The 72,089-nt window shown below is 41.7% G+C and overlaps 2 protein-coding genes across 2 annotated transcripts; both read left to right on the top strand.

Annotated features, from left to right (window-relative positions):
- Nucleotides 1-30,789: 30,789 nt before the first annotated feature.
- On the top strand, nt 30,790-31,716 carry LOC130096548 (olfactory receptor 2A12-like). The gene has a single exon (XM_056263093.1). It carries the CDS (start codon nt 30,790-30,792, stop codon nt 31,714-31,716), a length of 927 nt encoding a protein of 308 aa, XP_056119068.1.
- Nucleotides 31,717-54,297: 22,581 nt separating this feature from the next.
- On the top strand, nt 54,298-55,401 carry or62b5 (odorant receptor, family 62, subfamily B, member 5). Its single transcript, XM_056263094.1, has one exon. It carries the CDS (start codon nt 54,448-54,450, stop codon nt 55,378-55,380), a length of 933 nt encoding a protein of 310 aa, XP_056119069.1. The 5' UTR covers nt 54,298-54,447; the 3' UTR covers nt 55,381-55,401.
- Nucleotides 55,402-72,089: the final 16,688 nt, after the last annotated feature.

Below are 72,089 nucleotides of genomic sequence, written 5' to 3' on the forward strand. Positions count from 1 at the left end.
CTGTCTGCTCTTGTGCGCTATGATCGCCTTTTTCGACAGAGCAGCCTACTGTGTTTTACGGAGACTTGGTTGTCCAAGAAGATACCAGAGTCACATGTTAAAATGGAAGGATTTTCACTTCACAGACTGGATAGAGACTCAGAGAGGACTGGCAAAAAACTAGGAGGAGGTGTTTGCCTCTATGTGAACGATCAGTGGTGTCATCCTAGCCACGCTACGGTGAAAGAGAAAATTTGTGACCAGAACATTGAACTGCTTGCGGTAAGTTGCCGACCTTATTATCTGCCCAGAGAACTTTCTCATGTTATAGTACAAGTGGTCTACATTCCTCCATCGGGAAATGGAAGGCTGGCCACGGAAACAATTTCGAGAGTGACCCATGATATGCAACGTGCTTCACCGGATGCATTGGTTTTAGTAAATGGGGATTTTAACCACAGTACACTCTCTGCTACTTTACCCACTTTTAAGCAAATGGTGACCAACCAGGAATGGTAAAATTATTGACCTATTCTATACAAATATTAAGGAGAGTTATAGTGCAAAGGGTCTTCCACCCCTGGGGCAATCTGATCATAATCTAATATCTCTGACATCCAGATACTCTCCTGCGATCCGAAATCAGCCTATTGGCTATAAGACTGTGTGCGTGTGGTCAGATGATGCCTGTGAAAGGTTAAAAGGATGTTTTGAGTGTACAGACTGGTCAGTGTTTTTGGACGATGATGATTTGGACAGTATTTCTGACAAAGTCACCTGTTATATAAATTATTGTGTCGAGTCTGTCATTCCACGTAAACGAATTAAAATGTTTCCTAATAATAAACCATGGGTTACTAGGGAGGTTAAAGCAGCTATTAATAGGAAAAAAGCGGCTTTTTTTAATGGTGATAGGGATCAGATCAAAATTGCGCAAAAAGAATTGAAGAGAGTTATCAAACAGAGTAAGTTTAAATATAAGGAAAGTGTTGAAGAACAAATGTCTAATTGTAACACATGGGGTCTTTGGAATGGTTTGAAATCTCTTACTAGTTATGGAACCAAAAGTAACAGTGCTTGCTGGTCAGGACTGAATGTAAATGAGGTAAATACGTTTTTTGCAAGGTTTGATAATGTTGATTACTCTGCCTCTCATGATATGATTTTAGAATCTCTTGTACAGTGTGATAATGTGGACTGTAGTCCAGCAATTGTTATTAATGAAAATGATGTTCGTCAGCAGTTTAAGTGTCTTAAGACCAGCAAAGCAGCAGGCCCTGATGGTTTTCACCCTCGTACTTTGAAAGTCTGTGCTGACCAGTTGTGCTCAGTTTTCCACTCAATTTTTTCTTTGTCCTTGTCTGCATCGAAAATACCAGATATGTGGAAAACATCGTGTCTTGTTCCCATTCCAAAACATGGTAATGTGGGTCGTAGTTTAAATAAATTGAGACCCATTGCTTTGACGTCACAAATAATGAAATGTTTTGAGAGAATTATCCTTGGTTATCTGGGTAGACAGTTGTCAGTTTTTCATGATCCGTTACAGTTTGCATATCGAAAAGGTGTTGGAGTAGATGATGCCATACTTTTTATGTTGCATAATATTTATAATCATTTGGAAACACCTTCTAGCTCTGTTAGGATTATGTTTTTTGATTTTTCTAGTGCTTTTAACACAATTCAACCTCATGTTTTAGCTGATAAATTGCTGCGTTGTAACCTACATAGTAAAACTATTATGTGGGTATTGAATTATCTTATACGTCGACCCCAGTTTGTTAGGCTGGGTGATAAAATCTCTGACATTATTTTAACCAAAACAGGAGCCCCTCAAGGCACAGTTTTATCACCATTTCTTTTTTCTTTGTATACAGCTGACTACAGGCACACTCAGAATTCATGTTGTATACAAAAGTTTTCAGATGATACTGCCCTTGTGGGTTTAATTAATCAAGGCAACGATGTGGACTATAGAAGAGAGGTTGAGTTATTTGTTGGATGGTGTGATGAAAATTTCCTAAAATTGAATGTAGAGAAGACTAAGGAGTTGATCATTGATTTCAGAAGGAATAAAGAAGTGATAGAACAGTGAGTATTAACGGTAAGGAAGTAGAGATTGTTCAGTCTTATAAATATCTTGGTGTCCATTTGGACAGTAAACTGAACTGGAAGAAGAATAGTGAGGCTGTGTTTAAGAAGGCGCAATCAAGACTATTCTTTTTGAGGAAGTTGAGTTCTATTGGTGTAAGTAGGAAGCTTCTTTATGTTTTCTATCAGGGAATTGTAGCTAGTGTTTTATTTTATGCAGTGCTCTGTTGGGGATGTAGTATCACTGTAGATGATAAAAATAGGATTAATAAATTGATTAGAAAGGCTGGCTCAGTGATGGGCCTTAATCCTGACTCACTTGAGATCACTGTGGAAAAGAGAACAAGGGCAAAATTAAAAATAATTATGCGTTACAAAGGTCATCCACTACATTGTAATTTTAGTGGACTTAAAAGCTCATTTAGTGGAAGATTAATAATGCCTCGGTGTTCTACAGAGCGATTTAGAAGGTCTTTTACTCCGAATGCAGTTAGGTTGTTTAATGAAATTGTGTAATTTCTTGTATTGATTGTTGTTGTTTTCTGTCTTTGTTTGTTTGTGGTGTCTGTAATGTGCAAGGGTGGCGAATGAGTTTCCCCTTACAGGGATTAATAAAGTTTTCTTACTCTTACTTACTTACTTACTATACACTGGAGGTTAATAAATGAACAGTTGTGCGGTTCAAGGTTGAAATCTTAGGAGGAATCTGAATGGTGCTTACCGCAGGGCGGTGAGGTCGAATAGGGCAGGAGTTGATGAGATGTTTATCACCCCCACAGTATAGACAAAGACGCTGTTGAATTCTACACTGCCGCTCTGAAGAAGAAAGATGAGTGGAGTCAATCTGCTTGGGCTCGGGTGCTGGAGGGGCGACTGATGGAGCCGAGGACAGAGGATTTACACCGGTTTCTAGAACATCACAGGCAGATAAGCGTTGAGATACTCGAATGGTTTTCTGAATGAGGTTTTCAATTCCCAAGGAATCCTCATATTCCACCACCAGCTGACGGATGTTAGGGTTGAGACCATGTCGAAAAGCTGTCATCAAAGCTGTCTCATTCCAGCCACTAGAAGCCGCCAGCGTGCGAAATAGAAGGGCATATGTACTCACTGAAGACTTTCCTGGACGAAGGTTGAAGTGAACGGTGAGACCGGAAACTGTCTGACCAAACACTTCCTTGAAATGCTGAATGAAACTTGAAAGAGATTTAACCGCAGGAGAATCTGAGTTCCAGAGAGATTGGGCCCATTGGAGAGCTCTGCCGGACAGCAGGGAGATAATAAACGCCACTCAGGCTGAATCGTTAGAGAATTGATGTGCCTGCATTTGGAAATATAGCGATACCTGAAGAAAAAAAAAACGCTGCAATCCTCCGCCTCTCCGCTGAATGTCGCTGGTCGGGCCATGGGACTCGCAGAGGCAGCTGACGAAGCAGCGGATGTTTGCGGAAGTGAATGATGGCGTGCTGAGTGAAGGAGATCCTCGGGAACGGTGGGTGGATTAGCCGGTGGAGAAGGAAGTAAGGACTGGCGAACAGCCTGAACCAGTTCCGCGAATGGATCACGAGATGGATTCTCCACGGGCTCCTCTGGACTCTGCATTTCGTTGGTCTGGTCTTCTGACACGGATGGAACAGGAGTGAGACAGGTGGTAAGTGAAATAGTGTTTATTTACAGGTTGCAGATTCAGACAGAGATATAGGGCCCTATCTTGCACTCGGCGCAAATGACTTTGTACACTGACGCATGTATCATTCCTATTTTGAACCCCCGCAAAGCGGACTTTTCCCTCCACAGACACACGTCGGTTAACTAAGAAATACACTTGCGCTCCCCGGGGCGGTTCAGCGCAAAGAGGAGGCGTGTTCCGGCGCAAACTTTCCCTCATGCTATTTTGCTGTTCTATAAAACAAATGCGCCACTGACCAGAAAAAACCTAATCTAAAGTCAGTGGCGCGTTGCGCGTTGTTCATTATGCTATTTTAAGGGCGCATGCTTGGCCATAATCAATGTAGCGTGTGCACAACGCGCATACACTTTGATTCTCTCATCTAAGCAGCAGTTTTCATTTTTTCAAATCATACATTATTACGATAGATAGATAGATAGATAGATAGATAGATAGATAGATAGATAGATAGATAGATAGATAGACAATTTATTATAAAAGCATACATGTAGCTTACACATTTACCCAAATTATCATACGCCTGTTTAACAGAAGTTAATTTGGGTGGGTTTCTCAAACTTTCTCCATCCCCAATGTCACTTCTCTGTGTTTTACGGCCCTGACGAGAACGTTGCTCTCCTCGGCTATGAACCGCTCCTGGCGCGCGCCTGGCAAATCCGCCGTTATAATAGGAATCCGCTTTAGAACAAGCGCGCCTGCTCTTAAAGGGAATGTGAGATGACGCTCTGATTGGTTTATTTCACGTTACGCCCAAACCACACCTATGAATAATGAAGCTACTTCAGACCAACCCCTTTTAGATTTGCGCCAGGCGCAAGAGGCATTTATCCCGCCGGGAAAATAGCAACAGCGCCGGGATCCGCCCACAAAGTTACTTGCGCTTTGCGCTTTGACACTTGCGTTTCAGATCGTTAAAATAGGGCCCATGGTGAGTATGCAAGCAGACGATATTCAGGATGGAACTTAGCTGAAGGATAACCAGAGTCTTTGTTTACAGATGCGGATGGAGAGTCACTGGGAAGAGGCTGATGACCGGAGACTGGAGACTGAACTTCCGTGTGAAGGTTAGCAGGTGATCGATGGATGGAACTCAGGTAGGTAGCGGGTAAGTTGCAGGTAGGTAGCGGGTAAGTTGCAGGTAGGTAGCGGGTAAGTTGCAGGTAAGTAGCGTGATAGTCTGTAGTGTCATGTAGAGACAAGACCAGACAATGAGTGTGTGAAGAGGATTTGAATATACAGGTGAACTGATGAGGTGCAGGTGATGGTGATTAAAACTCAGGGGACTGTGAACGAGTGGGAGGAGTGAGTGAACGAGTGGGAGGAGTGAGTGAAGCTGGTGGAATCCTGACAAAAAGAGAGAGATGTCAGTCGTTTTCTTTTCAGCTCATTATAGCTCATTAGGTTTTAATACTGAGAGCGCGCTTTTCAAACGCAAATAATTTGAGGCAAGCCATGCAAACGTGTCAACGCCCCATCAACTGGATAAAATACATCAAGTTTAATAAGAATCATTTACTTTACGTTGTCTTGCTATGCAAGACAATAATAGGAATAATGAGGAATAATACTATCTAATAATCCTGGAAAAACTTACCTCAGAAGTGCTGGTAGTTTCATTTCGAGGAGCAACGGATCAAGCTGATGTAGTAAGTTATTTATTCTTAAGTGCTTTGTTCTAATCGCGATATGGAATAGTGTGTAAACTGCAAAAAGACTGTTTAAATATGAATCGCATGTCTGTGTGTGAATGAATGAACGGCACAGACGCGCTGAGTTTTGCCTTCTCTCTGTCAGTGCAGTCCATTCTGAAACACGTCCGAAAAATTAACTCTAACTCTGCAAATACTTGTCATACAGGCACGAGAGATTTTTCTTTATGAAGCTTGAATTCTCTTCTTTTCAATGAAGTAATTTATATAAAAAACAAATATTCTCAGTTTATGTAATCTGTATGAAAAGAGAGTGCTGTCAGATTTTTTCCCCCCAGCTCATTACACTTCATTACGCGTTAATCTGACACGCCCACGGAGGACGCGCGCTATTCAAACGCAAATGTTGAGGCAAGCGATGACAATGCCCACATCAGCCGTTCCACCGCGGCGGTAAAATGTGGGGTGTATTTTCTGCCTTTTACCGCCAAGAGGCGCTACAATCATAGACTCTGAAAAGTGTTTGTTTATTCTCTCTAATGCGTAATCTGCTGCCGCACCGCACTGATTCAGAGCGATTGAAAGCTGGTAGCAGATGAATTCAACAAGTGAAACTTAGTTAAAATAATTCATAATCACAATACTGAAATTAGGCTACTGAAATGAAATTGAATAAATAATGAAAAAATAAAACATTGCAATAAAAACATTTACAGACGTACAGACGGTAGCTCAGTGGTTAACGCAACAACACGAGCTTCGAGGAGCTTCAATGACCCGAGATCGAATCTCAATGTAGCATACATGTTGTTAACCGATGTTGGCCAACAGCGTTTATATTTAACCTTCTTGATGCTTAAATAGCTAACTGTTTATAACTGTTTACTTATTTAAAGTCAAGAGTTTTGTTTAATTATTATTACAACATAAATTTGCTACATTCCTGGAACCGCAGCGCTGCACAAAGGACATAAACTGATGAAGGAAGATTGTCAGCCGATTGCATCAGAAAATGAAAATGAAGAAGCACGTCTTTAGTCTGCTAAATTATTGTGTAATGTAAAAGAACACTAAAATTACTTAAGTTTGAAACCAAGTTCGAACATTTCAAGGTTTAAATAAAGTGTCGGGACAGTTTTTTTTTTATTTTAAACAGGGTTGCATCGGGTTTAGAGTTTATTTCTTTTGCGATGCAAAATAAGAAACACTAGGCTAATCTTATTCTTGCGACATTTTAAATTTGTATTGCCAAAGAAATGACAGCTATATTAAACAATTAAAACAGTAGGCCTACAAAACGAAAATTGTCCAAAGCAACATAATTAAATTAAAACATGCGTTTTTCTTTGCCTCTCTCGCGCTGAATCTCTTTTTAACAAGTTTATTTAGTCTCCCTCGCTCTCCATATGAAAGAGGAACATTAACACTAGGCCTATTGTCCTGCGCGCACGATACAGCACTGAACTGTCCCTCCAACCCCCCACCGGCTATCGGAGTCTGAGGCTGATTTAACACAAAGAGAAGTCGCAATTTACACTTAAATCGCTATTCTAGACAGTGTTGATAATGAAGGAATTAAATTATTTAAGTTACATGTAGCCTAGTGATATTTCTGTCATAAACGTTTATTACTAAATATTTCATTATTTCAGGATGAAATAAAACTGGTTTGGGCCAGCTTTTTCCAAGCAAAACTAAATATAATCTGAAAAAACGCATGTTAATTTGTTGTCATGAACAAAATGTTCAACTCAATATTAAAGTCTACAGGGATCTTTGGATCCTTTCAACCAGGCATGCAATTTGTGAATTAAGTTTTTTTTTAGTTTTTTTTATTATTCAAATAAATATCGAAACACGGTGCTTCGTGGTAATGCTGCTAAATTAAATAACATTTATAGAATAATTATGAACTTAAATGAAACAATATCGCAACATTTCGACAAATACATTATTTGATCTGTTTTTACATTTTAATTCAGGGCGATTTAGCCTGCTACATTTAATTAGAGCGAGATTTTCACCCTTGTCATTTTCTCATTGGGAAGCGCTTACAGGCTACATGTTTGAGTACATCCTCTGTACCTCTCGTTTTCATATGGATTACATACCCAGCTAGAATTTTTTTGTTCTAAAAATGTTCTGAGAACATTACCATGCATTGTTCTAATAATGTTTTCAGCGGGTAGTTTTCTTTTTGTTCCCAGAATGTTCTCCTAAAAGTTCTAATAACATTCTTTAAAAACATTCTAAAAATGTTTAATGCTAACATTGTTAGAACATTATTCCCTAATGTTCTTATAACATTTTCAGCGGGTAGTTTTCTTTTTGTTCCGAGAATGTTCTCTTAAAAGTTCTAATAACATTCTTTAAAAACATTCTAAAAATGTTTAATGCTAACATTGTTAGAACATTATTCCCTAATGTTCTTATAACATTTTCAGCGGGCATAGTTTCTTTTTGTTCCCAGAATGATCTCTTAAAATATGGCATAACATTCTCTAAGAACACTCTAAAAATGTTTTGTGATGACCTTCTAAAAAGGTTTAATCATAACATTTTTAGAACATTACATCCCCTAACATTCTTATAAAGTTTTTAGCGGGAAGTTTTATTTTTGTTCCCAAAATGTTGTCTTAAACAAAAAAAGTGCTTAGCTATAACATTGTTAAAACATACAATTTTATTAATCTCAAAATTAAAACATCAAAATCTAACAGGTTTATAAATGGCATCCACATAAATTATTAGAAGTTCCGCGTACAGTCAATGCCCAACATTACATGAAGAACTCAGTAAAGTCACTCATGCATCTTGACTGCTGTGTTTGCTCAGAGCGCTCATCATCAGTCTTTGCTTGTCTTGGTTCTTCAGAAGAGTAATCCAGTCATCTGTATTAAGATTAGGTGTTCTACTGTTCTTCTCTTCTAGTTGTCGCTGCTCGCCCAGTTAGCAGCATTGAGCTCTGTTCTCTGTGTGCATGGTAGTTTTTCCTCATAGCCTATACAAGAAGATCATGCAACAGTGTAAACAGAAAGAATACAAATACATACATATTAAGATCACAAGCAATATTGACATTGACAACTTTCAAAATTAGCCAGCCTAATTAGTAATCAGAAATTATGTAAAGACTAATTTATTTAAAGTATAAATATGATACCTTATGAGTATCTTTTTTTTCTGTAATTTAAAACATATACTTAATCCATTATATACATGTTAATAACACAACTAAAGGCTAAATTATGTGAACAAACTTTGATGTTGGCTTGAGAAGCCTGAACCTCGAACCAAGACTGGAACTCAGGTCGCCCTGAGCACAGCTCCAGCATCACAGCGCTCGTTGCCCACTGGGCTATTGCTCTGACTTAAAGCTCATTTTCATCAGTTATATTGTCTATGGATCGTTACATTTCGTTACGTTACAATTCTGCTTGTTTTAAATCAGATACAGATAAAGTAGCACTGCATTTGAATGCATTGGCGATAGAACAATTTCTAGAGTGAATTAATCATACCTGTAAGTGCAGCGTCTCTTTGCTATTAGTAGTGAAGCTGTACGTTTTAGTTCAAAAGCAGAAAGAAATATATGCTAAGCTAGTTATTTTAAAGCTAGTTATTTTAGTCAATAAAGTTTTAAATATGGATATTTTTCTTACACAAACGCATCGCTTCGCTTCAAAAGGCCTTTATAACCCCGCCAGAGCCGTGTGGATTACTTTTATCATGGATGGATGCATGAGCATGATAGACTTAAAACAGAAACGGCCATTCACTGCCATTATAATGCTCGGAAGAGCCAGGACATTTCTTTATATAACTCCGATTGTATTCTGAAAAAGAAGAATGTCATATACACCAAGGATGACTTGAGGGTGAGTAAATCATGGGCTAATTCTCATTTTTGGATGAGATCTTTTATGGTCTGTGTTAGGTGCTTTTAGCACTAAAGCTCTAGGAGTTAAGAGTTGAACATTTTTGTCTCAGAAATCAGAATAATAATATTTAGTTTAAATAGGTTAACAATATGTTGGCTTTCCTAAACCAACATAATTATTTCCTAACATTTGAACAAGATTACTATAATCTGTACTATAATATAGAGGTAATTCTATGAAGATTTACAACAAAAGTTACAAAACCACTTACCAGTTGCAAGGCTCTTCAGCTCCCATATCCATTCACCTCTGCAGGTTTATGTTTGCTTCAATATTTGCCAGATTGTGTCCTTTACATTGACCATCAGCACCAGAGTAATTACCTGAAATATTTTAAAACATGGTCGGTCAACATACAACGATATTACAAGCACATACAATATTTGCTAGAAAACACAAAAGACTGAAAACGTTTTAGACTGAATGCTCTTTCCAATTTTCCCATTACCTCTTTATGAATTACTGAAATATTAACAACTTTTACTTTCAAATGACATATTAAGATTAACACTTTTAAGTAGCAAAAAAGTATTCGTACCTTTGTTGTAGCCTAAATGGAGAGTTTATTGCGTCATCTGTGTTAGCTATATTCATCTTCAAACAGGGAGTTTGGAGTCTGGATTAAAACAAATCTAGCTGTTATTCAAAAGTAACATACACTCAGATTTTATGCGACTGTCATACAATTCTAAGAAAGTAAGATCTAACACTGAAAGACATTGATATCAAGGATAAGAGAAAGCTATGTAAACTGAAAAATACACACAAAAAAACTTACCGTTGTGAAAGAGTTCTGTTCCGTTGACCAGGAGTTCTGTTGTTTGGGCCAATGTGTCAAATAGCCAATTTAGACAACGGACATTTTGCGCCGATTTCTTCAACAAAAACGTTACTTTCTTCGCGCTGTTTGTCGATTTCAAATGTTCTTACGTCACGGGAAAATCACGTTGTGATTGGTGGTTTTAAACGTCAATCTACAGTGGTCACCAATCAGCTTCTCGTCTCTTGTAAACACATTTCGCGCAACAGTTCACACAGTTCAGAGTAATATCCTCAAAACACTTCACGAATGCTGTTTTGATAATGTTCCTCTTTTATGGAACATTATGCTAATATTTTATGGGTTAAAAGAATTCTAATCTGTTACCTAAACAGCTTCCCTAAAATATCCTTAAAATGTTATGAGCTTTTATTAACACATCATATTATGAGATTTTATTAACACATCATATTATGAGATTTTGTCATCGCAGGCCAATAATGTCCTCAAAACATTTGATGAATGTTGCTTTGATAATGTTCCTTCTTTGTTTTTGTGCCAATGATTTATAAAAGATAACAACATCCCTAAAAAATCCTAAAAATGTTTCATGCAAAATGTATACTTTTGTTAAAAAGTCATTTGAAAGGAATGTTTTATTAAAAATATTTTATCATCACAGGACTAAATAAAATCCTCAACATTTTACCAACGTTGATTTGATAATGTTCCTCCTCTGTTATTATGGAACATTGTACCAATGTTTTATTGAGAACATTGTATGATCTGTTATCTCAACAACATTCCCAAAACATCCTCAAAATGTTACAGTTATAATGTTCTAGTTGTGTTAACATGTCACATTACAAGAACGTTTTATAAAAAACACTCCATCATCTCAGGCCTCAATAATATCCTCAAAACATTTTACGAACGTTGATTTGATAATGTTCCTCCTCTGTTATTATGGAACATTGTGTCAATGTTTTATTGAGAACATTGTATGATCTGTTATCTCAACAACATTCCCAAAACATCCACAAAATGTTACAGTTATAATGTTCTAGTTGTGTTAACATGTCACATTACAAGAACGTTTTATAAAAAACACTCCATCATCTCAGGCCTCAATAATATCCTCAAAACATTTTACGAACGTTGATTTGATAATGTTCCTCCTCTGTTATTATGGAACATTGTACCAATGTTTTATTGAGAACATTGTATGATCTGTTATCTCAACAACATTCCCAAAACATCCTCAAAATGTTACAGTTAAAACGTTATATCTTAGTTTACATTTAACGTTATAGGAACATTATTTGAAATGAGAAAACATCCTTAAAACATTCTTTGAACATTACATTCAAATGTTTTCTTTAAAACATTAACCAAACTTGTAGGGAATGTTAGCCAAAGTTCTGAGAACGTTCCCTGCTAGCTGGGTAATCAGATAACATTTATTAGCCTGAATATTTAGACATTTAAAGGCTTTAGACAGAGCCGATTTCTTATAGTGACTGAGCTGAAGTGGCTTTCGGTTCATTTTTGTGACGCGCAGTTCCCGGAGACAGAGACGACAGATAAACTTTTGTCGTTAGCAAAAGTTCGAATAAAACCCGACTTTAGAAAAATGCACAGGGCCACTCGGCGTGGTCTGCCAAAACACTTAATTATAAACTTCAATATTTCATTCAAAATAATCTCAAAACGCTTTGTGAAATTTTGAAAAGCCGTGCATGCATTAAGGCCACTTGAACTAATGAACAACTGAAACGCTGGTTTTGATTTTATTGTTTGTTGTTGTTTAAACGTGCTTGTTGCATATCTCTATTTTATATTTGATATGGTCTATTGGTGAAGTAGCCTATAGCATTGATTACTGTGGAGGGAGGGGTGTGGGGATTCAAATAATTCAGCAGAAGCAGGGATGTTTAGACCAGAAGGAAATCCCCGTCCCTCCTGGCAAATCACACTTTACTTAAAACCATGTTTTTAAAAACTCTAGGTTGTAGGGAATCAAAATAATAATAATAATAGGCCTAATAAAAAAAAAATATATATATATATATATATAGGCTATATATGTAAAATTACTTTTTTTACAGAACTGCTTTTGAAATTACGATTGGTAGCCTCGTACGATTGGTACAGATGCAACGTCGTTCTGTTGGATACTATTGTTCCTTAGTGTAAAATGGAAATGCATGGTAATTTTATTTTATAAATATAAGCAAAAAACTGTATGATGTAACAGAGTTTTAGAGCTAGACAAATCTCTCTGCATTAATAAATATAAAATTTACAGTAGACCATGTTTGATCGGGATTTGAACCCGTGTCATCTTGATGATTGAACCGTAAGTTCTACCGCTCGGCTATGAATTTTCTCACTGAGAAATGCCCAAACGTTTGTTTCTCACATGAGCGAGAAAACGTTTTGTCGTTAGCCTGTGAGTGTAGGCCTACTTTAGCCTACATGAATAAAAGTAGACCTTTTACAGTTTTAAAAGATGATATCTTATCTGTATGACCAACAATTACGCAGTAAGTTCTTTTAGCTGTTATGAGAAAAATAAATCCAAATGAACGCGCCGCCGCGTTTGTCAAACTCTAATTCAACATGCCAGAATAAAGCCAGATTTTAGAATAATGCATAGCCACTCGGCGTGGTGTGCCAAAATACCAATTATAAACTTCAATATTTCATTCAAAACCATCTCAAAACGCTTTGTGACATTTTAAAAAGCCGTGAATGTATTAAGGCCACTGGAACCAGGATCGTAACTGAAACGCGCTGCATGTCTCAATACAGGAAGCGCTGGTTCAGATTGTATTGTTTGTTGTTTAAACGTGCATGTTGCATATTTAAAAATATTTGTTTAAAAATAAATGTTTGTTGTAGGCTTATTTGTAAATTACCATAACTTGTAGAATTTCATCCTTACTGTTAATTGACATTAGCCCCACTTACGTTTTGATAAATGTCCCTTTGCGCCACCTGGCGGTCATTTCGCGAGCGACTTTGAAATGCGACTGGTTTATTTTTATTGTATTGGTCTACTTTAAAAAATAATACTTTATAAGACATTTATGGGAAAAGACTATTTTCTTTTCAAGATGTTTCCAACTGTAACTTTGAACCAATTCTGTAGACTGGCCCATATAGCATTTGACCAGGATTTGTTTCCAGGTATGACTAAAAATGTGCTTTTGGCTTTCATTTATATTTTGATTGTTTGTATATATATACTATATATATATATATATATATATACGTGTGTGTGTGTGTATATATATATATATATATATATATATATATATACATGTAGGCTATATATATATACAAGAAAGAATGCAATGACAATATATATATATATATATATATATATATATATATACACTCACCGGCCACTTTATTAGGTACCCCATGCTAGTAACGGGTTGGACCCCCTTTTGCCTTCAGAACTGCCTCAATTCTTCGTGGCATAGATTCAACAAGGTGCTGGAAGCATTCCTCAGGGAGTTTGGTCCATATTGACATGATGGCATCACACAGTTGCCGCAGATTTGTCGGCTGCACATCCATGATGCGAATCTCCCGTTCCACCACATCCCAAAGATGCTCTATTGGGTTGAGATCTGGTGACTGTGGAGGCCATTTTAGTACAGTGAACTCATTGTCATGTTCAAGAAACCAATTTGAAATGATTAGAGCTTTGTGACATGGTGGAAGTAGCCATCAGAGGATGGGTACATGGTGGCCATAAAGGGATGGACATGGTCAGAAACAATGCTCAGGTAGGTCGTGGCATTTAAACGATGCCCAATTGGCACTAAGGGGCCTAAAGTGTGCCAGGAAAACATCCCCCACACCATTACACCACCACCACCAGCCTGCACAGTGGTAACAAGGCATGATGGTTCCATGTTCTCATTCTGTTTACGCCAAATTCTGACTCTAACATCTGAATGTCTCAACAGAAATCGAGACTCATCAGACCAGGCAACATTTTTCCAGTCTTCAACTGTTCAATTTTGGTGAGCTCTTGCAAATTGTAGCCTCTTTTTCCTATTTGTAGTGGAGATGAGTGGTACCCGGTGGAGTCTTCTGCTGTTGTAGCCCATCCGCCTGAAGGTTGTGCGTGTTGTGGCTTCACAAATGCTTTGCTGCATACCTCGGTTGTAACGAGTGGTTATTTCAGTCACTGTTGCCCTTCTATCAGCTCGAACCAGTCTGGCCATTCTCCTCTGACCTCTGGCATCAACAAGGCATTTCCGCCCACAGAACTGCCGCTCACTGGATGTTTTTTCTTTTTCGGACCATTCTCTGTAAACCCTAGAGATGGTTGTGCGTGAAAATCCCAGTAGATTAGCAGTTTCTGAAATACTCAGACCAGCCCTTCTGGCACCAACAATCATGCCACGTTCAAAGTCACTCAAATCACCTTTCTTCCCCATACTGATGCTCGGTTTGAACTGCAGGAGATTGTCTTGACCATGTCTACATGCCTAAATGCACTGAGTTGCCGCCATGTGATTGGCTGCTTAGAAATTAAGTGTTAACGAGCAGTTGGACAGGTGTACCTAATAAAGTGGCCGGTGAGTGTGTATATATATATATATATATACATGTAGGCTATATATATATATACAAGAAAGAATGCAATGACAATATATATATATATATATATATATATATATATATATATATATATATATATATTGTCCTTACATTCTTTCTTGTGTGACACCCCTGAATGAAAGGCTCATTATTATGCAGGGTCACTGTCTGAGAACCACTTAATTATTCATGATAGGGGTTGGGCCGTTCCGCCCATCCGCATATTGCCTTGGCAAACAAAAAAATGTTTTTCACAATTTAAAACAATCTATTGTTTTATGTGAATGATTAGGAAGGATGATTTTCAGATCATTTTGAAGCAAAAACTCTAGGCAACAACGTACATTAGTCAAAAGTCTTGTGGACTCATATTTAGTATGTTTTTTTGTGTCCTTATTTCAAAAACTTTATTTTTTAGTTTTTTCAATAACCACGCATAAACAATATTCTCTCAAAAATACAAACATGTACATACATGTTGCTCACACATTATGGTAGTCCTGTTTGTGCTAAATAGAGTGTAATTTCACCTGTGCCATTAATATGTTTATAAGCAACTGAAAAAAGCACAAATGTCAGAGCATGTCAAAACATCTCAAGGACCCCAAAAACACCTTGGTCCCCAGAGGGTTAACTGCACAATTACTAGAAATGTTTATCTTGGATATTATACAATTTGCATGCATACAAAATTTGTGGAAAAATATTTTTTTTCAAGATGTATCCAACTCTAACTTTGGACCAATTCTATAGAATATATATATATATATTCTATAGAATTGGTTCAAAGTTAGATTTGGAAACATCTTGAAAAAAATGTCTTTTTCCACAAATTTTGTATGCATACAAAATTTGGGTAATATTGCGAGAACAAAAGAAATATTTATATATATATATATATATATATTTATAATGCGTTTCATTATGCGGCTCATTATGCAGCTCATTGTCTTCGCAGGTGTGAATCAGGGTATTATTCAGGATCCTCACAATAATTCATATTGCCTTTCCAAACACATATTGCCTTTCCAAACAAAAAGTGTCTTACAAAATTTAAATCAATGTATTGTTTTGTGTAAATGATTAGGCAGGATGATTTTCAGATCAATTTGAAGCAAAAACTCTAGGGGCCCTATTTTAACGATCTGAAATGCAAGTATCAAGCGCGAAGCGCAAGTAACTTTGTGGGCGGGTCTTGGGCGCTGTTGCTATTTTACCGGCAGGATAAATTACTCTTGCGCCCGACGCAAGTTTAAAAGGGGTTGGTCTGAAATAGCTTCATTATTCATAGGTGTGGTTTGGGCATAACGTGAAATAAACCAATCAGAGCGTCATCCAACATACCCTTTAAGAGCAGGTGCGCATGTGGCATGGCGGATTGCTATTATAACGACGGATTTACCAAGCGCGCGCCAGGAGCGGTTCACAGCCGAGGAGACCGACGTTCTTGTCAGGACCGTAAAAGACAGAGAAGTGACGCTGTATGGGGATGGGAGAAACCCACCCAAATCAGCGTCGGTTAAACAGGCGTGGGAGAAAAAAAAAATTTACATCTTCATGGACACCACAATGATTTCCCTCATGTGTTAATATTTTTCCTTGTTATAATGTATGATTTGCAAAAATAAAAACGACTGCATCTGTATTGATGTGAGAATCAAAGTGTATGCGCGTTGTGCACCCGCTACATTATGGCCAAGCATGCGCGCTTAAAATAGCATTATGAACAACGCGCAACGCGCCACTGACTTTAGACTAGGTTTTTTTCTGGTCAGTGGCGGAATTGTCTTCTGGAACTGCAAAATAGCACTAAGGAATGTTTGAGCCGAAACACGCCTCCTTTTTGCTCCGACCCGCCCAGGGAGCGCAAGTTAATTTCCTAGTTTACCGACGTGCGTCTGTGGAGGGAAAAGCCCGCTTTGCGCGGGTGCAAAATAGGAATGATACATGCGTCAGTGTACAAAGTCATTTGTGCCGGGTGCAAGATAGGGCCCTAGACGTCAACATCCATTAGTCAAAAGTCTTGTGGACAAATATTTAGTATGTGTTTTGTGGCCTTATTTCAGAAACTTCAAGTTTTAGTTTTTTCAATAACCATGCATAAACAATATTCTCTCAAAAATACAAACATGTACATACATGTTGCTCATATATTATGGTAGCCCTGTTTGTGCTAAATAGAGTGTAATTACACCTTTGCCATTAATATGTTTATAAGCAACTGAAAAAAGCACAAATGTCAGTGCATGTCAAAAAATCTCAAGAACCCCAAAAACACCTTAGACCCTAGAGGGTTAAGATCTATCGTTACAAACCAGTCCTCGGATCTGATTTGTTGAACGATCATTGGTATAGTTAAAATTTTGAACCTAAACCTCCTCAAAGATTTGTTCAATACCATAAGATCTATAATGGGACGCAGCCCACCATCCTTCTTTGGAACTATGAAGTAACGGCTGTAGAACCTGGACTCCATCTGGTGGGGGGGCACATTTTCTATGGCCCCCTTGGCTAAGAGGGACTGCACTTCTTGTTCCATCACCTGATCCTGGTCAGGAGATACCAGTGTGTGAATAACACCACTAAATCTAGGTGGTCTATACTGGAACTGGATTCTATATCCTTTCTCAACTGTATTCAGGATCCATTCAGATATATTTTGAAGACCTTTCCAGGTGTCTAAATAATCTATAGGGGGATCAGTCTCTCAGGGCTGACCTCAGGTGTTGTATTTATTTTTTCGGTGACCTGAAGCAACTTTCTGGCAGGAACTAACCGAACAATTTTTTTCTACAGGCCTCGTGAGAGGTAGCAAATGTGTCAGGGCTATACAGTAGATGTTGAAGGAACACTGTGTGCAATACATTCGCTGGAAGTCGATGCGTCCCGAGGCGCCTTTGATGCCTAGCTAGAAATTTTACGTTCCCAGAACGTTCTGAGAACGTCCCCGCTGGTGTCAAGGAAGTCGCCTGGTAACGTTCCCACAACGTTCCCAGACAGTCACGATGTGGAGTTCTTTAAAGGGTTTGGGGACGTTATTTGGAGGACCTTCAGGGAACATTCAGGATGGTCTGGGAACGTTTAGAGGACAATATTTAATTCAGAAATCCAATGTTTCCAAAACTTTCTGAGAACGTCCCACTGGTGTCAAGGACGTCGCCTGGTAACGTTCCCACAACGTTCCCAGACAGTCACGATGTGGAGTTCTTTAAAGGGTTTGGGGACGTTATTTGGAGGACCTTCAGGGAACATTCAGGATGTTCTGGGAACGTTTAGAGGACAACATTTAATTCAGAAATCCAGTGTTCCCAGAACATTCTGAGAACGTCCCCGCTAGGTGTCAAGGACGTCGCCTGGTAACGTTCCCACAACGTTTAGGGAACATTCAGGATGTTCTGGGAACGTTTAGAGGACAATATTTAATTCAGAAATCCAATGTTTCCAAAACTTTCTGAGAACGTCCCGCTGGTGTCAAGGACGTCGCCTGGTAACGTTCCCACAACGTTCCCAGAGAGTCACGATGTGGAGTTCTTTAAAGGGTTTGGTGACGTTATTTAGAGGACCTTCAGGGAACATTCAGGATGTTCTGGGAACGTTTAGAGGACAATATTTAATTCAGAAATCCAATGTTTCCAAAACATTCTGAGAACGTCCCGCTGGTGTCAGGAACGTCGCTTGGTAATGTTCCCACAACGTTCCCAGACAGTCATGACGTGGAGTTCTTTATAGGGTTTGGGGACGTTATTTGGAGGACCTTCAGGGAACATTCAGGATGTTCTGGGAACGTTTAGAGGACAATATTTAATTCAGAAATCCAATGTTTCCAAAACATTCTGAGAACGTCCCGCTGGTGTCAGGAACGTCGCTTGGTAATGTTCCCACAACGTTCCGAGACAGTCACGATGTGGAGTTCTTTAAAGGGTTTGGGGACGTTATTTGGAGGACCTTCAGGGAACATTCAGGATGTTCTGGGAACGTTTAGAGGACAATATTTAATTCAGAAATCCAATGTTTCCAAAACATTCTGAGAACGTCCCGCTGGTGTCAGGAACGTCGCTTGGTAATGTTACCACAACGTTCCCAGACAGTCACGATGTGGAGTTCTTTAAAGGGTTTGGGGACGTTATTTGGAGGACCTTCAGGGAACATTCAGGACGTTCTGGGAACGTTTAGAAGCAGTGGCGGTTTTAGGCACGGGCGAACCGGGCAGTCGCCCGGGGCGGCATTTCTTCATGTCACATGGGGGGCGGCACGAGCAGTTAAAAAAATTCCTCTGTGGCGCGGAGGTTTTCTATTTTTTTTTAGCAATGGCGCCCCTGCTTGCTGAGAAGGTTGCCGTTCACAGAAGCGATGTCAAGGGGGTCTCCTGATTAGTTCACGTATCGCGTCTTTTGCGCGCTGGAGAGGGTTATTTCAAATGTAGGCGCACCGCACGGGAAGCGCGCTCATTATTGAAGCGACGCGCTCATTTTTTTCCAGGAGCAGCGAGATGAAAAATTGTAAACTTTTCAGTATGGGAGTGTACGTGCACCCAAACACTTGGGTGTTTTTCTCTTCTCCGTAAATAAATCTTTTAGCAGAGCTACAGCAAGCGTTTTTCTGTGGTGGAAATACATTAGCTACTAAAACTTCTTTGTGTTGTGGTCAGCGCAGTGCATGGTTGTATAGCAACGACAGCCATAGGAAAATCGGACCGAATTTTACTATTAATAATAAAAGATAAGCTACTGTGCATTATAAATGTCAGGAATGTATCTTTATTGACTCATTCTTTTATAAATATGATTTAAATGCTGATATGTGAGGTTTATCTTTTTATAAAACCTTTTTTGTCCAAAGTTTATTTGAACGTGTGCATGTAGATGTGTATTAGGCAATTTCATTGTGTATTAGGTTTTTCGAACAAGATTCTGTGTATAACCGTGATCATTTTGGTCACTATATTCATAAACGATGACGATTCTCGGGGCCCATGACTAAGAGGGGGCCCAGAGAAGCCCCCAATAAAATTGTGGTGCTAAAAAAATATATTTGATAGTAAAAATTATTAACTTTAAATTATTCTATTTGCTGTTTCCTGGTGTCAAATTTTTTATTTGTTTAGGAAACACAAATGTCCGTGGGCCCCTCTCCCCCTCTCGATTATCATAAAATGGTTCAGTCCGCCCAAATTGTATCCAGGCAACGTATTTTTACGCTCTGGTTATGTGAGACGTACAAGCTCGGACAGATTCGGCTTGAAGTCGTTCATCCTCGGATGCGGTGCCGCGCGCGCTGTTACAAAAAACCTGTGCACATAGCCAAGTGAAATGAGGTCTTGCCGGTATGGTGCCGAATTCTGACCCCCGCCAAATTATTACCCCCCTAGTATTGGTAGGTTTAGGATTAGTCGTGGGGGAGGGGTTAGGATTAGGCAATCAGGTACTGACTTCAATGAGGGGGGTAATAATTTGGCAGGGAGTCGAAATTCGGCACAACACCGGTCTTGCGCACCGAACTTGTCACTTTTGCCGCGCTCGTGCGGACGCGTCGAGAATAAACAAGGCTTTACTCTGTGTCAGCGCGCGCTCTGATCGGTAAAGGTGCACAGACCTCTCCCAATCATCTTCAGCCTCCGAATCACCAACTAACTTCGCCTCCGTTTCCCCCGTAAGCTGATATTAGTATTTAAACATTCTCTATGATTTTTTTTTTTTTTTAAATGACACACTGTCTCTTTCTCTCTCATACACACATTATCTCTTTCTCTCTCACACATATGTAGGCTAATTATAAACTCTGAAGACTTTTAATAGTGCTTTATTTTTCAAGTTTCTGGTTAAGAATCGTGTAAAAAAAAAATCCCTTATTTTCCCAGATAGCACAAGTCTATTTGATGTGATGTTTACATCTGGAAGACGTATTTTTAAGAGTGTTTGCTCATCTGCAATACGTCTATTGGACGTTTCCTGTCAGATGTCAAATAGAAGTTTAGAAGATGTCTTTAAGATGTAATGATTTAGAATGCATGTTAAACTGACAACTTCTAAACGTCTATTTGATATGATATCTGACAGGAAACGTCCTATAGACGTATTCCAGATGAGCAAACACTCTTAAAAATACGTCTTCCAGATGTAAACATCACATCAAATAGACTTGTGCTATCTGGGTTGGGGATGGATTCCGGGAAATCTCCCTTATTTTCAATGTTCAATGTTGACAGCTATGGCGTACACACGCTTTGTACATGAGGCCCCAGGTCATACAGTAGCATTTTTCGACAAGTTAGCACGTTTCGATAGAGCAGGGTGCAGCGGGTGCACGGCTTTGTATTACAGAGGACAAATTACGGGTGAGGACATGGGATGGAGTTCAATTGTCTGATTGACTTAAATATATGAGAATGATAGTCAAAATACCATAAAAGCGCATGGTTTTATGTAAATTAATATGAAAAAAGTCTCAGCTGTGTTGGGGGCCCTGTCAAGATTCTTTTCATGGGGCCCAAAATCCTTAGCCGCGCCCCTGGTCATACATAGAAAACATGCCGTAATGTACCCTGAGTGTAAACCTTAAACGCATTCATTGTGAAGCTGCAGCTAGCGATTTGCAAAGATTAATATATTAATATAAAGTTTAATAAAACGTTACACTCACTTCCGTTCTTCTGGAGATTCAGCAGGAACACGAATATCTGGTACCGATCTTTTTTCATGAGCAGCTTCTTGTGAAATCCAGCTTTATACTGATCCTCGTTTATAAAGCAGTCTGGTGTGTGAAATGATTCGCACAAACATGAGAGCATTGACGTTGCTCGTGGGGAATATTCCCTTCGAAAATAAACTCAGCCACTGCGTCTTCAGCGGTTCGGATTTAGGAACATTAAAGGAGAACTCCGGTCAATTTTAACATTGAGCTCATTTTTTTGTACATTTGGAGTGCTGTCAGTACAGACAAAAACGACAAAAATCGGTGTCACGGTGTAGGCAACACTGATTTTTGTCGTTTTTGTCTGTACTGACAGCACTCCAAATGTACAAAAAAATGAGCTCAATGTTAAAATTGACCGGAGTTCTCCTTTAAAATGACTGCTGTGTTCGTTATTACACCCAAGAACAGAACACCACAATCGCTTAGACGCCATTCTGCTCATAGACAGTGCTCCAGCATATCAACAATGACCGCGCCGGTCCGCGCCGCGCAGACTATGATTGACAGCTCCCTCATGAGCGAGGGCGGGTCTGTGTTGAAACGCGGCTGTCAATCAAAAATCGTGGGAGGGGCGTGCGAGCTTGTGACGTCACAGGCCCGAACGGCTCGATTTGAGGCAGGGGAAAACATATAAGGAGATTAAAACAAAACCACTGGATGGATTTTTATCATTATATGATGGTTGTGTACAGACACTGCCAACACACATTTCAGTACAATCAACTTGTAAAAGTGCATGTACCATTATATGACCCCTTTAAAGGAAGCACTGATACTTGGGCGCAGAGATATCACGCAACACCTGAATAGCTTGACACAAAACCGGCGAAAGTAATGATTAGGCCTATGCATGAAACATTTGAATTATTGATAAATTGATAAAGTTGACGATGCAGACTCGCCATCTTCGCAGTAGTGAACGCGCCTCTAGAGAGAAGTGTGCACGCGCCGGCGACTCCGTCCTGATTATATTGCCCACTATATTTGCTTCTTATTTACTGATCCAGGCAAATTTGTTGATGAAACATTGATTAAAATTAAGATACAATTTATACAAAACGAAAATTTCAAGCAAAAATAATATACGAAGATCGCTGGGTTGATTATTTTTTGAAAATCGCACCCCTCCACTACATGCACGCACACATGGCTACACACCAGAGCATGTGAGCAAAGCGGAGCGGTGTGACGCTTATTATAAGTTAAAAAACTTAAACATACGTTTCATATTTATAAATAATATAATGTTATTATTTTTTTATTTCATCTATGTTGATTATATGAAAAGAGAACCGCATGAGATGAGTAAGATAGGATCATAAGATGACCATATCGGAAAACATTTGGAATGGGTCAGATTTTGACCACTTATTAAGTGTTGTTTTGTAGAAAGCCTTTCTTTAAAGTTTATTTCGTTTTGTATATATTGTGTGCTGCTCTATTCGCCTGTGCGCAACGGCGATAGATTGAAACGTGCGTCCGAGTGAAGATTGCGCAATTCGTGCAGCGCGTCGTCCATGCAACTGATAGCAGCGGACACGAGCGCCAGGCTTGATTTCAAAAACAACTGATTTTAGCGCTAGATCTCTTATTTAATAGCGAACTAAATGAATGATCTGCTAGTTAACTGGAGATGTTTTATTTATTTGTATTAGGTACATCCGTGCCTCAATGTTTCAAAAAGTGAATGTGTGTGAAACCATAGTAAAAAACAATTGGTGTTGATTGACGCCAATCGGACTTTCATGTTTTTTTTTCTGTCTATTTGAAAGTTAGGCTAATAATAACATGTTGCATTCTATACGGCCTGATTATGTCATTTTTTAAGTTACATAGCCTGCCTCCAGTTTTCCTCAACTTGACTAATTAAGAGGCGATATTTGACCGGCATATCATCAAAATGTCCGTTAAACGAAACCTCTGCCGGTCACTTTGACCGGCACCATTTTTTTCTAGCGGAAACTCTGGTGTAGCCTTTACCAAATAATAGGAAAAAATGACAATAAAAGAAAAGAGACAAAAATAATACAAATATATTCTAAAGACCCTCGCATTGAACTTTATGCCGCTTAGATTTCGTGAGGAGACCCTGCAGGCTATGTAAACAAGAGTTAAAATAAGCAAATTGGAATAGGCCTAGCGCTTACGTTAGCTTGTTTATCTAAAAAAAAAAGCCAATATAGCCTGACCATCTACGCGAGAATGGTTCATTAAAATAACTTTACATGATAATCACAGTGTTTCCCCTACCATCGTTTTAGGGGGGCGACCCGCCCCCCCCAAAACGCTGACGAAATCCAGTCATAAAAAAGTAATTTATGCGGAATTTCACGGAATTTGTAAATCTTTTGAGGAATAAATAGAAAGCAGTTCAGTACACTTGAAATCAAATCGCGATGCAGACAAGTGTTTGTGAATATTAAACCACAAAGACAATTTAAATACGAATCCTGCTTGTTCTGTGTGAATGAATGGTGCAGCCGACGCACAGTTTAATTTACCACACACACACACACTGAAGCACGTGTAAGGCTTGCGCTGTTTTTTTGCCTACATGAAGACACAAATGCATGAACTTCCTCTCCAGGCTCTAGATCCACTCCGAAAGTCACTTCGTGATCATTTAACCGCTTCATTTGAGAAAAAATATCATCATGACATAAAGACACAGAGGGCCCTATTTTAACGATCTGAAACGCAAGTGTCAAAGCGCAAAGCGCAAGTAACTTTGTGGGCGGATCCCGGCGCTGTTGCTATTTTCCCGGCGGGATAAATGCCTCTTGCGCCTGGCGCAAATCTAAAAGGGGTTGGTCCGAAGTAGCTTCATTATTCATAGGTGTGGTTTGGGCGTAACGTGAAATAAACCAATCAGAGCGTCATCTCACATTCCCTTTAAGAGCAGGCGCGCTTGTTCTAAAGCGGATTCCTATTATAACGGCGGATTTGCCAGGCGCGCGCCAGGAGCGGTACAAAGCCGAGGAAAGCAACGTTCTCGTCAGGGCCGTAAAACACAGAGAAGTGACATTGGGGATGGAGAAACCCACCCAAATTAACTTCTGTTAAACAGGCGTATGATAATTTGCGTAAATGTGTAAGCTTCATGTATGCTTTTACAATAAATTATCTATCTATCTATCTATCTATCTATCTATCTATCTATCTATCTATCTATCTATCTATCTATCTATCTATCTATCTATCTATCTATCTATCTATCTATCTATCTATCTATCTATCTATCTATCTATCGTAGCCTAATAATGTATGATTTGCAAAAATGAAAACGGCTGCTTAGATGAGAGAATCAAAGTGTATGCGCGTTGTGCACACGTTACATTGATTATGGCCAAGCATGCGCCCTTAAAATAGCTTGATGAACAACGCGCCACTGACTTTAGACTACTTTTTTTCTGGTCAGTGGCGCAATTGTTTTATAGAACAGCAAAATAGCATAAGGGAAAGTTTGCGCCGGAACACGCCTCCTCTTTGCGCTGAACCGCCCCGGGGAGCGCAAGTGTATTTCTTAGTTAACCGACGTGTGTCTGTGGAGGGAAAAGTCCGCTTTGCGCGGGTGCAAAATAGGAATGATACATGCGTCAGTGTACAAAGTCATTTGCGCCGAGTGCAAGATAGGGCCCAGAAACTCAAAAAGGTCTTCACGGCAACCCGTCAAAATAAAAGTTCGGTTTAACTTGGCAGAAATATATTACCGTTGTACAGTAGGGGAATCCGAGGGGAAACACTGAATCACATTGGCTTTTTCTGACTCGCTGTCGGTGAAGAAAACAGGAAAAAGACCGTCGTCAGGTGTCCGTCCGAGAAGGGTCCAGCCCGCAGACAAACCAGATAAACGTGACAGAAGTTGACGGAAGTTGAACCTCGGTTCGTCCCACGTCACCGCGCACAAAATGGGATGTATATGAGAATGTTCTCATTAGGTTAGTCACAAAACGTTCTCATATGGTCAACAGAGAACCATATGGGAACGTCCTTATTATGTCCTCTTTGTAATGTTGCTATGTGACCATAAAATAACCAATATGGAACGTTCCCCTAAAGTCACATAAAGAACGTCATTGTATGACCAACTTAGACCTATATGAGAACGTTTTGATTACGTCCTCTTTGTAACGTTGTTATGTGACCATAAGATTACCATTACGGAACGTCCCCCTAAAGTCCTATAAGGAACATTATAATAGGACCAACTTAGACCCATATGAGAACGTTTTGATTATGTCCTCTTTGTAACGTTGTTATGTGACCGTAAGATTACCATTACGGAACGTCCCCCTAAAGTCCTATAAGGAACGTTATAATAGGACCAACTTAGACCCATATGAGAACGTTTTGATTACGTCCTCTTTGTAACGTTGTTATGTGACCATAAGATTACCATTACGGAACGTCCCCCTAAAGTCCTATAAGGAACGTTACAATAGGACCAACTTAGACCCAAATGAGAACGTTTTGATTACGTACTCTTTATAACGTTGTTATGTGACCATAAGATTACCATTACGGAACGTCCCCCTAAAGTCATTTAAGGAATGTTGAACTGCAGCACTTTCATTACCAAAAGAGGACCTTTCAGGAACGTCCCTAATGTTCTGTAAAGGTTCGGAATGTTTGTCACCTTTAGAGAACTTTTAGGAAACGTTACCCATGGTCGCGGGAACGTCACCTTCTACCTGGGTGGCGGGAAGCAACATCGATTTCCTGAGGGTTCAGCGGGGCAAATTTTTTAAAAACCCACGCGGGGGTGGAGCGCCCTCAGAGGCCTGACCATTGCGTCAAGGCCTCTTAGCCGAAGTCTTCCTTGCCTGAATAACAGTCCTCAGATCTGTCTTCGGCTTAGAAGGCTTCGGCTGAGGGTGTTGCCTCTGGCTCCAGGCCTTTTGCGGGGGAGCACGAGAGGCGACACTCTCCTTCTGCTTTAGCAGGTGCGAGGAGCTGGCGGCGGTCTCCTGGGACTGCCCCCTGGTAGCAGACCCACGAGACCTGGAAGGACGGCGGGGGATGAGTTCTTTAAATGCGGCTGACTGCCGTTTCCCCTCCTGAAACCTATCGACGTCGTCGCCGAAAAGGCCAGAAGGCGAAACTGGGGCATCGAGGAGACAAGCCCTGTCCATGTCCCCGATGCCCGACAGATTCAGCCACAAGTGTCTCTCCGTTGCTACCAGTGCTGCCATGGAGCGGCCGATGGCACGAGTTGTCTCCTTGGTAGCACGGAGAGACAAGTCAGCCACCCGACGCATCTCTCGGATGTCGTCGAAGGCGACCTCCCCGCTGTCGTCCACCTCTTTGAGGAGGTCGGCCTGGTATGCCTGCAACAGCCCCATTGTAGGAGCCTGCAGGAAGCGCTCATCAAGCTTGCTTTTTTTAGTCGCTTACTGCATTTCCTGTGGCCAGTCGATCTTTAACTTGGCCACGGCTCTAGTCACAACCTCTAGCAGCTCTTCGGAGGCAGGGGAATGGGGTGACGAATCCTCACATTCCCCTGCCTCGATGCCCTAAATTTCCATCTCCTCGGAGCCGAATAGTTCGAGCATCGGGTCCGTTACAAGGGCGGAAGAAGCCGCTACGCGGGCTCCCGCACCCTGCGCGGGACCCTGGGAGCTGGCTTCAGAGTGCTGAGAAAGGGCCGAAGCCGTCTCAGCACTATCCACTAACTCCCTTTGCGATCCCCACGAATGCAGGCACCGCGCTGCCTCGACAGACGCGGGACCTGATCCATGGAGTGCGGGAGCGGAGTGTTCTTAGGGGCATTGTTTCACAGTTAGCACAGACAGCGCCCTCGAGCGCTGCCTGTGCATGCTCCAGTCCCAGACAAACTACACAAAGCGTGTGTGTGTCACCCTCGCTCAAATAGGGGACGCACACTGCCTGAATAGTTTCTCTCTATTCGCCATACTTTCTCAAATACAAGTGACAGACAACACCAAATAAAACAAACAGTTTGACACAGAACGCTTGCTGAAGACCAGGAGCCGATTGCACCAACAGGGCTTACGCCTGGTCATAAGGTAAGTAGGTCTTAACTCAGCATTCTAAGTCCGACCTAATAGTTACGGCTGTTGCACCATCCAGGCTTAAGTCCTCTTCTCGCTAAGACCAGGCGTAAATCTTACGCCTAGTCAGTAGCAGGCGTAAAGTCAAAATCTAGGCAATTTTCTATAGTAACCACTTGATAACTCAGCAGTAAAGACATGGCGCGCCTTATACACAGACTTTACAATGAGCGGGCTATTAGACAGCAGAGAGTTATAGGGACAGAAACAATCCATTGGACATTTACAATGATGAGGAGCTGATTGAGAGGTTTCGATTCTGTTGGAGAGATACAGTATATATGAACTTGTTGAAGAGCTGTCACCCGACTTACAGTTTGTGTCGAACCACAACGCAGCATTGCCACCGGCATTACAGCTGTTAATAGCGCTACGTTTTTATGCAAATGGTGCGTTTCAAAACACTGTTGGAGACATGATTAATGTCCACAAATCCACCGCATGTCGGGCCATCCGCAGAGTATCACTGGCACTGAGCCGCCGCCTTCCGTGATCTGCTCACCTCCTCACTGAGGCTGAGTGTGCGGTGATGAAACACCGATTCCGCCGGGCCTCTGGCATTCCTGGTATTGTGGGCGGCATCGATGGGACTCACGTCCGGATCCAGGCACCATCTGAGCATGAGTATCTGTATGTCAACCGCAAGGGATACCATTCAATCAATGTGCAGATTGCGTGTGACGCCAATTATAACATCTTTAATTTGGTGGCGAGATGGCCTGGATCTGCCCATGACGCACGCATCCTCCGGGAGAGTGCGTTATACCAGGATTTCGAGGCTGGAAGAGTCAACGGGCTGCTTCTCGGCGACAGTGGATACCCACTGAAACACTGGCTGATGACGCCTATAATTGCTCCGAGGACTGAGCAAGAACGACGGTATAACACCATCCACACCACCACTAGGTCACTCGTTGAGTGGTGCATCGGAGTCCTCAAGCGCAGGTAAAATCCTTTGCCTGTGCCGCTATCCATGGCACTGATATAGTGTCCGAAAGCAGCCGGAGTCAGAGCAATCGTTAATCGCTTCCATTATCTGTCTACTCTCCATGTTGTTTGTTTCTTCTTGTTAGTTATTGCGTTTGATTGCTTGGCAGTCAGTGTGTGTCTGTGCTGACTGTACAGCTCTATTAGTTTTCATATCTCAATGTCGGTGAAATTTGCTTTCTTTTTTCTTTGATCCTCCATTGATACGGCTACAAGTTAACCAAACAGCGGAAGATAGTTTACAACATAACCACAGCAACGCACGCTGCTAGGCAACCGCTATTGTTCCATGGCCATTCACAGGAACGCGCATCGCTTAAACCAGGCGTAGTTATACCTAGGCTTAAGTTTGGTTGGTGCAAACGACGTTAGGTCAACTCTAAAGACTGGTCTTAACTAAGACCTACTTAGCAGTTAGGACCAGGCTTAGTAAAGCCCTGTTGGTGCAACTGGCTCCAGAAGCTAACATTTCCTGTTTCCTGTGACCTTTTATAGCTTCCGGATCACCGTCACATGCGACGTCACAAGTGTCGAAATGACACTACACCAATCGAGATTGGAATAATTCCATAGTTGACATCAGACGCTACATGCCGAAGGCATTCCCCAAAGCGTTGAGTATCGATGCAGCGGGAGATCCCTTACAAAAGGGAACAGGAACTAAACACAGGAAGTGAACACAGAAACAATAGGAACGGAAAATACACTTCAACATAAATGTCCTTTACACAACAAGGGACCACAAGACTAGAATCGTGACAGGAAGCTTGTTTCTGCCAGGGAATAAAAATTAAAAAAGGTAATTGCACATTTTTTGTCTTGCAATTCAAACTTTATAACACGCAATTGTGAGTTTATGGGCCCTATTTTAACGATCTGAAACGCAAGTGTCAAAGCGCAAAGCGCAAGTAACTTTGTGGGCGGATCCCGGCGCTGTTGCTATTTTCCCGGCGGGATAAATGCCTCTTGCGCCTGGCGCAAATCTAAAAGGGGTTGGTCTGAAGTAGCTTCATTATTCATAGGTGTGGTTTGGGCGTAACGTGAAATAAACCAATCAGAGCGTCATCTCACATTCCCTTTAAGAGCAGGCGCGCTTGTTCTAACGCGGATTCCTATTATAACGGCGGATTTGCCAGGCGCGCGCCAGGAGCGGTTCATAGCCGAGGAGAGCAACGTTCTCGTCAGGGCCGTAAAACACAGAGAAGTGACATTGGGGATGGAGAAAGTTTGAGAAACCCACCCAAATTAACTTCTGTTAAACAGGCGTATGATAATTTGGGTAAATGTGTAAGCTACATGTATGCTTTTATAATAAATTGTCTATCTATCTATCTATCTATCTATCTATCTATCTATCTATCTATCGTAATAATGTATGATTTGCAAAAATGAAAACTGCTGCTTAGATGAGAGAATCAAAGTGTATGCGCGTTGTGCACACGCTACATTGATTATGGCCAAGCATGCGCCCTTAAAATAGCATAATGAACAACGCGCAACGCGCCACTGACTTTAGACTAGGTTTTTCTGGTCAGTGGCGCATTTGTTTTATAGAACAGCAAAATAGCATGAGGGAAAGTTTGCGCCGGAACACGCCTCCTCTTTGCGCTGAACCGCCCCGGGGAGCGCAAGTGTATTTCTTAGTTAACCGACGTGTGTCTGTGGAGGGAAAAGTCCGCGGGTGCAAAATAGGAATGATACATGCGTCAGTGTACAAAGTCATTTGCGCCGAGTGCAAGATAGGGCCCTATATCTTACAATTCTGAGAAAAAAAATGACCCTTTATAAGAGATATCAAATTGTGAATTATAAAGTCAGAATCGCAAATGAGTCCAAATCTCGAGTTTATTATTATTTTTTATTCCATGGCAGAAACAAGCTTACATAGTATAATAAACTCAAAATTGTGAGGAAAAAAAAGTCACAATTGTGAGATTTAAAAACTTTAACTTGCAATTGTAAAGAAACATGTGAAGTTCTTAGAATAACCCCTCGGGTTTATTTGCTAGATACTCACAGACATGTTGTCATTAGCAAACATTATTTATAGGCATGTCAGTGGTCATTACTGCCTCCAAATTTTGACTGAGACCATATACTGCAAGATTTGAACTTTGATGTAAGATAATGGTTGAATGGTTTTAAAACAATTGTCTTTAAAAGATTGCTTTGTCTTTTGTGTGAATTATTTTCTTATATGATGCTCATTTATTTTATATAACTGTTTTTTTTTTTTTTTTGTCAGTTGGTGAATGTAAAGAATCAAATCACAATTCATTTTAAAATTGTGTTACATCAATAGAACATGGATAATATGACAATTTTTGCAACCTACACCCTGATGGAACCAAAAGCCTCAAAATCATTCAGACATATATATTTCACATGCTTTTTGGTACTCTATATTATGATACTTTTTGTGAACACTTGGGTCAGTGTTGTTATTGTTTTGGAGAGAGCCCTTCATGAACCAATGTACATTTTTCTGTGTAATCTGTGTGTAAATGATATATATGGAGCTGCAGGATTTTATCCTAAATTCCTACATGATTTAATGCTGGATTCATATGTAATTCCTTCTTACATGTGTGCATTTCAAGCTTTTGTGATCTACAGTTCAGTTATGTGTGACTGTACTACAGTAACAGTGATGGCATATGACAGACATGTGGCCATATGCCAACCTTTAAACTATCATATAAAACTAAACAGATTTTCATGCTGCATATTACTTGCCTTCTGTTGGATCCTACCCTTAGTTTACATGATCATTTGTGTTGTGTTGTCAAATAGGCTGACATTGTGTAAATATCACATTAATAAATTGTACTGTGACAACTGGTCTATAGTAAAACTTTCATGTGAATCAACTCTCATCAATAATATTTATGGAATTTTTGTAATTTCATTCTATTCTTGCCTGTGTGTTTTTATTATTTTGTCCTACATTAAAATTATCATTGCATGTAAAGCATCATTAGAGTGCAGAAGAAAATTCTGGCAGACATGTGTGCCTCATATGTTTACAGTGTTAAATTATGTTGTTGCTGTGTTTTTTGATTCCATGTACAGCAGATATGGCTCAAGTGATGTCTCAGAGTATCTGCGAAATGTTCTGGCTCTAGAGATGCTTATTGTGCCACCTCTTATCAATCCAGTAATCTATGGGTTAAAACTCCAAGAAGTACGCAAAAGAATCTTGAAATATTTTGTTAGTATCAGAAAACAATAAATAATACATATATTCATATTATTGTTTCATTCTCATTCTATTGTTCTACGCATGTGCAATGTTCAAGCAAAGGATTTGTTTACATTGCTGAGAAACAGTCATGCAAAAACTACAGACAGACTTAAATGAGTGACTTGAGCATCAGACTTAAATAAATTGAAACATTATGGTCAATTTATGTTCTTATATCATCTTATCATGTATCTTATATCTTATATCAAAAGAGCAAATCGTGTTCTTTTTCTAAAAGAATGCAGGTCAAAGCCCTATAACCGCTTTCAAAGAGTAGTAATAATAATGGCAATCCATGGTCACTTACTGTAGTAGTTTTTAATCATAAAGCCTTCATTTTCTTGGATAATGTTTTCAATGAAGTCTTTAACCATTCTTAATTTTATTTTTATTTATTTATTTGTTATTTTATATAATTTGGTCCATTACCAAAGGACTTAAAACCATGAATGTGATGATGCTAGTGATGATATATATATATATAAAAAAAGTAACTATTGTGTAATTCTGTGTCAACTCAACCAGAGGCCCCCCGCTAAAATATTTAATTTTGTTAATATTTTTTTCTGAAGAAAGACTAACAAAAATAGTGATAAAAGCCAAAATATTAAATGCCATGGATAAATATGTGCTGAGTAATCCATTATTTTGTGGAGGGGTGTCAAAATGACTAAATGACCTAAAAGTTGGCAAAAACTAACTGAAACACAACTTTAACCCTCAGATCAACCTGTGTACCAACCAAAGTAGCCCTCTGCTGGGCAGAAGAACTAGACAGGGCGAAAAGAGAGGGCACTCCACCTCTTTCGAGTAACTCCAGTCTTGATCTCATGCTCGCGATGGTCTCATCTGCCCGCAGTGGGTACATGACTCATCCACGAACACAGCCTCAGTGTGTTTTCGGCCCAAACATATAGGCTAAGACATTCAGTACGTTTACATGCACCCTCATAATGCACTTTTGGGTCATTCTACAGAAACGTCCACTTTTGGTATGGCAAGATGTCTTAAAATGTATTTCTTTTTCTAACATTTAAACTTACACCACATTATTAGATTACCCTTTGACTTTATAAATATGCATAAATGACAGCTTAATGATTTTTTATATTTTTTTGTGCATTTATTTAAAGATCGCATGTACCATTTTTTTGTCACTGGTGTTACCGTACTTCTTTGGCAATATTAAATGTTTTTATGAAATATTATTTCAATTTTTTTTCAGCACGTGTAGTCAGAGTTACCAAAAAATAATAATAATGCAACAAATAAGGAGATTATGTTTTATTTATTTTAATCAGGTTCGTTAAAAGTGTGCTTGAATGAGGTTAGTTCATTTGCGCAACCTTGCATTTGCTATAAAAATGAAAATATTTGAAAACCAGTTAAAATCAAGTAAGGGTGCAATCCTTCAAATCTTAACTTTTGAGTGTAGCAGAATTAAATGGATGTAAAATTATTATCATGTCACATATGGCATTGTATTTAATGTGACAGAAAAAAAGACGGTAACACCAGTGACACAATGAATCACCAACATGCATAAAGTCAAAAGGAGATCAGGCCTTTGCTGTTGCGGGTCCGAGGCTTTGGAATAGTCTGCCTCTTGAATTAAGAGAGATCACTTCTTTAAATGTATTTAAAACCAGTGTTAAAAATTATTTCATGTCTTTAGCCTTTGAGAGGTTGGGCTAGTATTTATATTTGTAAGTTGCATGTTGTTTTTATGTGTTGTTTGTTTTATGTGGTTGATTGTACAGCACTTTGGTCTGCAGGTGCAGTTGTAAAGTGCTTTATAAATAAAATAACCATAACCATAACCATAACCAAATATCATTATTCTTCAACTATAATTAAGTAGATGAGACTAAATTGTTACATTTGGCATATAATCTAAACTAATAGCTTTGAGTAAAGTTTATCTATAAATGGGAGTCACTGGTGTTACCCATAAGAAAGGTGACACCAGTGACAGTAACACCAGTGACGATTTTCATGAAAAATTTATTTTACAAAATGGCTGCTGCAAGGTATCAAACCACATGTTGTCAATCATGGTATATTAACTAAATTAAGTAGTTTAATCCATTTGTATTCTCATTTTTTTTTACAATTACCTAACAATAAATTAGGTCATACCAGTGACTTCAACTAAAAGCTTCATATGAAATCATGAGATAAATGAGAATATTTCTGATAACTGAAAAGAGACAGAGGATTTATTATGGGCTTTTCTTCTGCACTTCTGTGGTGTTTGGAATTCTATATAATTAATAAAAAATAAAATATTGCCACTTGATGGCTCAAGAAGGTGTAATTGTTCAAATAACATATTGTTTTATTTTAAAATGTAAAGAAATTGTAATTCTAAAGTGTTTTTTCAAGTGTAATATTTTTGTAGGGGCTAGGGACAGAAAAATGGACATTTCCGTAGAATGACCCTTTTGACAATATTTGCGATTAAACTTTACCTCATGTAAATGCAAAACTTCGATCAATCTAAGCCAAGGCGATTAAGCTTATATCGTAGTAACCATATTCGCATTAAGCTGTGGCGTACATTAATTTAATCGCAATAAACAGGTAAACATCTTAATCGCATTATTACCGCTCTGACCAAAGTGCGCATGTGCTCGGACGTACATGGATGCCATTGTTCACACAAATCGAGTGCAGCGTTATGGTGCGTTCACGTGCTATGGAAAATATGATATTTTCCACTTGTGAACTGGTATTTACCAGTGTGTTGCGTTCAAGTGCTTTTGTTGTCGTAATGTGGTAAAAAGATGGAGATCCAGACCTGTTATTTAGCTAAAACTATTTTAGATTGCTTCAGTCATCTGCTACAGCAAGAAAATGATTTATCAAAACTCAAACGCAAATATTAAATGCTGTATATTTTCTAGATCATGAATAGTACATATTTTTACCATTCCCATTTACCATTCACAACTCTTGGTTGCTCTCCGCCATTTTGAAAAGATCAAAGGTAATCTCATCTCGGCAACTCGTGCATCAAAATATTCTACGAGTTGCCCAGTGGAAAATACCACATGAGGGAGTGTTCATGTGCATTTTCCATGTCGGCTTTTGGTATTTACCATAATTACCATAGCACGTGAACGCACCATTAGATCAGGAAGGCCACGCATAGGCTGCTATCAGCTGATGCGGTCAGCCGTCAAATCGCTCCAATCACTACCATTCTCCTATAAGACCGGGAGGATATATATACGTGTCATTACTGCTTGGTAAGCATGCTCAAACTGCTTGCAACTCTCCCGCCCTCACCACTATAAGTATCAAGCATATTACCGTGCACCTTCTGGCTGTCGTCTTCTTTTCTTTCAGATTACCAAGGTTGTCAAGTCTTACCTGTCACGGACATCATTGTTGAGAGACACTCATCCTCATATCCAAGATTTATTGCCACATACACGTTAACACTGTTTTGCTTCCAAGACATTACTAAAGTGTCTTAATCATCTGTATATCACTCAAGCTGATGGTTCTATGGGGGCTTAATGCTTAAGCTCTGTATCCCATTAATCATGGAGCAAGAACCCCCGTGAGGAACCATACCACCAAAGATAAATTGTGTTTAATAAACTCAAGTAACTTGCCAAAGTGGTCCTGTCTCTGAACTTTTTAAATGAACTCCATGACATTATTCTGAAGTTTTCTCTTCTCAAAAAACTCTGTTAACACAACTCGCTGCGCAGTCTCTTCGCCGTATCTTCATCCAGACAGCGCAACGAACCCAGCATTGCGAAGTTCATCATGGTGCCGAATAATATCCAGTAGGCCTACGTAGATAAAAAGATATTTTGAATTTGATGTGAGTAAAACAATGGCCAGTAACATGCCTATCTGAGAGAGGTATAACCATTCTTATTAGCGAATAATGAAAAGTGCATGTTAAAGGTGAACTAAGTAACTTTTTTACCTTAACCCAGTGCCGCTGCTAGCCATTTTGGTGCCCTAAGCATAATTCCTTTATGATGCCCCCCCCCCTAAAAAAAAAGCATTTTCATTTAGGATTTTCATTTAGGGGGGCTAAGCCCCCAATGAGGGTATGATTTATAAAACAAATTAAAAAGCTAAAAAGTAACACTTTAGATTAGGGTCTAATGCTTACTAACTAGTTTCATTACAATAATCACTGGGATCCCGAATTTGAGGCAGGTTAGTTAGGGGTGTTCGGGGGAAATTTGGGATTTTTCTGAACTACAGATGTGCATTATAAAGATGTTGTGAAGGCAAAAAAAATAAATAATAATAATTCGATAACAACAGCTTTAAAACCATGTCAGTGGGCAGCTGATTATTTTTCTCTCCTCATCAGCATCACACTCTTTTTCTCTTTGTTTTTATCTTGCCCTGTCTCTTCCCCTCCTAAAGTTGGCTTTTTTAAATTTACTAAAGGTTACAATTTGTATTTTATTCTCAATATGTAGGCTACACATTCATTATAAATCCTGTGCCTAACATGATGAAAACGGCTTTGTTCATGTTTCTTGTCCCCTCACAATGACAGTAGCCTAAACTATTACACTAGGCTACATGTTACATAGGCCTATTTTCAGTTCAAAATGGCGAAATTAGACAAAACTATATTAGTTTGCCTAATTATTTTTTGTCATTCGTTTAACATTTATGACCTAAAAAAAACTGTCAAATAAAGTTAAGTTTAGCTACTTACATCTTATCTCGCACTTGACCGTACACTGAAGCGTCGAGTTGCACTGTTAAAATTCGCGCTCAGCGTCTGTGAACATAAAGCCCGCCTACTTTGATTTGATTGGTCATCTCAAATATTCTCACATTGACGAGCAGTGACAGACCAATGAGGCTCAGATGAACACACACATGAACACATCACACACACACACACACACACACACCCTGTCCTGTGTTTCTGACGTGCTCTCTGTCTCTGCTCGGCGCCGCTGCGAAATGAAGAGGAAGAACGCGCTGAATCTGATTATAACAAGAAGTTTGATGATTGGTTTTTCATTAGGCTATTTTTGGTGCCCCCTCAGCACTTGGTGCCCTACGCACAGCGCGTGATGCGCGTGGTGGGAGCGGCGGCGCTGCCTTAACCGAACAGCTTTGGAGTCATTGTAATGTTTATATTACTGATTTCGTGTTGAATGGTGGTCGTCTCGCACCCCCCTGGTGCTTGTGAGCCGCAAAACCACCCTTGCAACTTTGGGACGGCGGGCCGCTGGCCTCAGTGTTAGGAAGTATCGTGTGATATCAGGTCTCGCGAGGTAACGAATTGCCTTACGGCAAAAAAACAGATCTGATAAAATTCTGATAAAATGAGCATCAAACAGAAATAACCCGGCGCCGTATACATGTGGTGTTCGCACAGCCTGTTAAGCACATACAATACAGACTGCCGACAGTTAAACAGGGCGCGAGCAGCTCTTAAAGGGGCCATACCTTATTTCCACTCGTTACAGCGTCCATCCTACTGAACAGGTTCAGGTGTACAGGGGGAGGGGATCCAGCCGTGAGTGCGAGCCATCTCTGCGTGAGTGCTATTCACAACAGTACAAGTACTCCACAGCGACTCTAGGGGTCGCTGTTTGACAAAAACGGAATTCCTACTTAGTGCTGCTTTAACTGGAGTGAAGAGTTCTGCATGTGTCATGTAGGTAAACATCTTTCTTTAAGACCTTACTTTGATTATTAGAAATAATTGCATTATTGGTGCACAATCACATGTACACGTAGTCAGTGATTGTAACTGTCAGCTAGGGCCAAGTAAAGACCGTAATCAAAAAGTTTACTATTTTAAGGAAAGAAGCTCTTTCAGTGCTAAAGTGCACAGGAGAAAGGTCGCCTGCAGTGTGCAGAAAATACTCTAGCATGCAAGTTATCTGAGGAAGGCGACTACTGCTGACGCACTCTCACACCAACACTCGTGCTGAACTTCTTCCTGGTTCTCTTTACCCACGAAAGATGATTGCGGTGCAGAATCTTTGTGAAAAACGTTTCGCTCCAAAAATGGCACAGACAGTGGTTTGTGAGACATGACACAAGACATGATCACATGAGGTCAAGGAATCACATGACAAGGAACCAGGAAACATGACTGTGAGAATAACAAAATAAAAGACATGAAAATTTAATTTGAAACAAAATCACAACACAGATGTGACAGCTGGATGCCTGTGTCCATAAGGGATTTCCTAAAACAAGTTATTTCTTAAATGCAGTGCTGGGTAGATTACTGACAAATTGTAGTTGGTTACTGATATCAAATTACATGTCAAAAATTGTAGATAGCAACATAATCCAATACATTGCACATTTAAGGTAAATATAATCTGACTACTTTTTGATTAGCCTACTTTCAGATTACTTGGTGAATGGGATAATTAATCGGTCAGTGTATCATCCGATCATTTGATTTCCAATTTGAAATGAAAAAAGCAGAAATGAGAAAACGGCACCTTTATTCGTTTTTTTCGTAAAACCCCCCCCCAAAAAACGAGATTTCGGCTTGATTTTTCGTTTTTTAGTTCACAGGCAAAAAACAAATACATGACTTCAAAATTCGTTTTCCACATTTGGGCGGTCATGAGACGCCCCCTTCCGCTGATTGGTCAAGTAAATCTGAGCATGTGACGTCATCAGTCATCGCCCAGGTCTGTTCAACAAAATAATAGTCCTCAACGGTAAACGGTGTCAAGATGGCGGAGTGACAAGTCGAACTTTACACAGGCTCTGATATATATTGTGTATAAGGCCGTTTATTCCTGGTCTGTGGTTATTGCATTTACTTATTTAAATGCTTTAAAGCTTTCTGTTGCTACTTTCGTGTGAACTTTTGTTTTTTGTAAGACTTTTTGCTTGCCTTTCTACGTTGCTCTCGCTGAAGCGATATGGCGGGGAAAACTGGAGAACATGCTTATGTGTCGACAGCTTCAGGTGTTGTCAGGGAGGAAACAGATGTGATGGAGGTCGAAGTGTCGTCTGCTAAAGATGCTCGACAGCAGACAATGCCTCACACCCCTATAAAAAGTCCTGGGCCCAAAAGAACGAAAGCAGTGCAGGAGAAGGATGAGATTTCCCAATAGCGTTCTTTACGCCGCCATCCAAAGCCTCAGTCGTAAGTTTGACGAGAACTCAGAATATATTCGCGCCTTTGAATTCCAACTGAAGGAAAACACTGATGCAATTGTGAAAATTACGGAGTCTCTGGATGCCAATACGACGGTGGTAAAAGGCATTAAGGAGGATGTGGATAAGTTGAAGTCACAGGTGACTCATTTACACAAGGAAAATGGGGTTTAATGGGGTTCCAGAAAGAGAAGACGAGGATGCCAGAAGTGTCGTGATTGATATTCTTTCAAAGATCGTCCCCCACTCTCCTGAACAATTACAGAATACAGTGGACACAGTTCATCATCTTGGCAAAAAAGTGAAGGGCGCAAGACCTCGGCAAATCATCATCCAATTTGGCATGAGGGCTGTGCGCGACGTGGTTTGGAAGATGTCAAAGAATGCACCGGTTTGCATGGAGAGGAAAATCCGCTTTAGAGAGGATTTCTGTAAGGACGACAGGGAGGTTCATGCTCGTCTATGGCCCAAAGTTGAGGAGGCAAGAAAGAAAAACTTGAAAGCATACCTTCGCGACGGATACGCAGTGATTAATGGTCAGAGAGTGACAGCTTAATCCACGCTAAACGCAGTGATGTGCCTGACTGTGTCTGAATATCAAGGCACGTAAACATCTTTGATAAAGATCATGCGATTGTAGCGGACCAGGTACTTCATTTAGAATTCTATATATAAAGATAATACTGAAAATATTACTTCAACGTTTTTTCATTGTAGTCCAGGACTAATGTTAAGTTCAAACGTTGTATCGGCCTTAAATGTGTTACTATGCCTGTGCAAGAGGTACGATATTTGAAAGCTTGCAGTTTTTTTTATTTTTTTTATTATTCTTTTCATTCAAGTTAATGTTTTTTTCTCTGTTATCTTTAAATGTTCGAGGTATTAGGTGTAATGTTAAACGCAAGGCACTTTTTCTTTTTTGTAAGGAGCAAGTAAAAGTCAATTGTTTCTTTCTTCAAGAGACTCATTCAACTGATGTAGATGTGAGATTTTGGAAGTCACAATGGGGTGGAGAGGCTTTTTTTTCTCATGGAACTTCCCACTCAGCAGGGGTCGCCTTTTTGTTTAAACGAATGGACAGTAAAATGATTGCAAGTTCAGGCGATAACGAGGGTCACTGGATTATGGTGGTTCTTGAGGTAAATGAATGTAAATACATCTTGATCAACATCTATGGTTACACTAACAAGGCCGCAAATAAGTTGTTTTTTCAGAATATGAATATAAGAATTGATGACTGGAAGAACACATATTTTACAGACAAAATTATTATTGGAGGGAATTTTAATGCTGTTCAAGATGAATGGCAGGATAGGTATCCCACTCCTTTTAACACTTTTTCTTATAACCCCTTAATCTATAACATATCCAAGTTTCTTGATCTCATTGATGTTTGGCGTGTAAGGAATCCACTTAAAAAACAATATACATGGGGGTCTTTTTCAGGGCGCATTCAGCGTTCTAGATTGGATTTTTGGTTGATAACTAGCAGTGTTGGGGGTAACTTAGTCTCGCGTAGCCAGACCTTCAGACTGACGGCTGAAGGTCTGGAATTCATAGCAGCTTTCTTTGGCCAAGGCCCGCCCATAAGGCCGTTTGACCGACATGTAAAACAACCAATTACATATCGTTTCGTTCAGCGTCACGTTTCGGGGCGTGGAAATGTCCCCACAACAACAGACCGGCGTGCAACAAGTCAGTCAGCATAGAAAATCAAAGAAGGAGAAGAAAACAAGCAGTAAGTTATTGATCTGTTCGTGCATGTATAACAACAATGGCGTGCACTTCATCAACAGCCATACCGATGAGACGCTCGCGGTAAACATCTGTTTGAAGCATATCTCTCCACTTTTTAACACCCACAAGCAATTCTGGAGAACCGAACACAATACTGAATCGGCCAGCTGCGATGTCAGCGTCTGTTGTTTCATGTTTGCCCGCAAACGCGGCTGATATCCCCTTCGCAGTTAGGTACTTCACTTGATCTTCCATAATAGATAGGAGGGGACACACTCACAACTTGTAAAATTGGATCTGCTGGGAATCCTTCTAAATGCTGACAAAGGGTCGGCCAGGCTTGGAAAATAATACTCTTCCCAAATCCCGCAAACAGGCTAAAATATCTCTTTTTGTCTCCACTAAGTGCCTCAAAAAAAACCTCCTGGACATCTCTTAAAGAGTGCCGTGAACCTCGCATACTTTTGAGAATCCTACGTTTAGCTGATCTTGATAAATGCTCATTGTCACTCATGTAAACACAACAGTTTTTCTTCCGCAATCACACGTCTACGCTTTGTTTCCCGGCGGACCGAAAATAAACGCGACACTCGCGCCCCCCGGAAATCCGATAAAATTCAACCAATCAGATGACGACTTCGACATTCCTGAAGTGTTTCCAGTTAAGTGTACCATATGCATCAGACGTTTAGCCAACGTTCCGTGGGCGTGACGTCTGAGGCTGAGACTAGGGGTAACTCATTACAAGTAACTTGAGTTACGTAATCAGATTACTTTTTCAAGTAACTAGTAAAGTAACGCATTACTTTTAAAATTTACAACAAAATATCTGAGTTACTTTTTCTAATAAGTAACGCAAGTTACTTTGTTTTCCCCTTTATTGACTGACAGCTCTTCTGTCCTAATGTTGAGACAAATCGAAGTGCAGAGGTGTTGTGTGTAAACATGATGGTTATTATAGTTCTAGATTAAATGTAAGCGTGGATTTACTCATCTCACATGCACAAAAAAGATTCAATATTCCTCAAAATTAATAAAATCAGTGAAATGCAGAATCAGAACACTATGCAAACCTCCAATACCTAAATATGTTAAATAAAACATACATTTTTATGCATTTAATCTTTATTGACCAAAGTACTTGCTTCTGACCTCCGATTTTTCAGTTAAACCATAAGCAAAAATGACTATAGATTTTTTTATATGTTTTTATTGGTAAAGTAAGTGTTAAATTTGTTTCTCCTGCATCCTCTTCTTCTGTTACCCAGAACAGCAGCAGCTGAAAGGTTTGTTTGAGCGGCGCCCTCTACTGAACACTACTGTACTCTACTGTACAGGAGTAAATCTGCATTTCCTTCAGTCTGAGGCTTATTATTTCACTTTTGGTGTGAAAGGGTCTTTACATTTGCCCAAAAATATATCTTTTTTGGTATAAAAAAACAAGCCCATCCCAGGTAAAAAAAAGTAACGCAAAAGTAACGTAACACATTACTTTTCCAAAAAAATAAAGTAACGCAATAAGTTACTTTTTAAGGGAGTAATGCAATATTGTAACGCATTACTTTTCAAAGTAACTTTCCCCAACACTGATAACTAGTAATCTTCTTTCTTCCTCATTTGACTGTGATATTTCTCCTTCTGTTTTAACAGATCACAGTGCTATTTCACTTTCTCTTAGGAGCAATGGCAGTTCTCCATTTACCAGAACTCATTGGAAGTTTAACAACAATCTGTTAAAGTGTGAATCATTTTGTGAATCTGTTTTGTTAATGATTAATAATGTTAAAACTATGCCTGAATTAACTTCAATTGGAAAATGGGAATGGGTTAAATTTAACATTAAAAAATTTAGCAATTAAAGAAGGGAAACAAATTGTAAATTTTAGAAAGTCAAGGCAGATAACAATTTTATCAAGACTAAACTATTTTGGTAATAAAGATACTCTTAGCGAGAGAGAGCAGAAAGAACTTCATTCTCTTCATTTAGAGCTGGATGCTTTTTATACTGAAAAGGCTAAAGGAGCATTCATACGCTCAAGAGCCAGATGGATTGAGGAGGGGGAAAAAAATTCTTCATATTTCTTTCATTTAGAAAAACATAAACAAGCTTTAAAAACTATTAATAAACTAAGCATTAATAATTGTATAAGTGAAGAGAAAACAGCTATTGATGATTACATATATTCCTTCTATAGTGATTTATATAAATCAAAATTTATAAAAAGAGATTGTGATTTTTTATTTTCATACTTAAAAGATAAAGTTCCTATAATAGACTCTAATTTTAGAAATATGATGGAAGCTGATATTGAGATTTCAGAATTAGACATTGCGATTAAACAAATGTCTAATGGAAAGTCCCCAGGTATTGATGGCATCACAGTAGAACTATATAAACATTTTTGGCCCGAAATAAGAATCTTAGTTTTTGAAGCACTAAAAACGTGTAGGCCTGGTAAAGGTGAATTGTCATCATCAATGAAGCATGGCTTAATTATTCTAGTTCCAAAGTCTAACAAGGATAAATCATTTTTAGACAATTGGAGACCAATAACTCTTTTGTGTGATGATTTCAAATTGCTTTCTCATGTTTTTGCAAATAGACTTAAAAAAGGCATCAGTGAAATTATCAGTGAAACACAATCGGCTTTTATCAAAGGGAGAAGCATTCATAGTCATATTAGATAAGTCCATGATATGCTTGATTATAATTATTTAATTCCTCAGACAAGCTTACTTCTATTTCTAGACTTCTTCAAGGCGTTTGATACCCTTGAACACCCTTTTCTGTTTAAACTCATTAGAAATGTTTGGCTTTGGTCCTATGTTTTGTAGAGTGATCTCCATGTTCTATAATGATATTTTCAGTAGCGTTTCCCTTAACTGAGGTTCATCACCCAGAATTCAAATTAAACGAGGAATCCGTCAGGGATGTCCTATTTCACCATTACTTTTTAATCTTGCAGTCGAATTGATGTCTTTATTTATAAAAAAAAAAAAATGGAGGACAATGTAGGCATAGACATTCTCGGTAGAACCTTTACTATAAGCCAATTTGCAGACGACACCCTTTTATTTCTTAAAAATAAAGAGGCGCTTCCATTACTTATTGATCAAATTGATATTTTTTCAAAGGCATCAGGTCTTACCCTAAACTTTAAAAAGTGTGAATTAATGGCTATCCATAATTGTGATTTAGAAGATATAGAGGGCATTCCAGTGAAAAAGGAGGTTAAGTACCTTGGGGTTATGATTACCAAAAATGTTGTTAATAGAGAACATTCAAATTTTAATTCTAAGATAGAAAATATGAAGAAATCCCTAAATCACTGGTTATCTCGAGACCTATCCTTATTGGGTAGAATCCTCTTGACTAAAATTGAGGGAATATCTAAACTCATCTATTTATCACATGCTTTGTATACTGCCCCAAAAGTAGTTAAATCAGTGAATTCAATTTTATTTAAATTTATATGGAGAAATAAAACACATTATCTACGTAAATTCCACATGTTAAAGAGTATGAACATCGAGGTTTGAGAGCCATTGATTTTGAGTCTCTTCTTGGTACTTTCAAAATAAAATGGCTGAAAGAGTGTTTAGCAAAGTCACACTCAATATGATACCATATTCCCAATCACATTTTCAATAATATTGGCGGCCTTGAATTTGTGTTGAGATGTGATCTTGATCTCTGTAAAATTCCTCTGAAGTTATCAAATTTTCATAAACAAGTATTGCTTTTTTGGAAAATGATATTTACCCATAATTTCTCCCCTCACAATTCCACTCTATGGAACAATAAGGCTATAGTTATTAATAGGAAATCTCTGTTTAAAACTGATTGGTATAGTAAAGGCATTATTTTTATTCATGATTTATTGGATGATAATGGATAATTCTTATCTCATTATGATTTCATTAATAAATATAGAGTTAGAATTACAATTAAAGGTTATGATAAGGTATGCAATGCTATACCCACTGGATTGCTAAGAATAATCCAAAGTAGATTTTTTGATTCTTTATCTAGACCTTTAGTATCCCTTCCCTCTTTAAAAATATGTAATGTAGACCTCTTAGACAGTAAGTGTAATAACAAACTTATTTACAAAGAACTCAAACATATTATCACTGGTGATTATCAGTGCTATTTTTTGGGAGATGTTGAAACCTCAGTGAAGGATAAAGCTTTTACCTGCTATAAGACTGGAAAACTGGTTATAGGGAACGACCACTTCTTGAGAAGATAAAGAACCCACTGCATAGTAGCATTTGGGCTCACTCTTGTGAAGGCCCCATCCGAGACTAGAGGTCTCACCTCTGAATCATCCTAATCTACATTTCTTCCCCTCATCCCCCACTCCTTCCCCTTCATGCAGATCACCTGAAACTCACATAAGAATATATGTATGGTTTGATGTGAATGATTATCATTGAGTATTATGTTTGGTATCATTTGAAATGTCTCAAGAATGAGTGGTACAAATGTCTCATTCCCAAAGTATAAAACAAAAGGAAATAAGGTTTTTAAGAGTTTAGGAATAACTGGCACACAAAGGAATGTGGTCTCTAGGCACTCCCAAAGGTGTAAATTCATGAATGCTAATTTCCACTGTTCTTCGCAGATGGTCAAAATTCTTCCCCCAGTAATGGTGGGGGAATACAGTTGTCAGGATTCCATCCACGTCACGATCGCCATCACCGCCCACTCATTCCCAATCACCCAGTCGGACACTCCCCCGTTTACAATCACCTGATTACTGATCACCGTCACCTGTGTCCCATCACCCACATGCACTATAAAGCACTCACCTTCACTGCAGTCACTTGTCTGGTCTCATCGTTACATGACTCACAGACTCTCCTTCCACTCATCTGCTACTTACCAGATTCCCGATCCTTCCGTCTCATCCATCTCCAGTGTGACTGCTTCTAAACCACCTGCAAGAGAGAAAAGGACATTACCATTTCAGCTAAGCCTGTTCTATGTTTCCATATCATTTGATCCTCACCTGTTATCTCCGACTGAGTATTCCTCTGCACAAATAAACGACAATAACTTACCATCCAGTCTGTTTCCTCTGTGAACCCTGACAGAAGACCAGACCAGTAAAATGATGCAGAATCAGCCGGAGCCTGTGGAGGATCTTCCTCTCAGTCAACCACCAGCAGATGCAGCGATCAATACACCACCATCACTTCCGCAATCACCTGCTGCTTCGTTCACTGCCTCCGCGAGTCCCATGGCCCGGCCAGCGACCTTCTCTGGAGAGGCGGAGAACTGCAGTGGGTTTCTGTTGCAAGTATCGCTATACATCACTATGAATGAGCATCAGTTCCACACTGACGAAGCCTGTGTGGCGTTTCTGATTTCCTTGCTGTCCGGTCCAGCGCTTCGTTGGGCAAGGTCATTGTGGGATTCTAATTCACCTGTGATTAAGTCTTTTAATTCCTTCAAACAGCCCTTCAGAGAGGTATTTGAGCAAGCTGTGTCCGAGCTGTCTATTCATGACCAGCTATTCAATCTTCGTCAATGTAATTCATCTGTAAGTTCATATGCCCTGCAGTTTCGCACTCTCGCCGCTTCCTGCGGCTGGAATGAGAGTGCTTTGATCTCTGCCTTCCGTCATGGCTTAAACTCGAGGATGCGCCATCAGCTGGTTGTATATGATGACAGCACGGGGCTGGAAAACTTGATCCAACTAACACTTCAGATTTCTCAGAGTCTCACTGCCTGCACCCTGAGCGAACCCACTGTAAGTTTTCTGCCTCCGACTCCATCTGTCACTCCTCCAGCACCCATACCAATGGAAGTGGATACTACACATATATCCGCAGTGGAGAGACAGCGTCGAGTACAACATTCTCTTTGTCTCTACTGCGCCTCCGACAAGCACCTCATCAGTTCATGCCCAGTATGTCCACCGCGTCAAGCGGTAAGTGCCATCCAGTTTGCTCCGAGGGTAGAACGTTTGATTCGTACCAGTGTGCATATTCTGACCCCTTCTGTCTGTCTCCCAGCGCAAGCCCTTGTTGACTCTGGTTCCGCGGGGAACTTCATCTCCAGCCTCTGTCTTCAAAAACTGAACATCCGTCAACGGCGCTTATCACAAGACCTGCTCATCCATACCATTCAAGGCAAGTCATTAGGAAGAGGTCGTATTCGCCACGTCACACCCACTCTCATCCTTCAGATCGGATGCTTACACTCGGAGGAAATCTCTTTTATGGTGCTGGAGGAGTCCACCGCAGATATCATCCTGGGACTACCGTGGCTTATCCAACATCAGCCAGTACTCCACTGGGCAACCGGAGAGGTACTCCAGTGGGGTGAGAACTGTCATCATTCCTGTCTTGGTTCCGTTCAGAAAAGCCCTTCCTCTCTTCAGTCCACGCCAGTAACGAGCGAATCAAGAATTCCAGTCTGCTCTACATCCGTAGAAAGCCCCGAGGTCCAGAGCCAGGTCGAGATCCCAGTGGAGCACCGGGCATTCCAGGATGTCTTCAGCAAGCAACTGGCAACCAAGTTACCACCGCACCGGCCATGGGACTGCGCAATCGACTTGCTACCCGGAGCTACCCTTCGCAAAGGTCGTATCTACCCTCTGTCCATCCCGGAACAGAAGGCCATGGAGGAGTATGTGGAAGAAGCACACAACCAACACTTTATTCGACCATCGACCTCCCCTGAGGTTCGAGTTTCTTCTTCGTGGCCAAGAAGGACGGAGGCTTGCGGCCGTGCATTGACTATCGTCACCTTAATTCCCAAACCATCAAATTCAGTTATCCCCTTCCTCTGGTCCCTGCCGCTCTGGAACAGCTCCGTGGAGCTCGCATTTTCTCAAAGTTAGACCTAAGAAGTGCATACAACCTGATCCGCATTTGGCGAGGTGACGAGTGGAAGACCACTTTTGTGACCCCTACAGGCCACTATGAATATCAAGTTATGCCCTTCGGATTGGCCAACGCTCCTGCCGTCTTTCAGGGATACATGAATGAAGTCCTCCGTGAGTTCCTCAATCGCTTTGTGGTGGTCTATATTGATGACATCCTCATATACTCTTCATCCCTGGCGGAACATCATCAGCATGTCATTCAAGTTTTGGAAAAGTTAAGAGAACATCAGTTGTACTTAAAATTGGAGAAATGCGAGTTCCACACCTCCACCGTCCACTTCCTGGGGTACGTGATCTCCCCACGCGGGGTAGAAATGGACCAGAGGAAGGTGGAATCCATCCAAGACTGGCCACAACCCAACTCCATAAAGGAACTCCAGCGTTTCCTTGGTTTCGCAAACTTCTATCGTAGATTCATCCGTAACTACAGTCTGATCAGTGCTCCTCTCACCTCTGCGCTCAAAGGCCGGCCCAAGTCTCTGTCCTTGTCCTCTGATGCTGTCCAGGCCTTCCAGCGGCTGAAGGAGACCTTCATTACTGCTCCCATTCTCAGCCATCCCAATCCGGACCTCCCGTTTGTGGTCGAGGTGGACGCATATTCCACAGGAGTGGGAGCAGTATTATCTCAGCGGCAGGGTGAGCCATCCAAACTCCTTCCATGCGCCTTCTTCTCGAGGAAGCTGTCCCGGGCGGAGCGGAATTATGACATCGGTAACCGGGAACTGTTGGCCATCAAGCTGGCCCTCGAGGAGTGGAGGCACTGGCTGGAGGGAACGAATCATCAATTCACTGTCATCACTGATCACCGAAATTTGGAGTACCTCCGCGAAGCTAAGAGACTGAATCCCCGTCAGGCCCGCTGGGCTCTGTTTTTCACTCGCTTCAACTTCACTGTGTCCTATCGTCCAGGCAGCAAGAATTGTAAGGCAGACGCCTTGTCTCGACTCCATCATCCCTCCTTGGAAGATGTTCGTCCGGAACCTATTCTCCCTCCAGCCGTAATCCTCAGTCCCATCGTCTGGGAAATTGACCAGCAGATCAACCAGGAAATGACTCACCAACCTGCTCCGCCGGGAGGTCCAGAAGGGTGTATCTTCGTGCCACCTCATCTTCGGACTCCCCTTCTGGACTCAGCTCACTCAGTTCCGGGCTCTGGACATCCGGGTAGCAAGCGTACCCTCTCGCTCCTCAGTCAACGGTACTGGTGGCCATCCATCGCCAGAGATGTCTCCAGGTCTGTCCGCGGGTGCTCAGTCTGTGCCATTAGCAACACACCGAGAAGACTTCCAGAAGGTAAACTGGTGCTGTTGCCGATTCCCAGACGACCCTGGTCCCACATCGGGATTGACTTCATGACCGATCTACCCAATTCTGAAGGCTTCACCTGTGTTTTTGTGGTAGTGGATCGATTCTCTAAAGGATGTAAGCTGATCCCCTTACCTGGACTCCCTACTGCATTGGAAGCAGCGGAAGCTGTATTCCAACATGTCTTTCGGAACTTCGGTCTCCCTGAAGATATCGTCTCAGATCGGGGTCCACTGTTCATCTCACGTGTGCGGCAAGCCTTCTTCAGACTTCTCGGGATCACCATCAGCCTTTCTTCAGGTTACCATCCGCAGACTAATGGCCAGACTGAGCGTAAGATACAGGAGATCGGTCGTTACCTGCAGACATACTGCCACCAGTACCAAGACAGCTGGAACCGTTACCTCCCCTGGGCGGAGTACGCTCAAAACTCCCTGCGACAGAACTCCACCGGGCTCACCCCCTTCCAGTGTGTCCTTGGATACCAGCCTCCACTCTTTCCTTGGTCGGGTGAGCCCTCGGAGGTTCCAGCTGTCAACTTCTGGTTCCATCAGAGCGAGGGGGTATGGGACTCAGCTCACGTGCATCTAGAACAGGCAGTTCGGAGACACAAGGAGCAAGCTGACCGTCACCGACTCGACACTCCCTTATACCAACCAGGTCAGAAGGTATGGTTGTCGTCTCGAGACGTTCGTCTCCGTCTGCCTTGCCGTAAGTTGAGTCCTCAATTCATTGGACCTTTCACCATCCAGAGGCAGTTGAACGAAGTCACCTACAGGCTCAATCTTCCCCGTCATTACAGAATCTCTCCTTCTTTCCATGTATCCCTACTCAAACCCTTCACTGACCCTGTCACTCCTGTCCCCGCAGATAATCCTCCCACGGACGTACCTCCTCCTCCCGTACGTACCCGTCGAGGAGGAGCCCATCTACAGTGTCCGCTCCATCCTGGATTCCCGGCGGCGAGGTCCCAGGCTGGAGTATCTGGTCGATTGGGAGGACTACGGGCCAGAGGAACGATCTTGGGTCCTTCGTGACGACATCTTGGACCCTGCCCTTCTCGTCCAATTCCACAATGATCATCCGGATCGTCCCGCTCCCAGGGGTCGTGGTAGACCTCGCCGCCGGCAGCGCTCCTCTCAGGCGTCAAGAGCCGCCTCGGGGGGGGGGGGGGGGGGGGGGGGGGGGGGGCTTGGACTGTCAGGATCCACGTCACGACAATAACTTACCATCCAGTCTGTTTCCTCTGTGAACCCTGACAACAGTAAATTTCCACTAAACTCTAGTTTTACATATCAAATAAGGTCTGGCTATATAAGGAAAATGCAACGAGAGCTCAGGGCCTTTTCTGTATCTCAGATCAGCCCGTGGATGCTGAGTCGCCGAGACTCAGCATTCATGTATTTCATGTCGGGTAAAAGATTTTCCACTTTGTTCTAGAACATTTGATGATTTGCATTGATTATCTTTCAATTTATTATGGAATTGTTATAATACATTTACCTGACATAACAAATTGTTATATTTGATTATTCTAACAGACTTTGACTTTATTTTCATTGGAGTTAAAAGGAATAGTCAAACATTAACGTATACTTAATGATGCACAGATATCATTGAAAAACTTTTTCATTTTATGGAGTCAGATGAAACGAGTTAATACATAAAATAAAATGTATTGTATTTAATTAAAAATCTCTTTACCATGACGGGAAAAGACGGAACACGCGTTGAGACCTTCACCACTAATTTGAATGCCACCATTGGATCAAATTAGACGGACTTACACTGCTATATGGCATACCCAGTTGCTCCGAAGGTCAAGGAGACTCATTACAAAATTATGTTTAAGGTTTACCCAGTAAATGATTTTATGCAGAAACGATTTCATTTCGAGGTGGAATCTTGTGGCTTTTGTTCTTCTGGTCCTGAAACACTCGATCACCTATTCTTTTACTATCAGATTACTTCAAATTTTGGTTTGATATACGCTGGCTGTCAGTAAAAATGGAGACAATTCCTCCTATAGCCCTACAAGATGTGCTCTTTTTTAAGTGTGATTTAAACTTACCTTCATTGATGTTGTAAATTTTGTTTTATTGATGGGTAAATATCATATCCATACTTGCAAATGGAAAAAATGTGAGCCCTCCTTTAATATTTTTCTATGTGATTTTACTCAAATGTTTCAGAGCTTCAAATACTTCAAAAAACGTAATAGAAAGTCTGAAACTTTGTCTTTCTTTATCAAAATATTAACTTTTTTAGTATTTTCATTCCTTTCATGTATACTGGCTATATGCTTGTCTTCACCCTTGCTCCTTCCTTCCTTTTTTTCTCTCTTTTTTTTCTTTTTTTTTTCTAAATTCAAACTCTGTATTTACCTATATGGAAGTGTCTTACAGTGTTGTTTGTTCCCTGTCTTGTTCTGTACATTTTGCAAAAAAAAAAAAAAAAAGGATGTAATTTGTCTTTTTGAAAACCCAAACAAATCTTTAGAATCTACTGGTAACTTCCTTATCCTTGTGGCAAACTTTTACTTTCACAAACAAAGGTTTCTTAAGAAAATTCCTACTTTTAAAGATTTCTTATGTGAAGTAAAATATTTAATCAAATCACTAAGAATAATTGATAATAGAAAATGTGCTTCTTTTTTGAAAAAATATAGAGATAGTTTATGTCCGTTTTGGACACGGGATGGTCATTGCAAATACTGTAATTATGCCAATCGGCTGAGGGTGGGTACCGATGATGGTGAAATAAAATTTTACTGAAACTGTAATCATAGCCGCGACCCGCGAGAATGAGACAGATGATTGACAGGATGATAGCGGAGGCAATTAAAGAGGCAAGATAACTTCTGTTAACAAAAAAAAAAAAAGTGTTTAATATAAGTGACTTTGTCTTTGTTTTATTGTTTTCAATAAAATAATAGTGAACGGTTGACCACAAACTGAGCCTTCGTTTTAAAGGGCAATTTCCAAATATATTTTATTTATTTGTTATAATATGGGTATTTTGGGTCACCCGTCTTATTAATAGTATATTCGGTAATAAAAAGTTGTTGTTTTTTATTGTGTTTTCATTAAAAATATAGGCCTATCATAACAACTTATAAAGATCAAAATCTACAGAAGACATTAATATTTTGATGTTAGACTATGTTGACATACAGGTTTGACATTTCGGACAATTTAAATTGAGTTGGGCCAACTCAATTTTGGAAAAATTTAATTCTAAATATGAATTATTGAGTTTGGCCAACTTCATTTTGGAAAATTTAAATTAAACCAACTCAATTTTGGAAAAATGTAATTCTAAATATTAATTATTGAGTTGGGTCAATTTAATTTTGGAAAATTTAAATTGAGTTGGGCCAACTCAATTTTGGAAAAATTTTATTCTAAATATTAATTATTGAGTTTGGCCAACTTAATTTTGGAAAATTTAAATTGAGTTGGGCTAACTCAATTTTGGATTTTTTTAAATTCTAAATATTAATTATTGAGTTGGGTCAACTTAATTTAATTGAGTTGGGCCAACTTAATTTTGAACAATTTAAATTGAGTTGGGCCAACTTAATTTTGGACAATTTAAATTCTAAATATGGTGGGTGAATATTAATTATTGTAATTATAAATATTATAAATATTAATGATTGAGTTGGATCAACTTAATTTTGAACAATTTAAATTGAGTTGGGCCAACTTAATTTTAGACAATTTAAATTCTAAATATTAATTATTGAGTTGGGTCAACTTCATTTTGGAAATTTTAAATTGAGTTGGGCCAACTTAATTTTCAAAAATTTAAATTCTAAATATTAATTATTGAATTGAGACAACTTAATTTTGAATAAAGGTGCCGTTTTCTCATTTCTGCTTATTTCATTTCAAATTGGAAATCAAATGATCGGATGATACACGTACCTTAATCAAGGGAACAAACTGGCACATACTAGGCGGCTGTTTACACAACACCGTTTTCAACTAAAAACATAAAACTTTTTAGGCGCTGTGGCCATTCATTTAAACAACAATGGCGTTTTGGGTGCCTGAACACGGGTTTCAAAGTGCAAGCTTTTGAAAACGGTCTCCGTGTAAACAACAAAAACGTGAATCTCTGAAAGTGAATACGCATATGCGTATTACGGGTTCAGTCTAGTGTTTCATCGCCATCTAATTGCCTGGCAGCAGAATACAGGATTTTTAGTCGTTTTCTCGGATCCGTGTGAATCGGGATGGTTTTGACAATGGTGTCGTCTGTATGCGCAAAACTCAAAAGAAAAACTTCTCAGTTTTAAGCATATTGTTGTTGTGTAAAAATTTACAAAACAAAATTCATTAATGCACAGCAAAATTCACATTTACAAAATCCAACTCCTAAATTCAAAAAACAATTCATAAATACACAAGTAAAAGCATTTATTTCCCCAAATGCTCACACAAATGCATCTTACCTAAATAAATGTAAAATGTTTACACAAATATGTATATATCAAGTTCTTGAATTAATTTCCATCATACATTTATGATATTACATGTATTTATGGATCGTTGAATCTGCATTTGCAAATCGTCACACGTGAGTAGACTGCTTTGAATTTATGTGCAGTATTTTAGAGACCTTCCTGACAGGTTAAGATTCTTAAATATCTTTTTTTGAAATATGTTCTGTTTAGCCAATCGCAATGAGCTTTTAATCGACCAATCAAAACGCTCCGTACTGAACAGACTCAAGAAGCTCAACGCTGCTCTTGTACTGTGCATTGTTCCATCATGATCGGGTCCATAATGTAAAGACATTTTAATGGGTACTCTTTTTTTAGCACTTGATTAAAATTCCTACAAAATCACATTATGATTTATATCGTTCACACAAAATACAGCTACCACCTAAGGGAGATTTCTAACACACACAGCGGAGAGATTTCAGCATGGAGGATGAAAACCAGACTCAATCCTGATTGTGTTTAAAAATTGTAGTTACCAAAATACATTTATTATAAATTAATGTTATATTTATAATTATATTATAATGATTAATTATATAATATAATTAACCCTAAATAAAATTCTATTTTAATTTAATTAAAACTACTACTACTAATATTACTAAATTAAAAGATACACTGTTTCTTTTTCAAATGGATTAAATGACAGATACATGCATTTTCATCGAACAGTTTGTTGAATGTTTATTCCTTTTTTTCAAAGTCTTCAGTGTACATTTTTCAGACTGTTCACTACTACATTTCTTAGTATATACAGTAAGAAATTAAAAATACTCATTTATATTGAAAATCACATCTTTATGCCAAACAACTTATAAATGAATCCCTGAGGTGTATTTGCTTGAGTCTCTCAGAGAATTTGCTGTGGGGAAAAAATAGTATTTATAAGCATGTCAGTTGCCTTCAGAGCCTCTTCATCGTTGTGAACATGCAAGATGATGACTCTGGCATGGTAATAGTTGACTAGTATTAGCAGCTTTGTACTATATGTTAAGGCCGGAAGAAAGACATCAAGTTGCTTGAGATATAATTGTTCTTTTTAATTGCAACATATTTGTGATTATAAATAATTAAATGTCAATTATTTTTGTATAGGGACACATTTATATTTTGCGGTAACATACAGAGATAATGGATAATATAACTGATTTTGTAACCTACACCCTGATGGAACCAAAAGGCTCTAAATCATATAGACATATATATTTCACATGCTTGTTCTTTCTTTATTGTCTAATATTGTTTTTGAACATTTGCCTTTGTGTGGTTATTGTCTTGGAGAGAGCCCTTCATGAACCAATGTACATTTTTTTGTGTAATCTGTGTTTAAATGGAATATATGGAGCCACTGGATTTTATCCTAAATTCCTACATGATTTAATGCTGGATTCATATGTAATTCCTTCTTACATGTGTGCTCTTCAATCTTTTGTTATATACAGTTCAGTTAAATGTGAATATTCAACATTAGCAGTGATGGCATATGACAGACATGTGGCCATATGTCGACCTTTAGACTATCACTCTAAGATGAACACATTTTCTTGTGTCGTGTTACTTTTCTTCTGTTGGACTGTGCCATTAATTTCAACACTCATTGCCCTGCTCCTATCAAATAAGCTGGTATTATGTAAAAATCACATTGATAAATTGTACTGTGACAACTGGTCAATGGTAAAGCTCTCGTGTGAATCAACAGTCACCAATAATGTTTATGGACTAATAAGCATTTCATTTTATTGTTGCATTTTTGCAGTAATTATTGCATCCTATATAAAGCTTGTCATTGCATGTAAAGCATCATTAGAGTGCAGAAAGAAATTTTGGCAGACATGTGTGCCTCATGTACTTTCATTAGTAAATTTCAGTGTTGCAATACTTTTTGACACAATGTACAACAGATATGGCTCAACCAATTTCCCAGACGACCTGCGTAATTTTTTGGCTTTAGAAATAATTATTGTGCCGCCTCTTTTTAATCCTGTAATCTATGGCTTAAAACTCAAAGAAGTCCGCAACAGAGTTTTGAAATCATGCATACATTTCTTGAAAATATCAAGATAACGTTTTTTTTTCTGTGTTTACTGTATTGTATTATCTCAACAAAAAATAAAAAAAATAAAAGTCGTTATATAATATTGAACCCTTATAGTAAACAACTGTAATTTCCCTATGCTGAAAAATTTACGCTAAAGTGTTCATAGTTCAAATTTCCATTACTCTGAAATATGCTCGGTTCAGTTCATTTTCGTTGATATGACGTTTTCTCTGTTAAGCGTCATCGATGAGTTTATAATAATGTAAACGAAGCAAAGCTTCTCACTCGTGTGTCATGTCATTTATTGAACTTGTGCATACAACCTGAAGTCAATGATGAAATGCAATTTAGGTTATCATCCATCATATCCTAAAGATGATATTGTTTGATTTATTAAATTATATTCAATTAACTTAAGATTAATTACCTCGGCTTCATAGGCAAAGTTATTGCACCTTTCTTTATTCTCCTAACAGGTTTTTTTTTGTGTCAATTTTGGAAAATTGTCAAACTTTTTGGTAATGAATACTGGAATACCGCAGATATAAAGTGCCTTTATTAGTTTTAAGTTTTTTTAAAAAAATTAACCTAAGGTGTAACTGTATTATGTGATACAAAGTTGTTTTGCTTTCAACCCATAGTTCTTTACAGGTCCCTAGACATCCTAAATATTTTGTTTTATTTATGTAGTACTGTATGTATAAACATGAATATTAGTCATACTACATAATGTTATAGCCTACAATAAATATTTATATTTTAAAATCATAATATTCAAAAATACTGGCCTGACAGGCATCAACATGAACAGCCAGACAGAGTAAATGTCTCAGGTGAATTATCCAACTCAGACTGATAATGTCCACTGGGTCTAAGAGAGGTTATTGCCTTGTCTCTTTATTATCATGTAAGCCTATTTTAGCCCCACAATAATGTCTTAAAACGGTAAAATAAACAAAAAGATTAATTTTCTTTTAAACCCTGTCTTGAATGTGTTCCCATATTAAGTTTTGATTTGTCAATAAAGGAAAATAACTTTTGCTAGATAAATGTATGACTGTATATAAACGACTCGGTTACTAACGTAACCTCGGTTCCCTGAGAGGAGGGAACGAGTATTGCGTAAGAGCTTACGCTATGGGAAAACTCCTTTTCTCGAGAAATATTGAAGTCTTTATGTAAAACGCATTGCAGCTGCACAGCATACAGCAATGAGCGAGGCAGCTCGGTCATTGGCTGTGCTGCGGCAACTGCACGAACCTATGACGGGGCGACTCTGAACCCGCTTCCAATGAGCGTGCTTCGCGCCCACGCGCGTCAGAGCCCGCCAAGATGGGCGTGGCCAAGGGCTATATATTGGGCGCCCCGTCGTCTGAGTTCTTTAGGTTCAATCGACTGAAGCAAACTGACCAAGCACAAGCACGGCAGCTTACGCAATACTCGTTCCCTCCTCTCAGGGAACCGAGGTTACGTTAGTAACCGAGTCGTTCCCTTTCGAGAGGTTCCTCTTATTGCGTAAGAGCTTACGCTATGGGAACGCCATGTAAAACGCCGTGCGTGCTGACTTCGCTCTATTAAGCCGGAGGCAGATGCCTGAGCCTTTAAGCAAAGTAATTATCCAACGAGCCAGCCGAAGGCGGGCTTTATAAGGGACAACGTGGAACGGCCCAATGGGCGTCCAGAGAAACACACAAGCACATTTTTATGTACTGACATGCATGAAAAATCCTCTACGTCAGTCAGAGATGGATTCTATGAGGGAGGAGACAATGCTCAGCATGTACACACTCCAGCCTATGCATAGTTAGACCGACAGTATGTTAGAGTGCAATGAGGGGACCTGTAGGTTATAAAACCTGATAAATGTTGACGGTGAGGCCCAGCCTGCTGCCGCACAAATATCTTGAATGGGTATCCCACTCGACCACGCCCACGAGGAGGCCATGCCTCTCGTAGAGTGAGCTCTGATGCCCAAGGGGCACTGAAGGCCCTTGGCTTCATAAGCCAGCGCTATAGCATCAACTATCCAGCACGATATTCTCTGCTTTGAAACAGCGAGACCTTTGGTGCGGCCGCCAAAGCATACGAACAATTGCTCTGTCTGTCTGAACAGGGCAGAACGTTCCAAATATACTCTGAGCGCCCTGACCGGGCAGAGTAAATTAGCGTCGCTTTCGTCTGCTGGAGACGATGGCGCGGCCAAAGATATCACCTGTGCTCTGAAGGGTGTAGAGAGCACCTTAGGAATATACCCGTGTTGTGGCCTGAGGACAACCCTGCTGTCGTTAGGTCCAAACTCCAGGCAGGCAGCGCTTGATGACAGCGCGTGCAGGTCGCCCACTCTCTTGACCAAGGCGAGAGCCAGCAAGAGAGCAGTTTTGAGCTAAAGCTGTTTAAGGTGCACAGTTCGGAGGGGTTCGAACGGGGCACTTTTGAGTGCGTCCAGGACCGTGGCCAGGTCCCAGATCGGCACTGAGGGGGGGCCCTCCTGGCGCCCCTCAGGAAACGAACAACTAGGTAGTTTTTCCCTAGTGTGCGTCCCTCTACAGGGTCGTGTGATGCCGCTATGGCAGCCACATATACTTTGAGCGTGGAGGGGGTGCGGCCTGCCTCCAACAGCTCTTGTAGGAAAACGAGCACACTCGGTACTTCGCATGTCTCAGGGTTCAGGTTCCTGGATTTACACCAGTCACTGAACACCTTCCATTTCTGGGCATATAAGCGCCTCGTAGAGGGCGCTCGCGCCTCAGTGATGGTTCTCAACACTCCACTGGGGAGGTTCCCGGGAACCCGTTGAGGGGCCATGCATGGAGGGCCCACAGATCGGGGCGGGGATGGAGGATCATCCCATTGGCCTGCCTGAGGAGGTCCAGCCTCAGCGGAATCGGCCATGGGGCAGATTGCATCATCTGCATCAGTTCTGGAAACCACGTCTGGTTCTTCCAGAGTGGGGCTACCAGGAGCACTGCACCTTTTTCCTCCCTGATCCGACTGATGACCTGAGGTAGCATCACGACCGGAGGGAAGGCATACAGCGGGCGGCTCGGCCAGATTTGGGCGAGTGTGTCTGTGCTCTTTGAAAAGAAGAGAGGGCAGTGCGCATTTTCCTTGGAGGCAAAGAGGTCGACCTCTGCTCTGCCAAAGGTTTGCCATAACCACTGAATCGTCAGGGGGTGGAGAGACCATTCTCCTGGGAGAACTTTGTCTCTGGACAGCATCTCCGCTCCCTGGTTCAGAACACCTGGCACATGCGCTGCTCTCAGCGAGCGCAGGTTGCGCTGGGACCATAGGAGGAGCTCCCTGGCCATCGAGTGCAGGGAGCTCGATCTGAGTCCACCCTGACGATTTATATGCGAGACTACCGTCATGTTGTCCGTTCGGACTAGGACGTGCTCGTCCTTCAGGTACGGGAGCAGGGCTCTGAGAGCCAAAGCGACCGCTTTCAATTCCAGACAGTTTATATGTAGGCGCTTCTCCGGGTTTGACCACAAGCCGGAGACAGGCCTGCCCTCGTAAAGGGCCCCCCAACCTATTTTGGAGGCATCTGTCGTGATCATTTTCCTCCTTGTGTTCACGCCCAAACTCACGCCGGACTGATACCAGTCGACAGCTTTCCAGGGCGTCAGGGCTTTTATGCAGCCGTGATTTGCTCTGATTAAAAAGTGGCCCGAGCGCCACGCGTGAGTTGGGACACGGCTTTTGAGCCAGCGTTGGAGAGGACGCGTGTGCAACAATCCTAGCTGGAGTACAGCTGATGCCGAGGCCATGAGACCGAGCATCCTTTGAAATCGCTTGACGGGGGCGCGCGCACCCGCTCTGAACGATGTTGCAAGGCGCCGGATAGTGAGCGCGCGCTCTGATGAGAGGCGCGCCGTCATCTGCACTGAGTCTAGCACTATTCCCAGAAAAGAAATATTCTGGCTGGGGGATAGCATGCTCTTTGCAAAATTGATTCTTAGACCCAGGCAATCTAGATGACTGATAATCCAAGACCTGTGTGTCACTAACTGGCTATCAGAGGATTGTGCTAGGACTAGCCAATCGTCGAGATAATTTAGTATTCGCACTCCCCGCTGCCTCAGGGGGGAAAGTGCTGCATCCATACATTTCGTAAATGTACGGGGTGCCAGTGACAGGCCGAATGGTAGTACTGTGTACTGGTATGACTGTCCCTCGAAAGCGAATCTCAGAAAAGGCCTGTGATGAGGCGCTATCGAACTGTGAAAGTAAGCGTCTTTCAGATCCACTGATAGAAACCAATCCCCCGGGCGAACTTGCGCGAGGATATGCTTGGTTGTTAACATTCTGAACAAGCGAATCATTAAAGCTTTGTTCAGATGTCTGAGATCTAGAATGGGGCGGAGACCACCATCCCTTTTCGGGACGAGAAAATAGCGACTGTAAAAACCTGCCTCGCTCATAGAGGGAGGGACTGTTTCTATAGCGCCTTTCTCTGTCAGTTTGAGCATCTCGGTGCGTAGAACATGTGAAACATCTTTTCTCACTTTCGTCTCGACCACTGCTGTGAAGCGGGGCGGTCTGCGAGCGAATTGAAGCGAGTAACCGTGTTTTATTATGTTCAAAACCCATTTCGGCATGCCGGGGATATTTTCCCAAGCTTTCGCTCGCACAGATATGGGCTGAATGCTGGCTGGGGGCGTGTCGCGGTGACGTATGGCTCCCGCCAGCAAATCGCCCTGTGCTAATACCGAGCTTACAGCTCTCAGAGGCGCGGGCGCGCGCTGAGCAGCTTTGTTGAATGCCGAGTGCAGGGGTGCGTGTGAGATTACAGGCACGCTCGCCGTAATGCTCACAGTGTGAGATGGGGAAATGTTTAACACTGTATGGACAGTGCTTATGGGTGGGGGTGCATAGACTGTGGTAGGCACGCGCGCCACTTTCATAAAACTTCCCGCTCGTGGCGGGAGGTTTTTGGCCATATAAACAGTGTTTGTGAGTTGGGGTGCGTGCATAACAGCGGGCACACGCGCTACTCTCATAGAACTTCCCGCTTTTACTGGGGAAGTGTTTATAACTGTGGGAACAGTGCTTATGTGTAGTGGTAGACGGGAGGCGCCGTCTTAGCTCGCTGCTGCTGAGGCGGCCTTTGGCGGCTCTGCGATGAGCTAGATCGCTTGGGCAGGAAGTGATGCATAGCCTGCGAATCCTTACGGGCTTCGGTGAAGCGCTCAGCGAACTCCTTCACCGCTGGTCCAAACAGGCCGCTTTGGGAGATAGGCGCGTCGAGAAATGACGCCTTATCTGCATCCTTCATCTCTGTTAGCATCAGCCACAGATGGCGCTCAAGGACAGTTAGGTTAGCCATAGCACGGCCGATGGATTGGGTGGTGGCTTTTGTAGCTCGCAGTGCTATGTCGGTGGCGCTGCGCAGGTCCTTGAATGCCTCAGGATCAGGTCCAGACTCGTCCATACTGCGGAGAAGTTTAGCTTGAAACACCTGGAGGACAGCCATAGAGTGAAGCGCTGATGCAGCTTGGCCGGCGGCGGCGTATGCGCGACCGGCGAGAGCTGAAGTAGACCGGCAAGGCTTCGAGGGATGAGAAGCTTTAGCTTTCCATCCAGCGTTGGAGGGTGGACACAGATGATTGGCCACAGCCTCCTCGAGGGGCGGAGTCCCCTCATAGCCTCTTTCTTTCGCGCCGTCCACAGAGGAGAGCAACAAAGAAAAAGAAGGCTTCAGGCGAGCGGAGTGCAGGGCTTTCCACAACTTCGTGAGTTCGTCGTGAACTTCCGGGAAGAAAGGGGAGGGCCTTTGCCGAGGGGCCTGTCGGCGCCCCTGCAGGAACCACTCGTCCAGTCGGCTGCAGGCGGGTTCTTCCGGGGAAGACCAATCGAGCCCGAGGTCTTCCACGGCCTTAGATAGGATGCGGACGATCTCCGATTCCATGCTGGAGCCCACGCTCGTGCCCGCCAATGTCGATGGCGCGGGGTCGAAGGACGAGCCCGGCCAGTCGTCAGATGCAGCATCACAGGAAAGGCTGTCATCCTTGTCATCGTCATCCCCTGACGCGCCAAACGAGACGAGACCCATCACTCCGCTGGAGGGGTGCTGGTCCGCCTGTGTGAACTGGACTGGCGGCGGGGAGTCTTCGGGTGGTGGTGAAGCACGCGGGGATTGGCCCGGCGTGACATCACTGCAAACCGCGTGCTCTGGCGGCCTCTGTGAGCGGCGCTTCTTCTTGCGCGGCTCGACCAGAGGGGATGGCAGCACGGAGGAAGTGGGCTCTTTCGCGGTGAAAACGGCGAAGCGAGCGCACAGCTCGGTGAGGCCCAGGGCGTCACACTCGGGACATCCGCCTCGAGTAAGGGCAGCCTCTGCGTGGTCCGGTCCCAAGCAGCGGGTGCAAATTATGTGACGATCCCCGTCCTGAAGAGGGTCTCGACACGAGGCGCAGGAAGGCATTTGAAACAACGCCTTGAATTTGCTCTTTTATAAAAAGTGTCGCGGGTGCGAACACTGTAAGCTTTGAAAAGGATATAAAGGTGATGCGCACCGGATGGCTTAGCAGAAGGCGATCGAAGGCGGCTGAAGGCGCCGGCGTCCTCGAAGCAGTCCTGCTGTAGGCTTGTCGACGGCGGCGACGAAAAGACTCCAAGAAATCCGGAGGATCCAGCGAAGAGAAGGTCTTTGCTGAAGGAGATTAAATCTAAAGAACTCAGACGACGGGGCGCCCAATATATAGTCCTTGGCCACGCCCATCTTGGCGGGCTCTGACGCGCGTGGGCGCGAAGCACGCTCATTGGAAGCGGTTTCAGAGTCGCCCCGTCATAGGTTCGTGCAGTTGCCGCAGCACAGCCAATGACCGCTCATTGCTGTATGCTGTGCAGCTGCAATGCGTTTTACATAAAGACTTCAATATTTCTCGAGAAAAGGAGTTTTCCCATAGCGTAAGCTCTTATGCAATAGGAGGAACCTCTCGAAAGGGAACTTTACAATTTCCACCGAGGTAAAACTCACAGATACACTCACACATACACAAACCACAAAACAATACGTTTTGGGTTCAATTCCCATGGAATACATGAACTGATTAAATGTTTACCCTGGAATCCAACAAAAGTCACTTTGGATAGAGTCTGCCAAATGTTTAAATGTAAATGTTATTGCCATTTTCCAGAAAGTGACGTTACATGCAGTCAATTTACTGCTAATGATGAAATTTTATTTAGTCATGTCATGTGCGTTGTGCAGATGATTTTGCCGAGTTAGACACGTTCCTGGGTCAACATATTGGGCCCTATTTTAACGATCTAAAGTGCAGGGCACAAGTGCAGTTAGGGCATGTCCGAATCCACTTTTGCTAGTTTAATGACGGGAAAAATGTTCGACGTGCCCTGCAAATGGTCTAAAAGGGTTGTCCCTATTCTCTTAATGAAACTAGCCCTGCGTCTCAATGTCCATACTATCCATACTAAACAGTATGTGAGATTAAAATAAGTGTGTCCCAAAGGAGTATGTTGAAAGAGTATGCCAGAAGTCCCCGGATGGTCTATTTCCTGTTGATTTTCGAAGTGTGGATCTGTGCTCACTCTAAAGGCTAATATTGCCCACAACCCATTGCGCTTTGGAGAAGGAACTACAAACACGAGTAAAAAGTGTTAAATAAATGGAAGCTTTAGCTTAAGTTCTGTCAGGAAGACTCAATCAGCGCGCCATGTATTACCTCATCCCTATCCAATCAGGTGTTAACAGTCACAGTATATAAGATTGGTACTTACACTTGTCTGAGTTCGCAGATGCTGACGCTGCCATTCATTTGCTCGCGATCAGTTGCGTACCGCCATGTCTCAGGTAACTCAAATTGTCTGTGACTATTCCGAATCTGACGACGAATTCGTCCAGCCACCGTCTACTACTGCACGGCGCAGTACACGTATTCAGCGCCGTGACTCTCTATGGACACTCTCGTCTTCGGACATCATAACCAACTCCCTTGAAGCAGCTGGTATTCCCTTCAAGCACGACTTGTCCAGGGAGGATCTGGTTCTCTTGGCCCAGAATACTCTGGGCAATCCTCCTAATCCAACGGATCAATCTTCTTCTACAAGTACTCCGTCAACTCAGCCAAAACAAGCAGGCCGGAAGAGAACAGCGAAATCTTCTTCAACCCCTCCAGCAAAAAGATCCTCGCAGCAAGCCCGGGCCTCTTCTCCTGTTGACACCGCTGATCGTGTAGATCCAAACGATCTCCTCATCCAAGCAGTACAAAGCCTCTCACAAACCGTCAAAGGATTAGAATCAAGATGGCGAAGTTTGAAAATACTTTCGTTAATCCTCTCATCAGCCCGAGCCCCGCCATAAACGTTTCAGTCATTCCTCAGGCCGGTCTTTCTTTTGCCGGATCCAGCGATCCATTGAGCGTGCCTTCATCTCATCAGCAAGCCCATCCTTCAACGAACTGTAGCGCCCCTAGTGTTAACCAATACCAGAATAGGGCAACTAACATCTACCTAGGTCCGGGGTGTGGTCTGCCTTGAGTGACTCACAAAAGAGTTAGTATTGAGTTGAACAGTTGACAATTTTATTGCCTCAGGAAACACAACAATGCACACAGTGCTGTAATGTACCAAGAATGAAAATAAAATAAAACAAAAATAGAGCTCTTTCAATAATTAAAAGAAAAGAAAATGTCCGTGTGAGCTGACACTTCAGCTCAATGCTCCTTTAAGTTGAGGAGTATGAAATTGAGTTCAGAGTTCAGTCCCTGGTCCTTTTGTGTGTGTGCACAAAGTCCACTACTACTACTCGGGTAGAGTTAATAGCGTAAGTGTATTCTTATCTCTATCCTGTCTGAACGAAGCTAGTCCGACGTCCTCGGTGGCTGGTCCCACGGTTGGCCACACCGTTCTCACGACCATCCACCGTCACTCTGGGCTGGGCTCGCCATCTTTGATTCGTCTATTTCTCTTGTAGTAGTCAAACAAACAAAAAAACCAACCGGAGTTTCAAACAGCAACAACCCGACTGAGGCTGCTCCTCACGTGCTCACAGTTGATGCTCTACAGCGATTGTTCACAGCTTACACACAGTTTCAGGACGTTTCAGGAAGAGATCTAAAAGACGCGAGAACTGCACTCGCACTTTTTACCAATCCTGATACAGTCTGTTTATAACGCTCTAATGTATTGCGCTCTCTAGTGGGACAACATGGAACTACACCTCTAAACAACATATATGCTTTTAGTAGCCCTGTGTTTCATATGGGTTACAGAACCAAAATCCATTTCTGGATGTTCCTGCTCCTCTCTCAACTCCAGCTTTTAATCTCGCTACGGCATCACCAGCTCAATCATTTGGTAGGTGATTTGTTTCACCAGCCGCCGCCACTGTGTCTTCTAATGTCAGAACCAATATCATTCAAGGTAAGGACATTAATTTGGCTTCTCTACTACTTCCTTCGCCTGCAGCAGACAGGAAAATGGTTGACTGCGGTGACGTGGCAGTCTTTCTCAAGACATCCGATCCCAGATTGCAACGCAATCTTTCTTTTTCTGAGTTTGTTATCACTTTTAGCATCTTCAAGAAACATTCTGTGTCAGACATTTCCCGATAGAAGGGAAGAGCTCGACCTTTATTTAGCTATGATGGCTGACTTTAACCAAAGGTACGGGGGCACCCTCTTCTATGAATACCACGAGTCATTCTCCGCTAAATCTGCATCTTTTATCACGCTGTACAATTCCAAACTAGACTGGTCTGTCACTGACTCCGAACTGCTCATTCGCCATTTCGGCGGTCAAACAACTCTGGCTTGCTCTATTTGTAGCTCTCACGGACATTCTGCTCTATTTTGCCCTAAAGCTTTCACCAGCGACACGACGAACGCTGTCCGTGGTGCTGAAAAAGTAAGGCGCTTTCATGATGGCCGCAATCGATCAGTCGTTGTTTCCAACGGAGTCCCTATTTGTGTGAACTTTAATGAATCTGTATGCTCATTTCCTAACTGTCGATTTACTCATATTTGTAGCTTCTGCAAGGATCCGCACCCGAAATCCGTCTGCCCACGCCGGTACAGACCAACTCCCCGCGGGAAAGCCCCAAACCGGAAAAAATTCTGATTAACGCACATCCTTCTACTCCTATTAATGTTGCACTTCTATCACGCTACCTCTCTTCTCACCCCGATTCGACTTTCGTTGATTACCTAATCTCCGGTCTGTCCCAAGGGTTTCGGGTGGGCATCCTTTCCCAACTCACTTCTATTTTCCTAGCAAAAAATTTGCAATCAGCCACAAATGAACCAGACGTGGTCTCCGCCTTGCTAGAGAGAGAAGTTAATAAAGGATATGTTATTGGCCCTTTTGCTTCTCCCCCTTTTTCTCCTTTCCGGATCAATTCTATCGGTGTAGTCACACGCAAATACTCCGGTAAAAAACGCCTCATTTTTGACATGTCTTCACCGCATTCCTCTTACACAGCAAGCGTAAACGAATGTATTCCTCTTCCACCTTTTTCTCTTCACTACGCGCCAGTTGACAATGCCATTCATTTAATTAAGCTAGCCGGTCAGGGTGCTTGGTTAGCAAAAGCTGACATTACAGACGCTTTCAAGACTATGCCAATTCATCCTTCAGACTGGCCACTTTTCGGCGTCAGATGGAATTCACAATTTTATTTCGCAGTAAGACTCACTTTCGGGTGTAGAAGCAGCCCTCACATTTTTAATAATCTCTCAGAGGCTCTGTGTTGGATTTTATTGAACGTGTGTAAGCTACCTTTCGTTTTACATCTGCTCGATGACTTTCTGCTTATTGATTTTCCATCTAACCATTCCTCTATTCTAGACATCCTTAAACAGGTCTTCAGCGATGTCGGCGTTCCCCTCTCCGCTGAAAAAACCATGGGCCCTTCTACTTCGCTAGAATTTCTAGGCATTACACTCGACACGATTAACATGCAAGCTTCTCTCCCTCTCAAAAAGCTTTTAAGAATTAGGTCTTTCTTGGAATCTTTCTCTTTTCTACGAGTCGTATCGAAGCGCGACATGCTGTCTCTGCTCGGGCATTTAAATTTCGCTATGAGCATTATTCCCCAAGGCAGGACTTTCATTTCTCGATTATTAACATTGGCTCACTCTGTCCCAAATTTAAGTGATTCGATTTTACTCGACGAAGGCTGTCTGTCCGATCTCAAATTTTGGACTCGCTTGCTGAATAACTGGAACGGGATTTCCTTTTTCTATAATGACGCTCTCGAATCATCCGCTGATTTACGTCTGATTCTCCGACGCTGCCCCTTCCATCGGGTTCGGCGTCTTTTTTCAAGGCCAATGGGTCGCCGAAAAATGGCCAAAAGATTTTCCTAAATCTGATTCTGGCTCAATCTCTTCCGCGCTCTTTGAGATTTATCCTCTCGCCGTCGCCAGCGTCATCTGGGGTTCGGCATGGACGCGCAAACGCATTTTGTTGTTTTGCGATAACGAAGCGACCGTTGCTATCATTAATAAAGGCAGATCTTCTTGCCCTAAGATCATGCCTTTCCTGAGACGCCTAGTATGGCAATCTGTCGTCTTTAATTTCATAATTAAAGCGGCTCACATTCCTGGTCACCATAATACTATTGCTGATGCGCTATCTCGTTTTCGTTTTCAGGCTTTCAGACAGCTCTGCCCTTCAGCCAATACCGATCCAACACCATGCCCTCCCCTAGCAGCCATAATGCTAAATTAGGAGAGTTGCTCAGCTCGGCTAGACGCATTATCTCACTGGGTGTTGCTCCCTCCACACTTAAAGCTTACATTTCCGCATGGTCCGCTTTCGTTATGTTTTGTTTTTCCAAGCATATTCCGTTATTTCCCATTTTGATTTCGACCGTATGCTCTTTTTTAGTTTTCAATTTTGAAAATCGCAACCTTAAAATTTCTTCTTTACGTAGGTTGCTCGCTGGTATTCAATTCCATGCTAAATACTTTGATCCTAATTTTCCAAGTCTCTTCTCGGCATATTCCGTCCGATTATTACTTAAAGGCTTAGCTAAATCCTCTACTAAAACACCAGACAAACGCTTGCCAATCACATTGCCTTTATTGCACAGGCTTATTACTTCTCTTCGGAACGGTCTCTTTTCTACCTATTCAAACATTCTGCTCGAGGCTGTTTTTCTATCAGCTTTCTATGGTTTCATGCGTGCAGGTGAATTCACCTCAGAAACCAAAAATTTCGATCCTGCCCGTGGTATTTCTTTTTCCGACCTTTGCTTTTCAGCCGATTTCTTCACTCTCTTTCTTAAACACTCTAAGACCGACTCTCAAGGCTCGGGTGTCACAATAACTATTTCAAAGATTAATAACACTTTCTGTCCCTTTCTCTCCATGATTAAATTTCTTAAAATTCGTCCCTCTACTCCCAGTCATGCCTCTTTATTCATTCTTACTAACGGAGCACCTCTCTCCAAAACCTGGTTTAGGACTCATTTAGTTTCTGCCCTCAAAAGCTGCTGTTTACCCCCCTCTCTTTATACCGGTCATTCGTTCCGGATTGGGGCAGCCACCACAGCAGCCGAACGAGGAGTGTCTACATCAGCTATCAAAATAATGGGAAGATGGTCTTCCTCAGCTTTCGAATCCTACATAAGAACTGATTCAAAAATTATCATTAATAATTGCAAGAGGTAAATCCTCTTGCAACTACTGGTGGTGGTGGTACTATGTTATCCACTTGAGCTCAGTTCAATTGGCACTATCTGATAACGCCCCTCTGTACTCGTCTCTGTGTTTGTGTTTTGTCCCGCGGTGTCTCCGCTCGTCTTCTGTCTTTATGTGATCCTCCTCGGCCACTAGTCTAGCCGTGGTCCGTGCAGGCTATCATAGCTTTGTCCTTACGGTCCATCGCGGCCTGGTCTGTCTGGTCTAGTGGCCTTGTTTCGTGAATATTGTCTTTCATGTGGCATTAGCGGACGGTGTGGCTCCTAAGCGGTCTCGTCTCTGTGGTCTCTCATGGCCGTGTGGCCTATCGTGGCCTTGTCCTCTAAGGTCCATCATGGCCTAGTGACCTCTAGGGGTCTTGGTTTTATGTGGCTCTATGGCCGTGTCTATGATTAGCTCGTTATGTGTGGCATATTGAAGCCTGTCCTACTTGTGGCCATCCGTGGTCTGTGGTCCATCGCGACCTTCTGTGTGGCTTAGTAGCTCTGTCTTATAGGTTTGTCTTCATGTGGCATTAGCGGCCGGTGTGGCTCCTAAGCGGTCTCGTCTCTGTGGTCTCCCATGGCCGTGTGGCCTACCGTGGCCTTGTCCTCCAAGGTCCATTGTGGCCTAGTGACCTCTAGAGGTCTTGGTTTTATGTGGCTCTATGGCCGAGTCTATGATTAGCTCGTTATGTGTGGCATATTGAAGCCTGTCCTACATGTGGCCATCCGTGGTCCGTGGTCCATCGCGACCTTCTGTGTGGCTTAGCAGCTCTGTCTTATAGGTTTGTCTTCATGTGGCATTAGCGGCCGGTGTGGCTCCTAAGCGGTCTCGTCTCTGTGGTCTCCCATGGCCGTGTGGCCTACCATGGCCTTTTTCTATATGTGGCTATCAGGGCCTGCGGTCAAGCTGACCTCGTGTTTATGTGGTCTATCATGGCCTGTGGTCAAGCTGACCTTGTGTTTATGTGGTCTATCATGGCCTGTGGTCAAGCTGACCTTGTGTTTATGTGGTCTATCATGGCCTGCGGTCAAGCTGACCCTGCGTTTATGTGGTCTATCACGGCCTGTGGTCAAGCTGACCTTGTGTTTATGTGGTCTATCATGGCCTGTGGTCAAGCTGACCTCGTGTTTATGTGGTCTATCATGGCCTGTGGTCAAGCTGACCTTGTGTTTACGTGGCCTATCATGGCCTGCGGTCAGGCTGACCTTGTGTATATGTGGCCTATCATGGCCTGTGGTCAAGCTGACCTTGTGTTTATGTGGCCTATCATGGCCTGTGGTCAGGCTGACCTTGTGTTTATGCGGTCTATCATGGCCTGTGGTCAAGCTGACCTCATGTTATGTGGTCTAGCATGATGGTCCATTGGGCCCGGTTCTATATAAATAAATATATAAATAAATAATTTCATAAATAAATATTCATCATCTTATCTGTATTCTTCTTTCTCGTTTCAGGAACCGCAGGACCCACGACTGGTGGGTATATTTATTTACAGTTCTTTGGGGGTGGGCTCCGTCCTTGTGGAATTATTCTTCCACTTCTCTTTGGGGGTCGGCTGCGCCCTCGCCTTCATCTCAGGCGGGACATGCAGATTCAGCTAACCTCGCTTTTGCTCGCTAAGGACGGGGCCTACGCCAAAGAACTCATAAATTTATCCTTGCTGAGCTGTCAATAAATGTATACGGCTTTTCAATTTATCTCCCGAGTCTTTCTGGTAGAAATGGAAGCTTTAGCTTAAGTTCTGTCAGGAACACTCAATCAGCGCGCCATGTATTATCTCATCCCTATCCAATCAGGTGTTAACAGTCACAGTATATAAGATTGGTACTTACACTTGTCTGAGTTCGCAGATGCTGACGCTGCCATTCACCTCCATCCTCCCCAACCACCACCAAGACGGTACCTTCCCCTCCATCCTCCCCATCACCACCACCAGGATGGTCCCTTCCTTACCTCCAGGGGGTCGGCTGCGCCCCCGCCTTCATCTCAGGCGGGACATGCAGATTCGGCTAACCTCGCTTTGCTCGCTAAGGACGGGGCCTACGCCAAAGAACTCATAAATTTATGCTTGCTGAGCTGTCAATAAATGTATACAGCTTTTCAATTTATCTCCCGAGTCTTTCTGGTAGAAATGGAAGTGAGAGGTTTAGATAAAGGTTTGAGTGACTAATAAAAGTTTAACCTGATAAAAAAATATTTATTTCATGTCATCTGTGTTATATTTCATCTGCAAAAACAATGTGGACTGTTATAAAGATCCGTTTGACCATTCACTTTTAAATGCATCATTATGCATTAATATGAGGAGAGTTCCCTTTCGTTAGGGAACTCCTACGTCTCGTCTGAGGAGTTTCCAACGAATTGAGATCACGCTAGGGAGACCAATTGCCTTAGAGTGAATTAAAAACGAGCCAATGAATATTGGCATGCAGGACTTGCATTCCGCGCCCCGCCTGCCAGTGCAGGTATAAAGCGGAAGCGAGCGCATACACATATGCTTTTAGCTTCGGAGCCGACCGGTTGTGTCCTCTGAGTGGATGAGCTTCAAGATTAGTAATTTATCTTCACGCTCAACGATCTTCACGCTCACGCTGCTGTTTTCTCAGAGACCTCTCTGTGTTGGTGTGACGGTGCTTCAGCGACATTCGCGATCTCCCGGGTACCAGCTGCTGCTTCACCCGATCTACCTTCTTTTCAAAGAGCTGTTGTCACGGCTGGTATTGAGTGCGCACAGTTGGCTTGGAGTTTCCCCGCTGTGTTGCCGCGTTTATCCCTGTGTGCTTCAGCACAATAAGAGAGTGTTTTCTGTGAAAAGAGCAACACGGGTGAAGATCGCGTCCTTTTCAGGATGACGTTTCACCCGTGTGTTTCTGGATGCGGTCGTTTCCTGTCCTCATTTGACGGCCACGATCACTGTTTCACGTGCCTGGGTTTAAGCATGTTGAGACTGCGTTCGTGGGTGGTTTATGTTCTCTCATGAGAACATGACCACGTTGGCACGTTGTTCGTCTCCCCTTTCTCGTAAAGGTTTGAGTCGCCCAGCGTGCCGAGTGCCGTCGAGCTGCTGGCTGACAGCGCGGGTTGTCACGGCAACCCAGCGCGCGTCATTCGGCGCTCTAGATGCTTTGCCTATTCCCCGATCTAGTTCCTCTTCTATTGGCCACCAGAGAAGGGCTACTTTGGCTAATGGCATTGGTGATCTGAGGATTACAGTGAGCATTCTCCGACGAGACCACCTCATCGGACCCCTCACTCCTCTAGCGCATCGCAAACATGCTGAGACTGTGTTCGTGGGTGGTTTATGCTCTCTTAGGGGAGCATGACCACGTCGGCACGTTGTTCGTCTTGCCTTTCTCATGAGGGGTTGAGTGCCATCAATGTTATGGCCACGTTCACTGTCTTGCATGCCTGGAAGCTTTCGGGTGGAATTTCTGGTCCTTCTCATGAGGGACCAGCTATTTCATTCGGGGCTCCAGGGGAGGATCAGATGTCGATCGCTGTATCGGAGAGAGGGCTGTTACTCTCTGTAAACGATGATGCTGAGTTCCCACTGTAATGGTGTGTGTGCTCATGCTGAATAAGATTCAGACTTGACAGCCACACTTCTCGGGCTACTCTGGGGGCGCAGGGCACGCGTAATCGCCTTGCCCCACCCCCGTGCCTGCCCGGATGTGTGTGAAAAAAACTTTTAGCAGTATGGAAGCATGTTGGTGCTGTGGAAAGCCAAATGTGCCAAAATCTGCAGAAGGTTTTTTTCCTCTCTCACTACCCTTGGTGGTGGGGTGGCTTTGCTAATGGCAGACCACCTCTTCCCCACTACAAGTCTGTGTGAAGCCAAAACACAAGGGTAGTTCTGAGTCGGGGTTGAGCTGTGCATTGTGACTGACCGAGAAAATGGTTTAAGTCATAGCACTGGCCCTTTGTCAGACGATGTCCACCCTTTTGGTCCAGGAGCGACACCTATGGCTCACCCTCGCGGATATGAGGGAGTCGGACGAGAACAGGTTCCTGAACTCCCCCATATCCCAGGGTGGCCTCTTCGGCGAGGTGGTGGAAAGCTACGCCCAACAGTTCTCCGCCGCTCA

The sequence above is a fragment of the Rhinichthys klamathensis genome, unplaced genomic scaffold, assembly GCF_029890125.1.
Source record: "Rhinichthys klamathensis goyatoka isolate OS25496 unplaced genomic scaffold, OSU_Roscu_1.1 h1tg000197l_1, whole genome shotgun sequence".
Lineage (NCBI taxonomy): Eukaryota > Metazoa > Chordata > Actinopteri > Cypriniformes > Leuciscidae > Rhinichthys > Rhinichthys klamathensis.

Excerpts from the sequence above, each read along its gene's own strand:
- LOC130096548 (XM_056263093.1), top strand. The coding sequence starts at position 30,790 with ATGGATAATATGACAATTTTTGCAACCTACACCCTGATGGAACCAAAA.
- or62b5 (XM_056263094.1), top strand. The coding sequence starts at position 54,448 with ATGGATAATATAACTGATTTTGTAACCTACACCCTGATGGAACCAAAA.